The sequence below is a fragment of the Harpegnathos saltator genome, unplaced genomic scaffold, assembly GCF_003227715.2.
Source record: "Harpegnathos saltator strain DR-91 unplaced genomic scaffold, Hsal_v8.6 scaffold250, whole genome shotgun sequence".
Classification (NCBI taxonomy): domain Eukaryota; kingdom Metazoa; phylum Arthropoda; class Insecta; order Hymenoptera; family Formicidae; genus Harpegnathos; species Harpegnathos saltator.
The window spans coordinates 129,924-202,012 of NW_020230040.1; the positions used below are offsets into that span (position 1 = coordinate 129,924).

The window sequence follows — 72,089 nt, forward strand, 5'->3', positions numbered from 1 at the left end:
GAGCGAACGCGCGACCGCGCGGCCGGCGTAGCGCCGCAAATCCGTGAGGAGGATGCATCCTGCGGATCCGGTGGTTCGAGCCGCGCGTATCCGCTCCTCCCTCGTCCGCCGTCTCCTGTGCCTCCTCGTTCTCTCTCTCTGCCCCACCTCCCTCCTCCCCCTCCCCCCTCTCTCTCTCTCTCTCTCTTTCTCTTTTCTCCGTTCTTTTTCCGTCCCTTTCTTTCTGCCCGTTCCCCGGCGTTTCCAACCCTCCCCGTTCCCGCGTTCTCTCCGTCCCGTCCGCACACACGCGATCCTCGCGCGTGATTTAATGCCTCCCGAGCTGCGCTCCTTATTTATGCACCGAACATGCATACACGCTTAGCCTTAGCGACCGGAGCGACGGTTAAGGCCCGGTACCTATATCCTATACCCGGCCGACAAGCACCGGGGCCCGGGCCCTGGCCTCTCTCGCGTATACGGACCTCGCATATTATGGAGTCTGGGGCCCCGACGACGATATTAAAAGGAGGAGTGCGGCGGAGGCGAGGCGCGCACACGCGAGACCCCAAATATAGACTCGTTCGAAATTAGTAACTCCTCTTTGTCCTGTCGCGGCGCGGCGCGCGGTAATGCACGGCGCGCGGCAATCCGGTATAATCGGTTACGGGTCTTCGTAATTAATTCCACCCCTGCGCTCTCGAATAATAAAATCGCGTCTGTGTAATAAAGCGGACCAACGAAAGGACCCGAAGGGGAACGATCACGCGTCTTAGCACCAGCGCCACTCGCGCCGCGAGTCGCTTCTGCGAGTCGAACGCCTCTCTCCTTCTCTCCCTTCCCCCGCCTCTTCCCCTTCTCTCTCTCTCTCTCTCTCTCTCTCTCTATCCATCTGTCGGCGATTTTTCGCGAGTATTCACTAATTAACAAGCTAGCTGCCGTATTTTACGGCCGTCTCGTTTGCTCGCAGTCCGGCTGGCGTGGGTAATCGCTACTCATTCGGCTTGAAATCGATTCGCGAACGGTCTCGTGCTCGTCGACGCGACAGCGTCTTGCGCCACTTCTTGCGGCGCAAAGGCGAAGGGTTGCCGCGGATGGGAGCGGGCTAAGGGATGGCGTGGAAAAAAGAGGCAGACGAAGCGTTGGGACGGGACAATTTGTCAGAGCAGGTAAAGAGCCATCTGTCTCTGGCTATGACTGGAGAATGCAGAGAACGATCGCGACGGCATTTTATGCGTTCGTAATCGCTCGCGTATCGCCACGACCGAGCATTCCGGGAATGCGAGGACCGAGGTACCGGCAATTAGTTCCTTGCATTCTGGCCGATACGTCCCTCAGAGGAGGCCTCAGGTGCCACAGGTCGGTGTGCCACCAAAAAGTGCGTAACGTGATATCTCCGCGATAAAGATGCTGACAAATTTCTATCGGCCTTTTACGCTCGTTCTCGGATTTGGCCGAGTTAAAGGAGCCGTGTGCGATGTCCAGGTTTCTCGCGCCGAACAAACATATGCCGCGTGCCTCCTCGAGTCGGTTCCAGTATCGACTCGCGGACGTGACTTTCGGAAAAGAGACGTTTAAAGAACGAGGGAGAAACAACGTTCGCGCACCGGATATCTCTCCGACTTTTCTCCGAGGTGCATTATGCGTAAACAAATATCGGGCTAATGAATACGTATGCGTGCTGGTCGGAGTGTTGATCGCTATGTGTTTGCGCGAGAAACAGGTGTAGGTGCATGGGGCGAATACAAATGAATAAATCGACCCAGTAACGCGAGAGAGGGTCTCTCTCTCTCTCTCTCTCTCTCTCCCGTAGAGCGCGCGCGCGCGCTCTCTGAGCCGGGAGAGAGTATCACCTGCTCGCACGTAACCGCGTGCGTTACTTACCATGGTAATTGAACCGCGGCCGATAAAACGGCCGGACGAGTGTCGCGAGGACGGGAAATAGGTCGAATTTAAATGTATCTCACGGACGTCGATTCGTCGGGGTTCGGGCGAAACGGCCGAGCTGTATCTCTCGCGAATTTACGGCGGCCGAACATCGGTATCAGCGTGTACATCGGCACGCGTGTGTATCGATCCGCCGGAACGATAAGAGCGTGAGTCCGAGAGTGAGAGGGAAGAGTGTTGCTTATCTGTACATGGTTCTCGGTGGAGATCACGCGCGCAGGTATCGTCACTTTTCCATCTAGAGCGCAGCTGTGGCGTGCTCGCGCAGTCGAAATGTTGCAATTGCTCTACGATCCCTTCGTTTCTGCGCACGCGATAATTCCGATTTCGCAGACACTGTGATACGACGACAGGTGAAAAGAAAGCGAAGGAGCACGTACAGCACATCTCTCGTTTAGATCTCGTCGCGGTCGCGGGGGGAATCGCGGGAACGCCCGCGATAAAGTCGAATTAGAGCTGGCTCTCGACTCTTGCCTCGCGTCGCGGTTCTCGACGTTAGGAAATGATCGAATAATAAAAACACGGGGAAACTATAACGCCAAAGTGCGCGTTCGAGTCTGGGCGTTTTCGCGCGATAGTAAAGCCCGCTTTAGTGTCTCATCAGGACTCGAGCACTGTGCTCGAGTGTAACCGAGAAATGTCACTGGCGATTTCCGAGCGCGCGCGCGATCGCCACTCGCCACTCGCTCGTAAGGTCTCTCCGCCTTTTCCTCTTCGCGACCGTAAATGTTTAAAGGAATTAACGTTATTGCTGAACGTTCGGTTCCTTCGAATCGTCGGCGCACGGCAAAGCGACGCTCGAATACCGCGCGCGGATTTTAATGCGTTATAATGGCGCCGTTAGCTTAATACGAGCTATCGCACATCCCGTCCGACCTCTCCGACCTACCTCCCTGGATCATCTTCGTGGATCGTTAACGAAGCTACGCCGCGCCAGTAGAGTCGAGACCTCTCGACTCCGCGATAATGCGGCTCGCGCCGCGCTCGGAAACGCCGACATTTCGCATAATTACCCGTTTCCCTTGACCAGCTACTTAAGCGAGCACGTCAGTTCCTTTAACCCCTGCGCTACCAGGAGTTAAGGATCGTGTAAACGTCCGGGGCAAGCAGGCACTTTTAATTGCCCGCGCGTATCGCGTCGGGCACCGAGAGACGCGACGAACAGACGGAGAAGAGAAGCAGAGAGGAAGGGTGAAAGAGTAAACGGAGAAAGAGAGAGAGAGAGAGGGAGAGAGAGAGAGAGAGAGAGAGAGAGAGAGAGAGAGAGAGAGAGAGAGAGAGAGAGAGAGAGAGAGAGAGAAAAGCTGAACTGAAAGGTGGAGCGGGCGGAGGTCGAGAGCAGAGAGGAGATCGAGAAAGAGGAACACGGAGACAGGGAAGCAGCGAGAGCAACCATGGCGGGAGGAAAAGAATTTTAATTGCCAGGGCAACCCGAAGAGAGCGTCGAGGAGAGTACGGCTATATAGCGAACACCATAAGGTTGAGGTCGAGCCTGCCGTTCGGTACAGAGCTGGGAACCAAACAGCTTGGTAGCCAATGGGATCATATATCAACTACTGCTCCGGTAGGCAGAAACAAAATGGCGTCCACGATTAGATTGTTGTTTCATCCCGGGGGCGATCGTCCCTTTTTCATTCTTTTGCCTCTCCGCTGCTCGAAACGCACCTTGCTCCCCGAGCGCTGTCCAATCGGCGAACTGCTCTTGGAAAGCTCCCGCCATGTCTTTCCCTGCCTCCTGCATGCGAGCTTGATCGGTCGCAATTCACTATCGTCGCTATAGCTGTCGCGAAATTGATAAGAAACGCGACGACGAATTATTCAGTTTCCGACGGAGTCCTCCTCGTCGGAGGGACGAGTGCGTTAATTAGTCGACTCGCTTCAGTCGTCGCTTGCGTCTGCTTTCTCACGAGGTACGCGACTTCCCTCCGTCGATTAAATTTCCACAGAGAATATCGAGGATATATATTATCGACCGGCACTTAACTAAGATCGGAATTAATCGACGGAAACCAGAGGCGAAACTTAAGGGGAGATAGACTGAGATAAGAGAGAGAGAGAGAGAGAGAGAGAGAGAATGACAGAGAGGAGCAAGCCCGAACTACGATTAAGTTAAACGACGTCACAGAGATTAGCCCGCGGATCGATCGGCAATCTAAGCGTCTAATCACCGTCAAAGTACATCAAGATTCCTCATCGGTATATAGACCTTCCTCTCTCGGCGAGTCGGCGAGTGTGCTCTCGTAACGTGCACACAGGCGAGATATCGATCGCGCTGCTTGAGCCGCTTCCACGGCACTCCTACGCGACCGGTAATTTCCGTGCGCTATATTTTCATACCCGAGTTAACCAAGGTGCGTCGGAACTGACACGCGTTGCTGCAACTCGGCGCAAAGCGAGCACGAATGTGTGTGTGTGTGAGAGAGAGAGAGAGAGAGAGAGAGAGAGAGAGAGAGAGAGAGAGAGAGAGAGAGAGAGAGAGAGAGAGAGGTGAAGGCACGGAGCGGGGGATGGCGAGGGAGGAGGTGACTGCCGGAAAGCCGCTCGTTCGCAATTAACTGCGGGAAATGCTAATTCTGACCCATATAGCGCGTAAAAATGTCCGGCGAGCATGTGCAATACAGTCATCCGAGAAGCGCGTACGTTCTTAACCTGTTGGCCCCGCGAGTCGGCCACCTGCTCGGGGATTTCGTTTTGTTATCGGGCAATACAACACCCGTTACGTCAGTTCGCACGTGTGTGCGCGCGACGACGACGAGGAGGTGGTGGCGGTGGTGGTAATGGAGATGGAGAAGAAGGAGGCAAAGGAGGAGGAGGAGGAGGAGGAGGAGGAGGAGGAGAGGCTCGACGCAATCCGGAAGAATAATCCGCGGTTTCGGCGATACGTGAGGAAGCACGCCGCCGTCGCCGCGACGAACAAGTCGTCGGTACTGCTTCTCGCCCGAACGACGGAAGGAAGTCGTATTTCAGGCACTTAACGACCGCCGCTATCTTTCGAACAACGACGCGAGTTTCGTCATCGCGGGTTTTTCGGCACGAGCTCCCAAAAGACGTCGCGCGCATGACGGAGGATTTTGCTCGTCCGTCGCTTTTTCGTAAACACGACTCGCCACTTCCATTTCCAAACGGGACTACTCTCTCTATATCGCGCTGTCCCTTTCTCGCCCGTAGGCATATATTCGTTGCTTAAAAAGTTGCTCATTATTGATAGTAGGCAGCCGTTACGTCAGTGGCTTTATGCAACGCACTCTCTCTCTCTCTCTCTCTCTGCAGAGAGAGTTGCATCGTGAGTTTCGCTTAGAAGGCAATCGTAACAGACGCACCTTGCGCAATGCAATGCAATGCAATGCAACGCAAGAGAGGGACACGATAGTATCCATCAAGGTGTCAGGTCGGCCTAGGTGCGCGCACGCGCGCGTGTGTGTGTGTGTGTGTGTGTGTGTGTGTGGATGGGTGGGTGGTTGGACTCAGCTGTTAGTACACCTGCCCGGAATGCGCGAGTGTGAGAGTCGCTACTTGCGCGAGCACCTTTGTACGCACTGTCTACGGCGACCCTGCATTTACATAGGCGGTTCGCGCCAACACAATGTAATTGTTACCTCATATTATTCGTACCACCGTTTCGCGTCTCGCCGATCTTATACTTTGACATCTCCCTTGTGCTCTCGATGAGGAAAATATTTCGGAAAAAATATTTCGGGAATTTCCTTGGGTATTATTTTTTTATTTCAGCGTTGAAAAATACGCAAAATTTACGCAATAATCATATCTGTATATGTATAATCATGATTATGAAAAAATAATAGCAAATTATGTACAACGCGCGCGTACGATGAATTATAATTTAACAATGAACGCTACAGCGAAACAACACACACGGTCGGTCGTGTGTGTGCGTGATGCTTTGGGTGTCTTTTTACACGCTAAACGGTGCAAAGACGAGAGACGAGATTCTCGATGATGACTTCGGTGAGTTTATTGTCTCTCTGCGCTTACGCAGCCTGAACCATTCATATTTTACGCTTCAATTCCCACGCACGCGAGCTTATGTGTATCCACGCTAAGCGACATCCCCTCTTAACGCTCTCGTTTAACGTATTCAGCATTCAATTATTGAGTTTAAGCTTGTCTGGGCCAACATTTTTGTTTAATCTTCGGAAACGTTGAAAGTCGTCCTTTTCGGAGTTACTTTATGATTATGACAGCGCATATAAGACGGGCACCAGCCCGTAAGACTGTAACAACAGGGATAAAAAACGGGTGGACATAAAGTAGGCAGTGGGAGACAAGGAACGATTTCCGAGTCCCGGTTTCTGCCTGCCGTGGCTCGCGTACGTGGAAACCCAGGCGATTAAAAAAATATGACGAGCATTCATTTCCACGATCATAAAATCATTAGCATAAGAATTCCTCTACCTGCTCTTTCTCCGGGACGGTCGGTGGTGAGGAGGCGCCTCCGGACACTCGATTTTCGTCGTGTTTTTAGTCGTCGTTCCGGGCTGATTTATAAACATATAATGTGACGAGGGTGTGGTCTCGCTACTACATAATGATAGGCCATCGTTAATTACGTTTGGTTAAGTCTTTTACGAGCGCTTCGGGCCGACAGCTCTCGCGAGGGGTTGCGCGAAAATTCCTGCCCGCAGGCCCGCGTTGCGATAAATTAGCGAGAGGTTTAGAATGTTTGCCTCTCTTATCGAATTTTAGATAAAAGGGGGCCGAGCTTTTATTGTCCTCTAATAAGTATGATAATTTTCGAGCGCTGCTCTCTCTCTCTCTCTCTCTCTCTCTCTCTCTCTCTCTCTCTCTCTCTCTCTCTCTCTCTCTCTCTCTCTCTCTCTCTTTCTCTCACTCTCACTCTCACTCAAACTCGATCTTAATAACACGCTCAATCAATCTTTTTTACAGGTTGGGTATTTTGTTCGCGGCTTGTGTTATCTCGAGATAGACTTTGCCGATAATTTGTTTTCTTATTCTTTTTAACACAACCTCTCGCTTATTACACGTCCTCGTCTTGTCTTGTTTTGTGTCAGTCGAATTATCACGCGCGATTCGATTCTCTCGTTCTCTCGGCTTATACCGTATGCGAGTGAAAGAGAAAAGGACCGCTCGGCTACAACGAGAATAGCTCGCAAAAACGGAGGCGTATTTGTTTTGCGCCTTAATTAGGCACATTCGCGACAAAGTGAGAAACGTCCGACGATTATTCCGCTGCACGATAAACCCGATTAACGGCTGAGCATTTCGGCGTGAGAGTATTGTTCTTCCTTCGTCCGTAGGAATTCCTCGGCGACTTGTAGGTGCCTTTTTGTAAAAGGAGAAATGATAAAATATCCTCTGGCCCGCGCCTTTCTTTCGAGTCGTGTGGAGATCAAATACCGCGTGGCTAGACTCCCACAGTCTAAATGGTGAGGCGAGTTGAAATATCGCGCCAGGCCTCCCTATATGTTAATCTTCGCATTAGCATAATACCGTGATTCTTCAAGGATCATTTGGAAATGCAAATAAATAATTTATAATAATAAGAGCGGACGTCCTGTTGTGGCAGGCACACATTGATACGTCAGTACCGTCCTCGTGCCGTAGGTGTGCGCTCAGGTCAGGTCGATCGAGATATTCGTGGCCGGTCATTTGCTTTTCACTATCAATAAAGGTCAGCGTGGAATGCTCCTCGCCGATGAAAAAACGACTCGCCTCTCGAGTGTATATACGTGTGTCCGCGTCGTAAGCTGCTCGAGAAATGAAAATTGCGCCTTGCTCTTATCGGCAAGTTGTACATCTGTACAGGGAGGGAGGGAGGGAGGGGGGGGGCGAGGAAGCGGAGAATAAAATTGTATTTTTTCATCCCACGGAATTACGAGGTTATTTACACACGAAGAAAAACAGACCCACGCGTGACGGGCTTTACAATGCGAATCTAAATCGCAACGCGCGATAAAAACGGCCGCCGCGAGCTGCGCCGTAATTAATACGTGTAATAAGCGAGACAAAGTCGCGCGCGTCGCGGGGCCGCGATGGATGCGGCGACGAGGGTGCGAGCGAGCGAGCGAGCGAGTGAGAGAAAATACAAACAAGCGCACGAAAGTCAGCGAGCAATCGGCCTAATAGGCAGCGAGAGTCCCTCGCCTTCCGCAGCGGCCAGGACTTACGGATCGACTTTATGATTTTCTGTGCCACGCCACCGGCCCCGGTATCGGCCCCGTATCACGCTACTTTACGATCTCTAACCAGCCTCGAATTTACGCGGACGTTTATAACCGGGCCACGTGAATGGGTCGCGCGTTTCGGTTTCCACTCGAGTCGCGCGAGTCGAAAGCACGGCTTTTACAGGGCATAAATAAAGGTACGCGCGTGTGCGCCTCGCCTCCGACGTGGAGGCGCGCAGGTGTGCCCGTGTGACGTTCGCTTGATGTGTTACGTGTTAATATACCGAAATGCGCCGTTCGCCGAATCCGACTAGTCCTTGGTCGGGGATGGTGGTTCCTCGGCTATCAGAAAAAGGTACAACCTCCCTCTGCCTCCCGTTCCCCCTTTCTCGGCTGGACCGCAGGAGGAGGGCGTTTTATGAAGTTATTACGGCGCGATCGCGACCGTGTACAGTCGTCGTGTCCGCCGTGATCCACTGTCGCGCAATTGAATCGGAATCGCCTCGTTTCCCCCGTCCTCTTTCTCTTCACTTCGGATAAGCGAGAAACACGATGTGTGATATTGAGCGATACAATGTGGAGAGAAATTCTGTTCTTCCCGGGAAATATGCGAAAGATGCGTTTCCGCGGTAACGAGGCTGGGAAATTCGGCCGACGTGTTCCTTATTAGCTGTTCCTGTTATCCGGCGAGAATCGTCCGATGAGAATTTGAGAGGAGGAGGGGCAGCCGAGGGCGAGAGAGAGAGAGAGAGAGAGAGAGAGAAGAGAAATGATAGTGGGAGCGTGCAAGCGACACGGAGAGGGTGGAGAAGGTAAAACCGAAGGACGAGAGAGTTACCTACCTACGATGGTAACACACAGTGGAAGTAGTGGATATAAACGTGTGGAAGGAGAGGAGAGTGGAATCGGAGGAGCGCCGAGAGCAAGATGGTAGGTGACTAAGGGCGAAGGGGTACAGAGGGAGACGCGGTGACAAATGAGAGCGACTACAAATTGCGCTCTCCGGCTCTCGTTCTCATTCGATTCTCGTCTCGCCTTCTCTCTCTCTCTCTCTCTCTCTCTCTCTCTCTCTCTCTCTTTCTTTCCTCCTCCTCCTCCTCCTCCTTTTCCTCACCCTCCTCCTCCTGCTTCTCCTCGTCTCCCTTCTCTTCCTCCTTGCTCTCCTCTTCCTCGTCCTTCACCTCCCGCCCGCCTCTCATTCACCGGATCGGAGCGGACGGGTAAATACTCGCTTGGCCCTCCTCTTTCGCGCCTCTTCCACTCGGGCTTCCTCCATTTATTCTCCTTCGCGATAATACTTCACGTGCGGATAACGAAAAATATTCCCCCAGCAGGTTTGCGGGATTTCGATTACCGGCGATGACGAGCGCGATGCACGATGTACGGCGGGCCACGGCTTTCACCGTCGAATGTCCTTCTAACGATTCGCGTCTTTACGCCGGCCGTCGCGGTCGGCTGCAAAAAGCAAAGAAGAAAAGGAGAAATCGTAACGGGGGGCCCCTTTCTCAGGGGGCACTCAGAGAAGTCTCTTTCTCTCTCTCTCTCTCTCTCTCTCTCTCTCTCTCTCTCTCTCTGTATTCGCTTATCGAACTTGTCGTACGACATGTTCACCCCCGCGTGTCACCTCGCTCGCTCGCGGAGCGTTCTTCGCACTCGGGGCGTCTCCCTCAAGATATATCGGCCGCGTCGGCCAAGAGGAAGACACGATGCGCCCGGTTACGGCCGGGAATGCAGCAGTCGAGCGCGACTTGTTGTATTTACCCGGTGGACCCGACGGCTACGACCGGGCTGAGGTTGGATGTTATATCGTGGCAGGGGCCAAAGAGTAGAGGAGGCTCGGTATTCCCGGTGAGCACTCGCGTCGTGCCTCGTTGCCGTTGTAATAACCCCCGTAGATCATACCGGCACACGTACACGCCCACGTGTCGTGCCGGGCCGCACGGGTACCGGCGCGACCGGGCATTATTCATTGAACGGAGGCGCGCAGGACGACCGATCCGACTGCGGAACGCACGACACACTTCCACGGAGCAGCCCCCGCTCGCCGCGACAAACCCCCTGACGATCGCCAGGGCTGCGCCGGGATGTAACTCTGTCCTCGGGGCGGAAAAATGAAAAGTCTCGCGCGAGCTCGCGTGAGCACGGCCACCTCTTGCAACCTTTCGCGCAACGGAGATTATGTACGGAACTTGCCGCTTTCCACGTTGTCGCTCTTAGGTAAGAGACTGCTGCACGTGCGAGATCGTCGAGCGCTACTACGAGAGTAGAGCTCGCGCTCGTGGCTGCGTCCTGCGATATTTATCATGGCCGTGTCAAAATTTACGGACGATTCGGCTAACCAACGCGCTCGCCCGGCCTGTTATTCGCGCGTGATTGTGCGCGCGTTATTCAGGGGTTTCCTTGTCGGACAAAGCGCTCAAAGTGATCAATCGCACGGAACGGAAAGAGCGCGCGTGATTTATTCGCTGGCATCGCGCGCGAAATTTGCCGCGACCGCCGGCAACGGCGAAACCGCTCGGCGGCGAGCGTGTGCCGTGTCAGCGTTCTTCCAGCGAGGAGTCAAGCGGAACTCAGCGTGTAAACTACTCAGCGCGATCGAGCGCGATCGTCGCTTAGAAATTCCAGCCGATCGCTCGCGATCAGCAACGCGAGAGGCCACAATCGCGACCCTCGATTATCCGGTGTCGCGGCTCGATGGTGCCTCGGCTCTAGAGAGAAGCTCGGCTTCTCGTCGCCCCGTTGCTTTCCGTAAGCGCGCGCGCGCGCGCTTACGGAAAGCGATGTTGCGCGTGATTTATCAATGGTTTTATGGAGGATTTACAACCCGGGACAGAACCGGTAATGGGAGCCAATCGGCTGAGCCTTTTAATCCTCTTACATTTCGTTTTGCGCCGCTTCTGCCGCGGAAGTGCGTCGGCGAGCAGTGTCCTACCGTAATCGATTTCCACGTCTTCGACGGCGAGAGCGCGGCGTTGTAAATTCTGCCAGTAACCCACCGCCTCCGCGGTGCAGCGGTATGTCTATCGAAAGTCTATCGAATAAATTCGTCCGTTCAACCTGGCGAATCGCCCGACGCGACCTGAGTGAGAGAGAGACGCGTCGATTCGTCCTGCGGCAGTCCGTCGCCGTCGCCGTCGTCGTCGCCGTCGTCGTCGCCGTCGTCGCGGAAAACGCGCGCGTCTCCGCGTAACCGCGTTCGCTCGCTGCGTTATCCGTTATTTATTAATCGAACCGAGCCGCGCTTTCCACGTCGCGCTTGCACACCCCGCGGCACGCACGTGCGCGAGTCGCGCGGCACGCGACGCGTGTGTACACGCGCTTACGTGGACACGCATGTGCGAGGAATGCGTGTTTCTTTGTAAAGTCGGGATAATACATGTATAATATCGTATATGTGTATGTGTGCGCCGGGGCATCAGCTCGCGTCTCTCGTGACCGTCGGACATTAATTATGTGCCGTGCCTTTTAATACGAATCTCGCCTTTATGAGGAGGGGAAAAAAGAGGAAGCGAAGGCTCAGGACGGGCGACAAGACAAAAGCACGTACCTGACGACGGAATTATATTTTCGCATCCCGCTCTCGCCCGCTCTCGCGTTTCTCTCCTTTGTGTCCCGTCGTCCGCTTTGATAACGTATTTTTACCCGTCTGTGAGCCCTCCGATCGATCGCGCGAGAGTGCCCAGGCTGCTGGCCTCGTGCGTGTGCGTATACGCCGCGATCGGAATAAAATTCCCGTTCCCGTGTCCGAGACGCGGGATCAGCATATCCGAAAATCATCGATCATACAAATTCACGCAACGACACCTGGCCTGACCTCCCACCCACCGTGTCTCCAGCCCTCCCCCCCTGCCCCCGTCTCTTTCCCTCTCGTATCGTCTCTCCTATCTCCGGTGATCTTCTCCGGAGCCCGTGTCATCTCAATCCTCCGCCTCGAAGAATTCCGGGGTCTCGTACGGTTCGGCTAATAAAATCATCTGCATCAGGCCTGGAAATTATCTGACGAATTCATCTGCTTATCGAGCAATAAAACGCCACGGTCGTCCTCCCGATGCCGATGCTATCTCTTCCACCTTTTCTCTTCTCTCTTCCTCTCGAGTAGGTGCCTAGACACATCGTGGCGCCATGCCAACCGAGCCTTTCCTACGTGCGCATGTGTATCTCTCTGTTTGTATGTATGTATGTATGTGTGTGTGTGTGTGTGTGTGTGTGTGTACACACACATGTATCCTTCTGTATGTATACATGCACACACATATATCCTTCTTGCTCGCTTTCTTCCTTACCCGTTCAATACGTCCCACAGGATACTTCGAGAGCTTCGATCCTCAATTTAATAAGAATCTTTGTGGCAATTATACGATATTTATAATCCACTGAAAAAACGATTCCCTTGTAATCTCGCCTAGGAATCTCGGAGCCCAAACGCGAGTTCCCCGTCTGTCACGGATTACACGCGTCCGCGAGATGAACTGTAAAATCCAAAAGCAAATATACAGACAGTGGGGGACGACGTGTGGGGGATTATCGCGCCGAAAACGAATAAGACACCGCATTTGAATATACCATCTGCTCAATATATTTCTGGTTTTTTTCTTTTTTTTTCTTTTTTGCGAAACAGATACAATATGATACAATCGTGTTCGAGATGATGAGGACAATTTCTTCATTTTCATCCTTTCGCTATCGCAAGCGTATACACAATAAAAATAATAATTATTACCTGAATGTTACATGCGCTCCCTTATTTAACGCTATTTATACGTATACTACTCCTAGATTTCTGTATTTACAAGATATCACACATAACAAAAATTGTTAATATCTTACACTGAACACCTACGCCGTCTCGTAATCTGCACTCTGGCTTAATCCGGCATGACTCTATGTACAACTTCGCCGAGTCTCTCCTCTCAAAATACGTATTCTCTCCTATTCACCAAAATAAATTCGCGAGCGAACGACTCTTTTCGCTTTACGTTCATGCTAGTTCACTTTTCCATGGACTTTTGTCTCGCTAACGCTATGAAACGGTGCTCTACCACTGGACTTCTAGTGGGTGTACGTCGAACGCGTGTGGGAAATTGCTGCTTTACAGATGAAGACACGGGATTATGACTCGCGTTAACAGTTGGTGATTAATAAGTTGAGGCACGAGCGTGACTTGTATATTTTCGTAAATCTGTATTCCATTTACATTATCTTGTATAATATATAATTCGAGAATCTGTATAGGTGATTTCAACGTTAGGTTAGGTTAGGTTAGATTAGGTTAGGTTTTAGGTTAGGTGCGCGTGTATGTGTGTATGCGTGCGCGCGTGTGAAGTGTGAAGTGTCTGTTGAGAAAATTACGCTAGAAATTTCCAGTGAAACCACGTATTTCCGAAAGAGAATTTACATGCAGGAGATAAGCATACATAAAAAGTAGAGTAATCGGGCATGTTGTTGTTCCTGAAGAGCGTTCACACGCCATAAATAATGTAATGTCAAATGTAAAATCTTGGAGTATAACACAACAGTTAGTATATAATTTATTAAAATATAAAAATCTTTCATATATTTATATAAGGTACAACTGAAATATAGATAGTCAAACGTTAGAAACGTGTTCTAGTCAATTTAAGAATGAGAAAATCTCTCTTTCGGTTAAAAAATGGGGTAAAATGGGTCAAAAATAATCAAAAGGGATTTGTAAAAAATAAATAATCAAAAAAGGTCTTCTCTATTCTTAAAATGGTTAGAATACTTTGATTTGGTTTCCGGATTGGTTTTTTGCGTTCACAATGAATGAATTTGTTTCTGAACATTTGTGTCGTGAACATTTCAGTCCATTTCTTCAGGGCGAAAATCAACCTAAAACTTGATTTCAAAACTCAACTTCAAGTTATTTTTTTCCCCAAAGAAGTGAACTGGAATGTTCGCGAAATGTCGGAAACAAATTGGCGGTGGACGCGATATATATATATATATATATATCAATTCAACCAAATCAAATAATTCTCAACACCGAAAATATAAAATATCATGGCTAGAGAATACACTTTTGACTATCTATTTTTCAGTCACATCTTTTATACAACGCAAAAGTAATCTGTTCAGGCCGTCCAGTTACATTTTAGAAAAAACGTAACATCCTTAAAAATAATTATAATTTTGCGACCGTATTTAGAGCGAAAGTGTATGTTTAAATTCTCAGTCTTTTAGGTTTCAGAATAGTATGGCTAATTCAGTTTATTCCGTCCATATTATTTTATCTTTCATCATTTACCCTATTAAGTACACTATTTTGTTCGAATCACAAGAAGCAATCGATGAGAAATTATTGCGTTGAATTAATCACAAAGAAATGTGAAATTCTGAAAGGGAAATGCGAATAACCGTGTTTCTAAGTTATGTCCTACTGGACAAGGACTGGAAACGCAGTTAACAACACGCTGTTAAAGTATCACGTATGATAATTTTTGGACATCTTGTATAAAGAGGAAAAGAAAAAACGAAACAGAAACGACGAGTCTATACCTATCGTTGATCTAATTCGCGCGCGATAGCTCAGGACAACAACATCGTAAGTAGACAACATAATTGCGGCCATAACAGTCGTTGACGCGGCGTCGAATAGATCGGTCTACATGTCTCTCGCTGTCGTTATTTCCAATTATTATTTTCGATTAATCAGAGTGGCCATGTGTGTATGACGAGTGTTTCGGCGTGCGTGGAGCGTATCGCGAGCAGTGGCTGCATTTAGAAACTTAAAGGGTAACTGTTATTGTTTGTTTATGCCAAAATGATCGAAAGGAAAATATTTTTAACACGTTGACTGCCATGTTGATGATTACGAAATAGTACTTTAGTCATTTCTAAGAAAATATTACAAATAAATTAAAATCTTTGAGTAAATTAGAAAAATATAATACAATTAACATCTTAAATGCTTAAGCTTTCCAACAAGACCAATCTTTTTCTTACTTGGCTTAACATGTATATTACTGGTTTATTAATTTATTTTCATGACGAGGTTACTCCTGATTATCAACTGAGACATTCGTCTTCTTCGTCTTCGTTGGCTTTTTATCAGCTGTATATTTAATTTATTATACGCAATTGCGTTTTATAGACAAATTAATGAGACGCGGTAATATTACAGCCATTAGTCAGTGGCAGTCAACGTATTAACAGCCGCGCACTCTTGATTTCTCGGGACATAGAATAACAGTTCTAGTGTTATAATTAATCAGAAAATAATTAATCAGAAAAATTGTTTCTTGTTTCAGATCCGGCATTACGCGCACCCTCACACGGCTGATACACGGTTGGCTTCCGGGAATGGAGTTCTGATGAACGAAATGGCGGCACCGGAGTATCCGGTTCGGGCCGAGCAGGGTCGGTTCGAAGGTAGGTTCACAAACTTGCAATTCTACTTCGCTTAAATATCTTCTAGAGATCATTGAAATCTTCGAATATCTTACCTCGAGAAAAGGAATTTCCTTCTATTTAGAATTTATCGATTTCGTCATCGTTTAACATACTGTGCGATGAAATTTTCATCGGGTACACGAAGAGTAAATGAGCACAATTGTCTTACTTTCTGTTTCAGATTTTGGCTGCAGCAAAAAAAACGTGACCGGCCCTGAGTTCCGGATAAGTTGGTGAGTGTTTATCAGAAAAATTTCTCTGGTGGTGGGTTTTAACATTTCGCTGATACCGATATACGCGAATGTATATTTTTCGTGAATTAAGCTCCACTACCGTTCTATTGAACGCACATCGATTCTCAGATACCTTTTTTGCGCATTATTTTACTTGCGTTTTTATTAGCATCTGTAATTTTTATTTTCTTCGCTTCTAAGAGAAAATTTTCAGTACCTGGCAATTTTAAAATAATTCTGTCACACGGGTTCAATATGACGATTGATAAATGATTCCACGATTAAATATAAATTCAGCCTATATCTTTTTAATACATCCTCATATTGAAATATTTATTATTTTCAAATATCACCACATGTATTTTGATAGTGTGAATTTACTTTTTTTTCTCTTATTCTTCCAAAACGCATGTTTTGTAACCTATTCCGTAATTACATAAAATTTCGTAAACTTGTATAAAATTTTGTAATTTCCGTAATTTTATCCTTGCGCTAAAAGTTGCAAAATAGGCATGTTTTGTAACCTATTCCGTAATTACATAAAATTTCATAAACTTGTATAAAATTTTGTAATTCCCGTAATTTTGTCCTTGCGCTAAAAGTTGCAAAATAGGCATACAGATGCGTTACTACATAGTTGGACTCTTGAAACATCTTTTCGAGGATTTCGATGAATCGATCGACTGTCATCCACAAATTCCTTTTCGCGAGATAGCACCCCGTTTTCACGAGGCCCGTTTTGTTTCATGTTTCCCGACACGGGAGAGACTCGAGAACGATTCGGTCTTATCTTCCTACCTGTAATAATCTGATTAATAAGCGGTTGCTTGATGATGTAAGATTTGAAAGTGGCTGATGTGATGCGGCGGTGGCGGTCCAGGTAGAGGACTATGTTGAGACGCCGTCGTCGGTGGTTGACAAACGTACCAATTACCTAAGTCCGCGCTACGGGCGGAAAGATGACTCGTAGGTGGTGCGTTCGTCGGCGTCGTCGTCGTCGTCGGAGCTACCGGTACAACTGGTGGTGGTTGGGGTGATTCCGTATGCCCGGTCACCGATAAACTACCACCGCTGCTTGTGCTCTCCTCACCGTCGCTGTCGTATCCACTGCCAACTTTGCCCTCATTAGGGCACGATACGCCGTGTACCTGGAGGAAGAATAACGGCAATGTTGATTAACTTTGTGCGATCGCAGTCAAGGCAATGTTGGGCGATACACTCGAGAAAAGCGCTACTACTATAAACGGTTAATATATATGACCGGCGATATTACAATAATTATAATATTGTCGCTAATGTAATAATAAAATATTGCCGATGCGAAGCTCCGTCGACTGCGTGCGTTGCTTGCTTCGCGAACTGTCGCGGGGGATCTTCAAGATCATGAAGACAGTGATACGAATTTCTATACATCGTGCTCGCGTACATCTAGAATTTATATATTTTTGGCGAAAAATATTTTCTTGAAATCCAGCTTTCGTGCGACTATCGAGTCGAGATCAAGTAAAGCAACGGTGTGAGAGAGTAGAGCCTCGCTACGAGCGCGAAAGCTTGGCTGAGAGTAACGAGAATCAAGGATCCCTTTCCGTCTCTTTGGTTCCTCCTTCATAATTCAGTGAGCAAATCTCGACGACTGCCTTCCGCGAAGCACGTCTGCGAAAAATCATGGGGAAAGAATGAGACGGAGGGAGAGAGAGAGAGAGAGAGAGAGAGAGAGAGAGAGAGAGAGAGAGAGAGAGAGAGAGATACAAGAACGTCCGTGTATAAAGCTGACCTAATCTAGCCTGTCACATATGTATCTCTCGAAAGTCTCGGAAGTCGGCTTTTGGACGGTTCTCTATCTCTCCTTCTGTCTTTCCGCGTCAAGATAATTTCTTATTTAGATTCCGTGATCGTTCGCGCGAAAAAAATCACGTTGTTGTCTCGCGAAGAGATTCACAATTCTCGTTCTCTCTTTCGTTCTCTCTTTTATTTTCAACGAATTCTTAACGAATTGCGACCCGCATAATTTATACAAGTTTTGCTTGAGTGGCAAAATTAGACCAAACGACAGGGAATCTCGTAACAGACCTCAATAGATGAACGTGCGAGACGACAGGCATCGTACGCGCATTTTGAGCCTCGGCTGACGTCGCTCTCTTCGAACGGGCCGTTTATTTCACAGCAAGATAAATTTGCGTTTCGCAACTCTCGCAGTTTTCACGTCGAAGATTTATCGATTAATCAGCATCGCGAGAAAGAGGCAAAAATCGACATCACCGGATCCGATTTTACACGCCTCTCGTGGTAGTCTTTTAGAAATCTCGTAGCAATCTCTACGAAGATTAATTCTGTGCACAAACACGCGTTCCTGACGAAATCCGCGTCGCAGATGAAACTGTTAAACTTACGCCACTTGCGAAATAAACGGCTCGGGCGGAAACGAAGGGGATCGAATCACTAGTAGTGCACGCTCGTTTGCCCATCAAGCTATGTTCATAATTAACTGGAACAGGGGACGCACCTTCATGTGCTTGCGCAGTGAGCTAGGATGCGTATAGGACTTGTCGCAGCCGTTTACTCGACAATTGTAAGGCTTGTCCGACGTGTGAACGTGGCTGTGCTTCTTACGATCGCTACTGTTGGCGAACCGCCTGTCGCAGCCGGAGTATTCGCACTTGAAGGGTTTCTCGCCTAGAAAAGAAAAGAAAACAGCTGGCTTACTAAACGCTTCAATTAAAGGTACAGCAGTCGAGAAATAGTTGCTTAGAGATAGACAAGTTGGAACGAAATGTCGGTGGTAGAGGGCGTAGAAGTGCTCTCTCTCTCTCTCTCTCTCTCTCTCTCTCTCTCTCTCTCTCTCTCTCTCTCTTTTACATACACATTTTCAAATTCTTCACTCGCGATCGTCTCCTGTTTGAATACTTCTTGGAGAAAAAAAAAAAGTGTCAAATACGAGTCGTAAAATAATCGTAGGCGCAGAGACACGGAAAAAAGCGAAGCGATTCCGTTGAATTATACTTTATGGGTTGGTGTTGGGTGTTGGCAATTAAAAAGTAATTACGCAAGCGTAACAGCTCGCGCGCGTCCGTCCGTATTACGGAGAGCCTCGTCTCGATTTCTGCTGTATCTTGATGAGCAGTGGCGGAACTCCTCTCAATGGCTCCTTCTGACTTAGGGCGCTGGAGGAAAAGAGAGAGATATCGAAAGATAAGGTCTCCTGCACACGAATGGCCGCCCCGTTGTCGGGGGCGCAGCGAGACCGTGTGGCGTGACTCTTATTTATTTCCAGCGGAAGTTGACTGGAATATATTTTACCACGTCGGTCCGCACCCCCGCATTCTACTCCCTTTTCCGGGGTTTCCTCCTGGCGCTCTCGAGAAGAGCGGAGACGCGCGAACAGGAAGCGCGAACTTGGCGGATTTTTTATGGGGAATATGGCGAGACCGACTGTGTGTGCATTCTCGCCCTCTCGGACGAGGGGTGAATCGCGGCTGGAATTGGGAATACGTGTCGTTGAAACATATAAAGCCGAGATGAGCGCGCCGGTGGGGAAGGATGTCGCGAAAAAATATATATCTTATAATATACATTTTGGGGACGCCGTGACTCGAAACGAATAAATTTCGAGTGGATCCTCCTCCGCTCCGTCTGCGGAAAATTTTGCCGACAAACCACGCTATATTTATACCGTTCCGCAGCCTATCAAATTCGCTGTACACCGAGAGAAAAAGAATGGTTGGTATGATAAAAATTATAATCATTTTCATAATCAACACTAATTACATTTCTCTCTGTTTTTCTCGAAAGATAATAGCAGTATGTAATCAAAGTATGTGTGTGTGTGTGTCATCGCCGCAACTATAGCAACATTTGCAAAAATAATTTTCCCGACCAAACACTCTTCCCTCGGCGTACATTGAAGGCTCACGCGAGAAGTGGAGAGGGTAGAATAAAATGACAGATAGAATTATCGGAGAAACGCGCGGGGAATGGAGACGCGGAAGAGACTTGTTGGAAACGAATTCCGAAACGAGCCGAGCGTTCACTTTCGAAGGCGAAGCGCGGACGTGAGTGCACCTGATCTTCCTTGTTCCGCGACTCGCCTTCTGTTTCCGCGGGAGAGCCCATTAAGTTTCGCGGCCACGTCGTTATTCATCTCACGTGTGAAAAACGCGATAAGATTACGCGCGCCGGCGGGGAGTGACGTATCGTCTCTCGCGATACAGATTATATTCAAATCGTTCGGACACATTGCCGACGGGCATCCGTGGCATGGGCGTCATAAGCACGGGCGTTTTAAATATTTATGAAGCCGCGGAGATAGCGGTTCACGCACGACGTCACCTCTTATCTCTCACGCTGCTGTAACTCTGCTTCACTTTCTTTCTTCGCCAGCGGAAAGATCTCAATTGTTGAATTTTACGGACATTTTCCCTATCTCGATTGCAAAGCGCGCGAATACGCGTATGCGTAACGAGCTTCCCGACGAGCTAACGAGCTTCGTGGCGCGTAAAATATTTGTGAATAATTATGAATTAATTTTCGCCCGCCATTATTTTATTCCCGCACACGCGTGCGCATCACACTTGACTTTGCATATACAAATTCGCGCGAGAAACGCGCGAGCGCACGGCAATTTCGTGCGTCCGCGGCGGACATGCCGCATCCACGTCTCAATCTATCCCCCCGTTTCGCAAAAGAGAGTTGGCTCGGTTTTGACTTTTTGTATGCGATCTCCACCCATCGATTCACACCTCCTCGAGGGGTCCTCTCTCTCTCTCTCTCTCTCTCTCTCTCTCTCTCTCTCTCTCTCTCTCTCGAGCCGATCGAAAGGGGCGCACGTACGCTCGCGCAGCCAATGCGTCGCCGCCGCCACCGTCGTCGTCTGGTTAGCCAGCTCGCATAAAAGGAGCTCCTCGTCCGCGAAGGGGAGGGTCGGGGGGCCGTGACACTCCTTTCCAAAACAGGACGATTAATAACTTTTCAAATCTGTCCCCGGCAGGGACCGCTTCGGTAGCGCGCGCGTTGGCAAATAAATAGCAGATAAATAAAAGCGCGCGTCTCTCCTACGTCGTGCATTCTGTCGTGCGCGCGGGGTTGCGTGTGCAGATGGCAACAATATGCCGTGAAATATTGCCGGTGGTCGATGTGTGCAACCGCTACGGCACGCACACAGAGAGAGACCGGTCGCGCGCGCGCGCCAGTCAGCGCGAGATTGTGCTGGTGGTCGCGTAGTGCTTGCGTGTGAATACAGGGTGTCCCACAGGAACACTGTTTTGTTTTTTAATCTCGACGGCGGCGCGGCGGACCTTTCGATCGGCTTGAGATTGCGCGCCTTCGTTAATCGACCGAATTTTTGCCGAGTTTTACAAACGGCGAGAGTTAGGACTCGCTGCGAACTGGGCTGCGCGACATGTCGCGCGATTTAACGGTATGATGATCTCGTCTGCGCGCGAAATTAAGAGAAATCTCCCGCTCGTGTGAAAGTTTGAAGATTCGTCGAAAATTCGCTCGTCTCGCGCGCCACTCGATGTCCGCGATGTGAAGAAAAAGGAATTACGGCGGCGCGAGGCAGTGTTTGTCGACAGACAGCGAGTTCGCCTCGTCGAAATCCTTGCGCGAACGATCCGAGGCCGGTGCGTCTGAAACAGCCAGTACGCACGACAATGCGAGCCTCTCTGTGCGTGCGTGCGTGCGTGCGCGCGCGCGTGCGCGTCGTATGTCGCTACGCACACGCGTGCACCCCACGAGCTACACGTGGGTGCGCACACGGGTTCTCACGGACTTGTGCGTCCCGAGATACAAGGCGCGTACACGCACCAGCGAAATCTGTGGCTACACAGAAAGGTCGGACTGTGTCGGCCACCGCGCCTTCACATCCTCGTGGACACACATACTAACGCGAAACTTGAAATTCATGGTGCTGCACCAGGTTATAGCGTGGTGTAGCGCAGCCAAAGGGGAACCATCGCGGCAGTTCCCGAAGGGCAGTGTAGGCATCGTGTTATGACTTTCAGAATGGAAAGGCACAATGGCCCAGATCCACGCCGGATAAAATAGTTATTATAATCGTTTTGGCTACGGCTGAAATCGAAGAGCGATACACGCGCGCGCGGGCCCGCGCGTGTGTAAGTATTATCCGGCTTCAGAGAAGAGAGAAGATAGAGAGCGGTGCGTGCGCGTGCGCGCGCGCGCGAGCGAGTTCAATGGCTAGATTTAGAGGCTGTAGCACCGGTACAGCACCGGTATAGCAGCCAAATAGAGGAGCAAACGGACGGACGAACGAGCGGATCACGAAATGTCGATTCTAATCGGTACGGATTCCGAAGATCGGCCGGACGGAATTAGAATTACGTGTGTATCTCTCTCGGAGCGCGCTCGTACGCTCGCCGCTGTTCGGAGCTTTTTGTCCGATGAACTTGGAGGAGCGCATCGAGGAGTGCGCAGCATAACTGCGGACGGAGCGAGTCGTGACCATTTGCGAAAACGTCCGCGTAGAGTTTCATTTAGGCACAAGCTCGAGTTCGGGGACGAACTTTCGTTGGCCACAAAAATCGGGCGTCGGTCTGACTCGTCGGTCAGGGAAGTGCGATATAATAACTCGGCGAGGCCGAAGCAAAAGCTGACGCGCGCGCGATCTTGTCTTTTCTTCGCGGCACCTTCGAGGAAAATTCGTTGAGTCGAAGTTTTTGGGAAAAAATGGCCCGACGTAAAATCCGGGTGATATATAGAGGGTATCATTGTCCAGAAATCCGACCAGCCTCTTCCCTCGTTCTCGTCGTTGGCTCTTCTGTATATATACGTGTCCCATAGGATAATGGATGATTTTTCGCGGCGATTGTATCGGTAGAGGACAGCAGTCTCAGAGCCACCACGCATTGTTGCGAACCTCGTCGAATGGAGGAAGAGAGAGACCTAGCCCTTGGTGAAGCCTACGGGAAGCTCTCCTCCCTCCCTTCCTTCCTTCGACCTTCCCGTTGCCCATTCTCGCAGGCCTCTCGAGTGGATAATTTTCTTGTTATACGTTCGGTATTAGCGGAGAGATCTCGGAGATCCATCCCCCGTGTCAAGTACACATATCGATTTCAAGCATCGCGATCGCCCGTCCAGATATACGCCGAAAAGTCGCGGCAGTCACTCACCGTGTGCTCGACTCGATCTCACCGTGAATCAGGATCACCACAGATCACACGTCGGATCCGTGCCCGCGATCCGATGCCCCCGAACAATCTTCCTCGCGATCGCGGAATTCCGCTCGCCGTCCGCGTTTTCCCCTGCCGCGCTTCCCTCCCCCGACGATCCGTCCGTTCATTTCCCGCGCCGAGCAATTTCGCTGCCGCTGGCTCTCGCGAGAGCGCGAGACCCGAGATTGGTGATTTTTCCGCGTTACACGGCGGCCGGACGGAAGTGCGAGTGATAAACGTTGTGATTTAATGAGAACCGCCGGGGCTGGACGTACAGCACGCACATTCGGGAGGAATTAAAATCTCGAGCCGCGCTACGGGGGAGGGTGGTGATTTCATCGGCGGCTTGTCGCGGGAGAATGAAAACGGTCGCCGCGCGCGCGTTAATCATCGTCCGCGATGCTGCACGATCGCGTAGCCCGGCCCTGCGCCGGTGATACATGGAACGATCACTTTCGCCGGGCCCTGCGCGAAAGTATCGTTCCATGTATCACCGTGAGATTTGAATCGCGCGCGACGATCCATCGAGTCAAAGTAACAAAATCCGATCGCAAAGTTCCGCTTGGCTTTGATATCTTTTTGTTTTTCATGGTTTCTCTTTTTGTTTTCCCGCCCCTAACCCTCGGCCTCGTACCGTTCGAAATCCGACGTTGACTCCGACTCGTTTCCGCCACTTCGAATCACTCCGCAGCATCGATAACGTTCACGTCCAACACCTGCGTCGTGCGCGCGCGCGCGCCCACAGATTCGTTCGCGATCGCGACGGACAAGATCCCGGATTTGTATTATAGCGAGGAACGTTTCCTCTTTCCGCACGAGCGCCTGTCCTGCGAGCGAAAGAGGATACTGCGAGGAAGAGAGAGAGAGAGAGAGAGAGAGAGAGAGAGGAGGGAAAAGAACGAGATGAGAGCTCGAGATGTCCTGCGAGCGTACCGGACTTTTTGCCAGGATGAGCGCGCGCGAAACGAGGAAGCGCAGAAAATTGGGGGGGAGTAAGTCGGCCGAGGGAAAAGAGCACGGGTGAGGAAAAAAAGAACCGCAGATCCGTGGGTAAGCGTAACTACCGGTTGATGCGCCGATCATTCCGCCATGCTGCCTTTGAAAGGGAGAGCGCCATCGGCAGATGTTTCTTTGCTCAAGTAATTCGAGTGTTTGCTTGTTCCCTCTCTCTCCCCCCCTCTCTCTCTCTCTCTCTCTCTCTCTCTCTCTCTCTCTCTCTCTCTCCTCTTCTCCTCTCTCGCTCGCTCCAACGAAATCGCCCTTGTCGAGCCCTGAGGAAGCCCCACGGGTCTCCATGATATGCCCACCTCCCGGTGTCTATTGGAAAGCACGTTGGGCCACCACTACCTCCCCAGATCGCGTTAGGATAAGATAATGCTTGACCCAAATAACGTCCTGATGGATCTAGGCGGATCTCCCCCCCCTCCTCCACCTCCTCCTCCAGCCCCTCGCCACCCTGGTTCCATCAGTCTCGCTCAAGAAATTATTACACCGCTCCAGATTTAATTACGTGGCGCGTTCGGGATCTTTGCTGGCGATATCGTCGCGATGAAATTTGCATCGTAAAACCTTCAGTCGTGCGGCGACGACGACGACGACGACGACGACGACGACGACGACGACGAGGACGAGGACGGAACCTGACATTGTGTCGAAGCGAACGTGAGAAGCTTCTCGCTCGCTTCTTGGCTTGACGTTTCTCGCTCCCCCGAGTCGTCATCGGCCGAATCAGCTTGTCGTCATCCTTGATCCGGTTCCTGTCACATCGCTCCGACGTCGTTTCGCCCTGTTGAAGAATTCGGTAGCCCGGTGTCCCTCGCACGTAGGTGCAGTTTAGAGTCGTATATCCTTGGCCGTTATCTGAGTCGCGATGCTACCGTTGCTTGGACCCTCTCACGGACGCTCGCGAAGCTCACGCACACGCACGTCCAGTGCGGGGGACCGGTGTCGCGGCGGTTTACACGACGTTTATACGTGTTTATGTAAACGCCGGTCCAGGTCGCGCACACGTGTTGCTGCTGCCGCTGCGGTTGCTGCTGTCGCTGACAACCAATCTCTGCCGTCTCTCTCTCTCTCCCCCCTCTCTCTCTCTCTCTCTCTCTCTCCCCCCCCTCTCTCTCTCTCTCTCTCTCGTTGCCCAGTGTCTGCGGATATGATTGTCTCTCTGTCTCTCTTTCTCTCTCCCGCTCTCGTGCCGACTCCGTCTCTTTCCGTCTACCTCGGGCTCCGGGGTAGAGATCAAACTCGGAGATTTTCAGAAACTGCCGGCATAAAAGATAGGGGCGCCACGGGCCCGGTATGCCGTCGTCCGTTGTCTAGAGTTACCAGGGTCGGCACCGTCGACCTATCACTTCCAAAGAACCGGTACAAAGACATCGGTACAGTTCACAGCATTCTTGACGAGATTTCTGTGAGCTGAGTCTGGACGACACCGCGATAAACGAGTTGTCATTAGGACAGATTATGTCGGATAATCGCCGTGGCGGACGATTATCTTAGTATCCCATTAAAACCGTGTCCTTTTTCTGCATTCCTCTTCTGACGCCGAGTTCTGTCAATATCTCGTTTACGGTGATTTATAATAATTGCAACAGTTGCAGTTGCAGTTGGCTCCTCGTGATCGCGGGCTGTGCGCACACAGGCTGTACTCTCGTAGCGGAGCAGTAGTTGAAGAGATGGCGTTGATGACGTGAGAGGCGAAGTTTTTAGGGGGCACTGTACGCCCCCGGACGCGCGGAGAGAGATCTTCTCATGCAAAGCGCGCGGTATTTATTCGCGGAAGGTGGCATTTTTCTGGACTGACTCATGTGTGTATATAGTTGTCACGGCGCGTAGTATCTTTGCACCCATCTAGCCCGTAATTGTATATCTTCGCCGCGGAGGAAGCCTCCGCGTCGCGTCTCCTCTGAAAATCGTTCGGCTGCCCGTAAAAACTCGGTCCCGAGCGACGAACGCCCGCCACCCCGTCCCCGCCCCCGTCTCGCGAAATTAAGGCTACCGGTGAAGCACGGGGTGGCGAAAATTCCAAATGCGCTCGCGACCGGATCGCGTCGGGCCGCCTTTTGCGTTTCCCGCTCAACGGAGAATCGGGGGCAGAATCGAGCGTGCCCAGTGACTCGACCGACGCGCGCCTTCTCCTACAAACGCGAGTTGCCGGAGTGGCAAACATCGCCGTTCGAGGGCTCTTCACAGCGAGGCCTCAAAGCATGTCATTGAAGCGAGAAGTACGCGCGCGCCCTTATCCCCAGCTCGAGGAGTGCCGAAAGTCTCGTCAAGTTTTGCGCGGTAGCGCTCGAGAGAAATGTACAAACACAGAGACACCGACCGGACGTTTCAGTGTGGCTCAGGATCCTTCGGAGAAAAGCGAAATAGACCTCGGTGGGCTTACGCCGGCAGAATTCAGCGACGTATTGTTGCAGCTTTGTGCACCGGTGCTAAACGGCACCGTAGAAAGCGGGAGAGAGGAAGAGAGAGAGAGAGAGAGAGAGAGAGAGAGAGAGAAAGAAAGGGAAAAGAAGAAGGAATATGGATGCACAAATGCGAAAGAGGGGCTCGTTAGAGACCTATTGTCCGGCCTGGAAGCTTTTCCACGTCGAATCCGCCGATGGGTCGAAAACGCTTTCCGCGGTCGATTCCAACTGCCGAGAGGTCGTCGATGATCGTAACGTGCTCACAACAGCCGAAGAAGCGAAAAGGCGCGAGCATCTCGGACGACAGCCAAGTGCGAGTGAGTGAGAGAGAGAGAGAGAGAGAGAGAGAGAGAGAGAGAGAGAGAGAGAGAGAGAGAGAGAGAGAGAGAGAACGGAGGGAAGAGAAGAGGAGAGCAATCGATCCGAAGGAAACGTCGGCAGATTAGCATTTTCGAGAGGCGGGTTTTGGAAACCGGAACGAATGGTACCTCGAGTAGCGTCGTGTGTATACATTTATACACAACGCTCGTTTCGGCCGCTGCGTCTCTATCTTTCTCTCCTTCTCTGTCCTTCTCTCAAGCAACGCTTATCCGTACCCTCGGGCCGCTCCTCGCGATTATCCCATGCCGTTTCGTGCCACGCTTTTAATATGCCGGCCTTTATTCCTCCTTTCCCACACCTCGCGGCGCGTTTCGCTCGTTCGTTTATCGGCGATGCGAGAAGGGTCGCGGTCGCGCGGTGTCGCGCGCGACGAGGAAACGACTTTCCGGAAAAGTTTCGATTCGCTCTCTCGTTCGCGTCCGCCCCTTGTCGCGATTTTCTCTCTCTTTTTCTGCCTTTTTTTTTCCCCGTCCGCGGAGAGCCCCGCCAAGTACCGTCGCGGGCGTCGGGAGAAGGAAGTTCATGATTTACGTACGGACAGGATTAAGTGGGGAAACCTCGCGCGACGGATACTTGAGAGAAAATATAAGGACGAGGGGACGACGACGGTAAGGGGGGAACACGCGACGGAAAGAACAAGTAAGAAGATACATTAACCTCGCCGGTAACGGCGAGTAATCTCCCAGGAATTTCATTAAACGGCACGGAAATAAACTCCCTTCGATCGCGCGAAACTTCCCTCCGCGCGCGCGGTTTATCAAAACTATCTCGTCCCGTTATCAACGAAAATAACCGCACGCCGGGAATGAAAAGAACGAGAGAAAAAAATACATACCGTTGTACGTAGACCGCGCATCTCGCGAAAGCATTGGGGGGAATTACGCGGGGATATACCGTCGCGATTTACCGTACGGTGCAAATTCCCCCCTCCGCCCCCTCGCCCCCCTCTCCCTCCGCACAGCGAGCGCGGATTGCGAGCGCGGCGCACCATGGCACGGCAGAAGAAACAATGTTACGCGAGTACGAGAGGAATGCCGAGTTAAACGCATTTTAGTCACGGTTAATTTGGTTAGCCGACGTTTAGTCATTAATAGACGCTGGCGCGGGATCGATCGGTATTTATTGACGGTCGATGATTCGACGGTTTCTCGCGTCGATACACTATGTATCATCGATGGATCTTTCATCTGCCGTCCCCTCTCCCTCCCGCGACGCGAGGGCCCCGAGAGAATGAGAAAGAGAAAGAGAGAGAGAGAGAGAGAGATCTCTCTCTCTCTTTCTCTCTCTCTCTCTCTCTCTCTCTCTCTCGGAGCATGGTGGGGCACTCGACCAGCCAAGAGACTGCTCTCGTGTGTGGGCCAGTTTTAGGCTTATTAATGAACGGCTCCGAGGTCTCTCGTCTAGCGATTAGACGCGAGGCGTGGCGGGAAGATCGCTAAATCAGATCGCGGAGCAAGTTGCAGCGAGTCGCAGGTATATAATACGTCTCAACCCCGCTCGGCGGACGTCGGACGAACGCGCGAGGACGACGTCGTTACCGGTTCCCCGCGGACGAGATCACTCTCCCGTAGGCTCTCGTCGCGAAGCGACAGGCGAGCTAAGACGATCATCCGACTTCGGCCGGGAAATTCAAGCGGGAGTCAGTCGCCCTCGGCGCGACTCGCGCCGATCGTTGTTTCGCGTCAAATCGCGTTATCGAGATATGAGCGCGCTTAACGACCTCAACAGCCGCGAGTCACATCGCCGGCGGCGGCGGCGGCGGCGGCGGCGGCGACGACGATGACGACGACGACGACGACGACGACGGAAAAATGACCTTCCGGAAGCGAGCGGCTGTTCGACGTTAATACGATTGCGGTGTGTCGCGCAAATTTATTTGCGAGTCGTGACTGCCGCCGCCGCCGCCGCCGTCGCCGCCGTTGTCGCTGCGTGCGGGGGTGAGAAACAAGGACGAGAGCGCGCGCGGGGGCCCCGTGAGAGGGTGGACGGACGGTGGGGACGTTGGGTGGCTGAAGCTGGGGGACGGTCAGGCGGCAGGGCAGGGTGGAGGGAGGACTGGGAGAACATAATGTTTCCCACAGAGCGCGGAGTTGTATATTTTACGATATGGCGAGCAATTTGACATCTCGCGCGAGGCATAATTCACGCCCGTGCAGCCCGTGTGCTGCGTCCTCCGCACCAGTCCTCCTTCTCCACCACCACCACCACCACCACCTCCTCCTCCTCCTCCTCCTCGTCGTCGTCGTCGTCCTCCATCACCTTCCTCCTCGTCCCTCCGTCCTCCCTTCGCCATGGCGTTCGCGGGATCGTCTGCAGGCGTCGTGCATCGGCCGATGCACCGAACACGCGCGCATATGAGAGATCGCCGCACGCACGCGTGTACACACGTACTTCGGACAGGTACGCGTGCGTGCGAGCGCATCGAAACCATTAGAGGTAGAGGCTCTTCGTAAATATAACACAGACGGCGAAACTTGCCTTCTCTTTCTCTTTCTTTCTCTCTTTCTCACTTTCTCACTTTCTCTCTCTCTCTCTCTCTCCTCTCTCTCTCTCTCTCTCTCTCTCTTCCTTTCTCACTTTTTCTCTTTCTCTCTTTTTCTCTCCTCCTCTCTTGCGCCTCTCTGTCGTCGTTATTTTTCTCTCGGCCCTCTCACTTTGTCTCGCTGTCTTGCATCGTCTTTCCCCTTTTCTCTTCATTTCCTCCAGCTTTCCGTCGTTTCGCGTCGCAAGACGTGCGCGCGCGCGCGCGCCTCCTGACGCATCGAAACCGGGCGAACGCTCGCCTTCTCTCTCTCTCTCTCTCTCTTTCTTCGTTGCTTTCTCTTCTCGTCTCATTGTTTCACTTCCTTCCTGTTTGTTTTCTTCTTCTTGATTTTCTGCAGCTTTCCGTTCTTTCGCGTCGCGAGGTGCGTACGTGGAGACGACTCCTCCCGTCGTCCTCACGCCCGTCCTTCACGCGGCGGCCGCGGATCGACACCGCCGCGTGAAAAATGTGAAATCCAACAAATTCGAGCCGTTTCTCTCGAATATGCTATTCGGACGCGCGAGTGAAATTCATGTTTTTTGTCGCGAGACTTTGCACACTCGTCCGCCGGCGCGCAATTAAGCCCTCATGCATTTATGCGCATACGTAAACACTCGGCGACTTTCGTATCTCTCTTGTACGTGTCTTCGGCTTCCCCCCCCCCCCTCCCCCCGGATATCCATCTTCTTCTAATTGCACTTATTTTCCCTCATTCTCTTCTCCCTCTGCTCGCACGTGTGTATTATGCGGCATTTCATACATACGTGTGATTCTTACTCGCGCGTGCGCACGCGCGCGTGCGCTTCCGCCGACCCCTTTTTATCGCGCTGATACGCCGTTGGCGTGCGCGCACATCGTTTCACGGTGCAATTTTATTTATTTAGGACTTTTCACACTCACGTGGCCCCGGCGAGGCGGCGGGCGGCGCAGTTTTTACGCGCGTAGCTCCGCTACGTTCGCGTAAAAACTGCGCTAACACTTTTTTGCGACGGAAATGACTAATAGGCCGCATTTAGGTATCGTCGAGCGGCCTCGCGGCTACGCCTCTCCCGCGCCGTCTCGTCGCCAATCGAACACGGCGAGTCGTTGAAGTCGTGACGCAGGTGACGATCACGATTGGCATGTTCGTTCGTTCGCTCATCGATCGGGGATCGCAGAAGAAACCTTGGCGCCGCCGCGGCGAACCGCCGTAAACGTACGGCGCGCGCATGCGCGTGCGCGTTCGGAAGAGACCGGCATTATCCAAAAGTTATTACTTCTATTTGCTCGCGACGGACATTATATTCCCTACGCCGCGGAGCTTTACATCTATTAAGTGGCAATTAAATACGCCGCCCGGAATTAAACGCAACCCTCGCGTGCGCGTCATGACTCTCAACAACGAAATATCGCTTGTTAACCGTCTGTTTATTATTCACCGGGATTCACCGTCGTTGAAATCATTTTCGTACGGCGAATCGCGCGCTCGCGCTCGACGTAATAGCCGAGCAATTCGCGGTGATAAAGCAATTGTGTGCTGAACGAAACGATCGGCGATTACACACGGGGTTGTGCACGGCACGATCGCGGAATATAAATTCGCATTGAAATACGCCGTGTAAATTTGCGCAATTATGAGCCGCGTAATGTTGCCGCTTTCGCACAATGTCAGCCTCGCTCTCTCGTCAAACGCCCGGCTCGTTCGCTTCCCAGGAACGTAGGAAGTTTCTCGCCTACGCGTCTTGCGCACTTTTGCTGAAGAGATCTCGTTTAGAAAGACTCTCTTCGACAGAGAGAGAGAGAGAGAGAGAGAGAGAGAGAGAGAGAGAGGAAGCGTTATTTATTGAGCGCTCTGGGACAGAGTCCCGTCAAGCGCAAGGAAGTCAAAAATGATACAAAGAATTTTTGAGTTTTACATTAGCTGAAAGAATACGCAAGATGAGTATAAACAAGTAATGGAACAATACAAAAAATAGTAGTATAGACAATGGTAGATTAATATAAAATAATAGTAATAGTTAGGCAGTCAGGAGGTGAAGACGGTCGCCAGTACTGTATCTCATATGACTAAAGCAGGCTCGTATTGTACCTCTCGACGAGGTGTTCGTACAGTGCGTTTTTGAACGACTGTATCGAGTCTGAACTTTTGATAGTTCCAGGCAAACTGAGTTCCACTGAGGGAGACGGCCACGACTCTAAAAGAGCGTTTGAACGTTTCTGTTGTGCACTGCGCTGGGATTTACAAATCCGGTAAATCCGGTGCAGCTCTAGTGCTTCTGTTCGTAACATCCTTGTATAGTTTTTGAGGATGTTGAGGGTGGATTAGATTATAAAGGAAGCATCCCACGAAATAAAGACGGCGAAGGTCAGTTTTTGCTCAAGCACGGAGCATGTCGTAGTAGGGCGTGATAAATATGAACCGAATACAGCTGTTTAACGCTTTATGAAGCTGAGTCGTTTGCTCAACAGACATGTCAGTGAGCGCAGCACAAGAGAGAGAGAGAGAGAGAGAGAGAGAGAGAGAGAGAGAAACGGTTACATTCGTGACATCTCCGGACGCTAGGATCTCAACTCGCCCGGAACTTCTTGTGAGAAAATTATAACGTGCTACACGGACCCCTGATAATTTCCCCCGGCCGAAGGTACACACGGCGTCGGGTTACGAAATTAAATTACAATACGGAATAGCTGGTGTGCCCCGACGTCAAAACGGCCCATGAGTTGTATCCATATGATTTTTGACATGGCCCTTCAGGTCAATCCTTGACACGAGTCCGTGGGACAAGGGGCTCGGCCGATCTTGCCGGTAGATTAGAGAAGAAATTTAAAGAGTCTCGGCGCGCTCGCGCGTGTGTATTGGCAGATACGCATAAAGAAACAAATCATCTTATGCGTATCTATTTTTTGCACGATTAAGCGAGATGCAAAGATTGTCTCTTATCTGCGCCCTATATCGTATTCTTCAGTTCAGAGAGAGAGAGAGAGAGAGAGAGAGAGAGAGAGGGAGGTGAAATGTGAAAAAGACAGGATATCCGCCGATAAATCGTTCACGCGCAGACACACATCGCCGACATTAGCGAGTCTGCGCTGACCGAGTCTTGGCTTGCATCCATTTCGCGAGAAGAGAAAATCGCCAGTAAGTCGAGAGTCCCGCGTCGACCACTTATATAATCGACGTAATCTCGCAGAATAAATTCGCACACGCGTCGATAGTAGTGTGCGAAATATCACGAAGAACCGCGCGAATATAAATTCGAAGTTTGGCGCATTATTGACGAGAGAGAGAGAGAGAGACTTGTCGCTGACGGAATTGAGGCAAATTTGAGCGACAATAGGAAGTCGATGCGAAGTGTCTCTCACGGTCAAGAAGGGCACAAGGTGGACACGTGGTCACCGTAGCCTGGTGACCACGTACGCGAAAGCATCCCTACATCTGCCCGCACTAACGACCTATGTAAATGTTCTATCTGTTATCCTTGTCTCTTATCATCTTATTCTCCTCCTCCTCCTCCTCCTCCTCCTCCTCGACCGCTTCTTCCTCAACCTTCTTCTCTTCGGCGACGATTCCACCGTGGACGAAAAGGTAGAGAGACACAAAGTGGGAAGAGAGCGAGAGAGAAAGAGGGAGGGAACATTGAAAGGGAGAGACGGGAAGGCTGTAGGAGAAAAGAGGATACACGAAGAGGAGAGAAGAAGGCCCAGCATTCCAGAGCCCGGTCTCGACCCGCGACCCTCGCCCCCTAAATCATCCACCGCAGCTAGGCCGCAATTCCGTTTTGTTTTCTCCGCTCCTCTGCTCGTTCCTCTTTTTTTCCTCCCTCCGCGTTTCTCCCTTTTTTTATTTATCTCCCCTCCCTCCACCTCTTTTCGACCTTTTCTACCAGACCACGGAGACAACCGACCGACCCTTCTTCTTCTTCTTCTTCTTCGTCTTCTTCTTCTTCTTCGTCTTCTTCTTCTTCTTCTTCTTCTTCTTCTTCTTCGTTGTCGTCGTCATCGTCGTCTCCTCCTTCCTTCTCTTCTTCCTCTTCTTCTTCTTCTTCTTCTTCTTCTTCTTCTTCTTCTTCTTCTCCTCCTTACGGCAATGTTCCACCAGCACGTTCTGACGGGAGAGAACTGTGGGAAAAACGTCGTAGACCTGCGCGACCCTTACGAGGGTGACGGGCCACGGTAATGAGCCCTTCGCACAAATTCGACTTGATCTCCGCCTCGGTCGAGACACATTGTTCGCGGTAGATCGCGCACCACGTGGCCACAGGGGCCACGACGTTCGTTAACTCTTGGCGCTTGCCGGATTACAGAGGTAATACATTGATACAGAGACAATAAAAGAAGCGAGTCTCTCGCGTAACGACGCGCACCTTTCAGAGCGAGATCGCGGAAATACGCGGCGAGTCGACGTATGGTGTCCCGTCGTATGGGGAAATTCGCCGCGCGTCTCGCGCGCACTCGTCGAAACCGCGATGGTCTGGATCCTATGTCCGGACGTCCTGGATGGAGTATTCATGATCTCGTCCGTGACACGATCGCGTTTTACACGCTCGCCGCGTTGACACGTACAAGCCGAGTGCGCGCGTACACGCACACACGACGGCATCGCCTTGACACCGACGCCGGCATTTAAACCGGCACGAAAGTATAATGTTACGGACACTCGATATTTTCTCGATGATCGTCATTGTACGACTGCATCTTTAACGTACGGCGGGACCGCGTCGCCGCGCCGGGTATTATTCGACGTGGGCTACCGGTGCCGATGACGACGACGGCAGCCAGCCAGCCAGCCAGCGGCGAAACTCGCAATGATTTACCCCGTCTTCGGTTACCCGCTCTCGCATTGATGCGCAACAAGGAGCGCACGTGAGACGCCAGGCTGCCGTACGAGGTGCTTTTCCGTCGGCCGGCGAGCGAACCTATACGGTGGGACCGTAGAACCGCAAGTTGGCCTTTAATGATGCTTGCACGCGCGCGGTTTAACTTTCCGCGGCGCTACTTTTCGACGCGGACTCGGCAGCTGAGAGTTCGGGAGATTCCGAGGATAATCGCAAAACGCGGAAAGTCGCGGCCATCTCCAGCTTGGTGGCCGCGGGATTTTGCCACGTGCGCGCGCGCTGTATCGACTCGTTCGACACGAGCGAGCTGATTGAGTGGCCATCGATGAAACTTGCGAAGAAAGGAGAGAAAGAGCGAAGAGGGGAAAGATCGAAGGCGCGCATTCGGGACGGCCGGAGAGTTCGACGGGAGGAAATATCTCCGCTCGTTTAACGAGTTTGCCGAGAGAACGAAGATATCCGACGTTGAAATTTCTTCTTCGCGGCCCCATCGCCGCTCGCCATGTGTCTCGCTCGTAGAAAATATCACGCGCCCCAGCGAGGTATTTAATCATTCGATAAATATATATACACGTGCCAAAGTGCGCGCGCGCGCGCACACACACACACACACACATACGGACGCACAGAGTTTGCCTGTGTGTATCTTCCAACACGCACGCCCGCGATTTAACAGCGCGCTTTCGTTAAACGATAAATTCGATTCCGATTAAACTCTCGGCCGAGGCGAAAAATATCACGTGCGAGAGCAGAAACTCCCGCGGCCGACCGCTAATAAACGTTCGGCGCGGCGCGGCGCGGCGGCGGCGGCGGCGGCAGCGGCGGACTTTTTCAAGAATGGCAACATTAGCCCGCGGACGTCTGGCTACAAACAGAATAATATACAGTCGCTTTAGCGGCGCTTAATGCCTCCGTACTATTTTACAACAGCGCGCGCCGGTTCTCTCGCCCGGTCCCGCGCGCGCGCGCGCGAGAGAAAGAGAGAGAGAGAGAGAGAGAGAGAGAGCCACCTTCCCCAACCTATATCCAGTCGGATGGAAGGACGAGGCAATAAGAACGGAAAGAAGGAACGTTTATTCCGAACAGAAGAGCGAGCGGAGTTATTTTCTTGTCGAACAGCTCATCCCCGCTGGAAGATAACCAGAAATGTTTGATTTCTTTCGGCGCCCCCCCCCCCTCCGCCCGTACCATCACGCGTCCGTTCCTCCCCCGTGTTTCGCACCTACGCACTTGCGTCAGCTGGCGCACGAACCCGCTTGAGCGCGGGAACGTCGTCGTCGACGACGACGTCGCGGGTATCTCGGAAAAATCGAGAAACGACGATGGGAAAACGCGACGCGTTATCCGAGCCGAGTTGCGCGCGAGGCCGAGTCGCGCTGACCGAATTCATCGGAGGCTTATAATTCCGCTTGTACGATTACCCGCAACGTATATAACTGCCGTTTGCATACGTAAACGGCCGTGCGCTCTGTCGAACGATTGGCCAGGTGTCCCGGGCATCTCTTCGCGCTTTAACGTCGCGCCGTTCCACCTTATCGCGAGGCAACTTTGCATTTCTATGGACGGCGTTCTACGCATCAGCCGCGGCGCGAAAAGCCGAGCGTTCTCGCGTCGAGACGCTCGCGATCATTGGCAAGCTGCGACATTTGTCGCGGCGGTTGCTCGCTCTTTTCCCAGGTGGGATTTTAATTGCCGCGCCTTGGGACAGCGAACGCGATCGTTGAATCAGCGATTCTGTATGCGTTTGGCGTTAATGACGGAAGCGCTTTTACGCATGCTTCAGTAAGCATCCCCCGGTCTCTCGAGCAAGGGGATCGAGGAGGAGGAGGAGAGAGAGAGAGAGAGAGAGAGAGAGAGAGAGAGAGAGAGAGAGAGAGAACGCGCGACATCTCGTTATTTTTTCAGCCGAGTGACCAAGAGACGGGCCAACCGCTGCTGGACACGGGGTCTATCGTCAAAGAGCACGCCCGCATTTAGAGGGGTAATTAACTAGTCTTGTTTCTGAAGAAGCCACTCGCGTGCCGCTCGACTTCACTGTCGAGCGCGCATTGCGGGTTTCACGCTTTACGCTGCCGTTCGGTTCTGTCATCGTCCGAATCGTGAGCAATCTTTTTCTCTCTCCCTCTCTCTCTCTCTCTCATCAGCCTGTCTTGGCTCGTTTTCTAATTCGAGTTGGAAACATGCGGACTTTCCCAGAGGATCTCGGCTCGAGTAAATCTCGACTTGAGGAAATTACTCTTCGGAAGAAGAATCTTATTCCGATTTAGGAAAACATTCTCTGTTACGAGCGGGGTGAAGAGTGCGCGTTTCGAAAATATAGCTAGAACGTGGGAATGTATAACCTCTCGCTCTCTTTCTCAGGATAAATCATGCTGATAAAAAAGAAAATCACGGGAACTCGTGGAACCGGTAAACTGGAAAGGGTTAACCGGATCGACGCTCGTTTCTTACGAGCCGGAGTGATTCGGAAAGGGAAGAGGAGAGAGAGAGAGAGAGAGAGAGAGAGAGAGAGAGAGAGAGAGAGAGAGAGAGATGCGTCGCTCCGAAATATTTAATATTAATATTCACGCGCTCGCGCGTCGCTCGCGCGACTTGCTCTCGACTGTGTGCGCGCCGAATGAGTTGTACAATTTTTATAGACCGTCGCGAGAGGCAAATTGACGGGTTAAGGACGCACTTCCGACACCCCCGTTGTTCGGGCCATATGGCCGAGTAGGTCGTTAGAGCTATCGTAGGTGAGAGAACGTAGCCGGGGGCTACGACTGAAAGACGGCCTGACGATCCGGCAGCCGCCGCTTTTGCAACAAATCTTTCTGTCTAAATCAGTTTCGACTGAGATAAGTGTTTCGGGCAGCGGTAAGCCTATCCCCCTCGAAGCGAGCGAGGAAGAAGACGCTTGGCGAGAAGAAGGACCCGATACAGATCCTGCACGATTACTTCCGACGGATCGATCCGCCGCGGTTAACACCTTAACTCGCTGTTAACGATCCCGCCCGATTTCTTCCTGACTAATCGACTAATGCGCTGCGGAAATGCGAAATCTCGTACTCGCGCGTCTCTCTCGTCTATGTTGCGCTGTCGAAGATGAGCAAGCGCGCCGCCGCGCCGCGTGTCGTGCGATCGATGAAGGTGTGGGCGGTCAAGTAACAAAGCGCGCGCCGTATAATCAGGAACGTGGGGGTGCTTTTTTATTGGCGGCTGCTTTTCGAGGTGCAGGCGCGAAGGACCGTCTCGCCCTTATCGACCCACGGGCTTATTCGTGGGCTTTTCCGTTGGCTGTTTACCACGTTGGCGATACCCGACCGCTATTCACGCCGCGTGAAAAAGGTATAAAATCGTCGCGCGCGACCGCGCGCGACGCGGACGCTACATTTTTCGGCGGCATTAGCATACGTCTTCGTTCCTCTTCCCTTTTCTTTTCCTTTTCTATTTTGCTTTTCCTCCTCGCGTGTCGTCTCTCTTTGGGTCCTCGCAGCGGGCGTGGAATAAAATTCGTGGGAAGCGGCGAGAGGTTGTATCGGCGGCGATTTATCACAACAGGCTGATGCGAAATATGTTAACGCTGATACATCGGTTCGCGTCTCGTGTTCCGTCAAGTAAAACCGCGGACGAAACTGTCTAGTCTCTCGACCTTGGCAATTTCTGCCGAGTGGAACGCGTAACATTGATTCGGTATCTTCTCGCACGAGATTTCGCTGTTTTTTTTCCTTCGTCACTTTGGACAGGGGGTCAAAATTTCAGAGAAAGTCGGCAGACCTTTTCACGTCTTCGATGAGAAAAAAAACTGCGTCGTAGTATTTTTTCCAAACTACACAGCTAAAAAACAGCAACAGTATTTTAATTCCTACCTAACTTCAATTGGACAATTCTCTTAAAGCTGCCAGTCGTAAAAAGATGTCTTCAATCTTTTTCTCGAGGAAATGAGATTTAGAGATGCGAAAGTTTTTTACCGTTGGGGTGCATTTCTCTAGAAGCGACCACTTCATTCCTCGTCTCGATGTTTATACCTGAAGTTGAAGCTCAACTTGTTCCCTTATTCTCTTTGGCGAAAAATTTATCATTGTCGTTATCACCGTTTCTCACACATGCGTGCTTGTTGCGATGTCGGTATAAGAGCAAACGATTGCGCACACGATTGTACGTGTATGTGCGCGTTTGATTAAATTTGTGCGTTTGTGCTAATACCAGAAGGAACAATAGATTCGATCCGCGGTCAGCACGCGACCACGCGCCTCAAAGGTGCGACCGCCCTCAACTTTAAATCGTCTCTCTCTCTCTCTCTCTTTCTCGCTGGCGATGGTGTCGTAGATACGCGAGGATCTATCGATCTTCGTGAGCCGTTGCCCCAAAGTCGCAGAATTGTATATATCTGTCAATTGCATAGGCGTCCGTCGTTCGCGCGAGTGGATAGCGGTCCGATTTCGATAACGAGGCTCTCGTTATCTCGAAATCGAATTTCTCGGCCAGATCGAGGTGTGCGATTGCGCGCGCTGGCTCGTTCCGATCGATCTTCCGGACAGAAAGATTCTGATAAGTTCGTCGATACGGTAATCTCGCGCCGGCATCGATCTTCCGTCCGATCGGCGCGATGCCGCTATCATCGCGGCCTAGAGGCCATTCGGCCTGTTCGGCTTGGTTGCGCAAAACCTCGCATAAATTTCGACCGCTCGGTCGAAGCGTCTAAAAATGCTCGAAAAATGCTCGCGGTCGCTCAACTCCGCGCGTTTTTCCTCGGCACTTCTTGCGCCACGCGAACAAACAGTGAGTGTGATTCACTCGTCGTCGTCGTCGTCGTCGTCGTCGTCGTCGTGCGAGTTTCGCAACTTTCTGCCGTGGCCGTCGGTCGTGGGTTCACGCGGAACTCCTTACGTCTCCTCTCCTCGACACATCGTGCGCGAGAAACTTTTCGGACCACCGAACGCTCGCGTGGTGCGGCCGCGGAACGGCCGAGATGGCTATCGAGAGATGGCTTTGCGGTAAATCCATCGTCAGATGTAGAAGCGTATCTCGGCACTGTTTAAAGTGCCAATCGCCGTCGATTTCCAGCCGGTGCAGTGGCTGGCTCGGCTGGCTGGCTGAGCAAATATCGTCTCGCGCTCCGGGCACCGCTCCTCGTTACTCTTTCACGTGCGGCCTCGTACTTCTCATAATTTCTCGTGGCCTTTCTATCCCGTTTCGTTTCTCGCTCTATCTCTATCTTTCTTTCCGCTCCGTCGTCGATCTCTCTCCTCTCTTGCTCCTCCTTCCTCCTCTTTCCGTTTCTCTCGGTCCACAGGGAAGGAGAGGGAGAGAGAGAGAGAGAGAGAGACGCGTCTTTCGTACCCTCGACGTCCCACAAAGCGACGGACACGAGCGAACCACCGACTCTACTCTCCCAACGGCGTTTCCTCTCCCCCCCCTCTCTCTCTCTCTCGCTCTCTCTCTCTCTCTCTCTCTGTCCCTCTGCCTTTCTTTCTCTCGTCGGGACGTTTACCGCCCTCTTCGTCGCGTATCAACGACGTAAAAATACCGAGTACACCGGCCTCCGTCGAGAGTAATTGCCTTTACGCCGGCGGCAACTCACGGCGCGGCACGATCGGCCCTCCGGATCGGTCGTAGAAACGGTAACTCCTGCTGCGGAGTCGTTTCTGGAGGGCTCCGTGACTTCCGACAAAATAGTGGTAGCGGCGATGTCGTTGCTCCGAGAAGGGGAAGGATACACGGTGTATAGGCCGCTGTGTTGTGTATCTGGCGATTGCAACGACGGGAAAATCGACGGGAAAATCGCGGGGGAAAACGGCCGAAGAAATCGGCGAGAGCGACGCGGAGCGAACGGCATTTCGCGCCGCGTTTATCGTCACCGTGCGACAATTAAGGGTTTAGCGGAACCGGTATCGAGCATACTCTATTTCTCTTTCTCTCTCTCTCTCTCTCTCTCTCTCTCTCTCTGCTTTTTTTCTCTCTTCCTTTCTTTCTCGTAGCAGCCTGAGTAAAAGTAGCCATTTACTCGCCTGCGCGTCGCGTATGGCCCCTCTTCGACACGCTCGTCCCCTACTTAACGCTTATTCTACAACACCCCTCGGCGACTCATCCCGTATCATCCCCCTATTCTCCGCGTCTAACCCTCGAAAAATCCTGACCAATACCGTACAAGCCGTGGTGGATCCATTGTCGATCGAGCCAATCGTCGCTGCTCGTTCCACGCACACGCGAGATCGGCTTGACGCATAACAGACTATTCTTCGCATCTTTTTGCCGCCGCGGGCCAGGGAGAAGGGCAGAAAGCGCAGAGCAGCAGGAGGAGAAGGAGTAAGCTGCTTTAAAATGCATATCAATTTGGTCTAATGACAAACGCGTCGGGCTCCGCTGGTTCTTCCGCGCATCTGCGGATTAATAGGACCGATCTTTTCCGATGTGGAGAGCACCGCTCGGGAGTAGTGAATGACAGAGTCAATGAGAGAGAGAGAGAGAGAGAGAGAGAGAGAGAGGGAGACAGAGAGACAGGGAGACAGAGAGAGACAGAGAGAGAGAGAGAGAGAGAGAGAGAGAGCGTGGCTGCTTTATTTTCCCGATCGTTCGGCTCGAGCAGATTGCGACCGGTTAACAGTTAGCCTGCGATTCGCTCTTTATGTCGTGCTCGCTCGCGAAGAGACCTCGGCGCATACGACGATAATTTAGTCCACATCAGTCCGCCGCGTTGTGGTAGCTATACGGCTGCGCGCTGGCGTTTCGACGCGGACGCCGCGACTCGAAATCATTTCTATGCTAATGGCCGCGGCGTTCCATCGATCATCGTTAAACGCAGCGTCATCAAGTCCCGTGCTTGACTATTTGCGCTTGCGATCCCTTACGTCGGGGCAGGGGGAGGGTGTCAAAGCGCCATTACGATAACATAATATCGCGGTGTAATCTGAGACGGCGGCGCTGCAAAAATCGCTCCATTGCGTGCCGCAAGATCGCGTTGTTCGCGGAACAACAACGTGTGAATCCGGCTGTGCGGTTGCAAAGTTGCTGAGACACCCGGATCGAGATCGAAGGGCAGATCTGACGAGACGAGCGCTCTCGGCGGCCGAAGGAAGCCGCTGCGCGGGGCGACCGACGTAAACACACAAACGGAAAGTAGGAATAGACGCGTTCGCCCGTTCAAATCTGCCTCGCGCGCGCGTTTGAATGGCGCGATTGCCGAGCGGGACATACGCGCCGAGGAAAATATTTACCCGTGCCACTTGCTAAGAGCGGAACAGAATGCCGCTGCCAAATCGTATTTGCGTATTCGCGACGGCATGAAAGAGAGGCACGCAGAGCGCAGAGCGGCTGCAAAGAGGCGTAAGTAAAGAGACGCGCGCGCGCGCGTGTGTGTGAATGCGCGCGAAAACAATGCGTGTGAAGCCGTGCGTGGATCGAGGATCATTTCTCGAAAACGCCAATTTATTTCAACGAGGGTCGCGCGGCGTCGTAGGCGAGCAGAAGTGAATTTTTTTAATTCATCTCCCGTTACCCGCTGGCCTCTGATCGTTTTCAACCAAGTTTACGCACCTTTCCTCCTCTCTCACTCTCTCTCTTTCTTTCTCTCTCCGTCTTTCCCCCCACACGGAGACACAAGCGCGCGTCGTGTCGAAACGAGCGGTTACAAATCTCGCGTCCGTGTTGGGTAAGATCCCAGTCGGGAACGCGCTTCGAGGCGCGTCTAAAATCGGAATTCAACATGCATCAATCGCGACAGAACGTACGGGGGAGGGGGGGAGGGGAGAGATATCGGTTAACGTTCACGTTAACGAGGATTCCTCGTCTCTCTGCTTGTACGACCGCTCTCGCGTCTCTCCAGACAACACACACACACACCGAGTCATCCCGCGATATCGATCAATATTTATAGCGAACGTATAAATATCCACGCGCTTCCGAAGCGGCCTTAACCGCTCTATAAGGGGACAATAGTTGCTGCAACAATATACCATATCTCAACGCGCGCATAGGGTGGCAAGCAGCGTCGATCTGGGCGAGTCCCAAACTGTCAAGCGTACACCCCAAGGAGGGACAAGGGGGGGCTGCCGCCACGGGAAAGAGAGCTCGCGCTCTCTACAATGGCGTCGGAAGGGTGGCGTTTGTTATAAATGAAAACGAAATTTAATCACACGTGATATACTGCTGGCCCCCTGCCCCTGCCCCGCCGACGCACGCGGGGTGGCTATGACGATGAGCGGCGCGCGCGCGCGCGAATTCGCATCGTGCGAACGAAAATACGAGCACCTGCGGGTGTCGGTGCCCTCGGATGCGTGTATCTGTACATAGCCCCGCGTGCGATTTCATTATTAAAAGTCATTAAGAGCGGGTGGGCGAGCGCGAAATAATATACATATCCGGCACGTGTTCCTAGATTACGACAAGGGGACGTTTGTGTGTGTTTGTGTATGTGTGTGTGTGTGTATGCATGCGATAGATCTCTCCGCTACAAGTTTCTCTGTGAAACATTGCCGGGTTGTACGCGCTGATGCGTCTGACGCTATAGGCGATTTTTGGGCGCTGCAGGCAACGCGCGGAAAATCGGGATATCCCATGATTTGCGTCGTGCGCAAAATCGAGTAACTTTGGAGTCCTGTAGACTCTGATCTACAATCGCTGAGTGGACTCCCGATACTCAGGTAACTATCGACGACGTAAACATCCCGAGGATAGTCTCAGTCCCGTCGCGTCGCTACGGACGACGGTCTCCGCTAATGTTAGGCGCAAATTTCCAGCTTCGTTCATGCCGCTCGTGAATTCAGTTGCTGGGACTACGTTACAGTCATAAAAAAAGACGATTATCAGCTTCAGACGCGACTAAAGGATGAAATTTGACGTTAGAATTGCAGCGACACTCGCGCGTCTCGCCGTCTCTCTCGCCGCGCTCTTCCGATATTTATAGAATTATTGTCACACTTTGCTTTCTCGCCTCTGACCGTTTTTCCCTCCAAGGCGTGGCCGCCTTTCTCGAGGAGATTCTCTCTCTCTCTCTCTCTCTCTCTCTCTCTCTCTCTCTCTTTCTATCATTTTGACGATCCTCAGCGATCATGACGCGATGGGGGAACGATATCTCGTGTTAATGAAAAGCGTTCTTTTAATTGCCCGACGATCGCATTAAGCCTTCTGACAACACTCCGTCTCGTTCGCTGTCCATGTATTGCACTCGGTGATTATCGCGGTTGTGCATAACCGCGACAAGAACACGAAAACAGGTGACTCGCTAGAGCGAAGGAGGGCAGAGTAGAAAGCGATATATAAGATTACACGGCGATATTAGTGAGTTCAGACGGAGGAATCCGCCAACACGAGAGCGCGCGCCCGGACCCGGCAGGGAGACGTCGTCGGAGACGTCTAGCCGTCGGATCGGCCGAATGAGCATGCTCGTTGGTCGAATAAATATGTAAATACAATGTCCGCGACCGCGGGCATAAAACGGCACGATATATGGCCCGGTAATTTCTTAATTGCGCCCCGAAAAATTCTTGTCATCGTAAACAGCCGGTTGATTATATTGAAACGACTGGAGGCGCCGGGGGCGTCCCCACGGATGAGACAACTAGACCAAAAGGAAAGAGGAGTCCGGTATAAAGAGCGTAGAGACACGGCGATAATAACTGCCCCCGTGGTTATTTATGCGACCTCAGCGGTAACCTCCATCGGCGATTCCTCTCGGTAGGAAAGCGATGATCGCCAACGAGGAGGAGGCACGGGCGACACGACGCGGGCGCTCACTTTCCCCGGCTTTGTCCGCGCGCGACGGTAACCTTCGGCGGACGGAGAGAGAGAGAGAGAGAGAGAGAGAGAGAGAGAGAGAGAGAGCGAGAGAGAGCGAGAGAGCGCAAGTGGCCGCTCTCGAATTAATCATTCTCGCGCTCGGCCGTTTCGGCGATCCGGGAGTGACTCACGCGACGAAGCGGCGGCCGGTTTACGTGGATATAATTTATGCGATTTGACGGTTTGCGAGGTAGACGATGAAAACAGGGGCTTTAATACGCTTCCCGACGTCCAGACGAATCGGTTCGTGGAAAGGGCGCCCGCGCTTTGATTCGGATCTAGACTGGGCGGGTAGCGGGTGGAGAGGGGGCGGGGGGGAGGAGGAGGAGGAGGAGGAGGAGGAGGAGGAGAGGGCAAAAGCCCGGGCATCGAGATCACGATGGGATCGCGTTGATGGGATCCGAGAAATTCCCGAGGATGGAATCCGAGAGAACGCCGCGGCGAACGGACGGAGTCGCGCCCCACGTCCGTCCGATTTCTCGCGTGGATAAAACCTATACGTGAGCCTAATTAGATCTTGTCGCTCGATATCGACGTTCGCGGACGTCAGTGTCGGTCGTCGCTCGGTGACGGACGAAGAACGAGTGGTAGCGCGAGCCTGCAGTTTCGCTCACGTAGGGATGAGAGAGAGAGAGAGAGAGAGAGAGAGAGAGAGAGAGAAGAGAAACACGGTTTCTCGCGAAAGCGGACGAAGCGAGAGTAACAGTCGTCAAGCGACGGGTACTCACCGGTGTGCGTTCTCTTGTGTATCTTGAGATTCTCCGACCGGGCGAAGACTTTGCCGCATCCCTGGTACGGGCAAGGAAAGGGCTTCTCGCCGGTGTGCACCCTTATGTGATTGACGAGCTTGTACTTGGCCTTGAAGGACCTACCGTTACGCGCGCAGCCCTGCCAGTAGCACGCGTGCGTCGTACACTCGGGTCCGCCCACGTGTTCCACCGTGAGATGCGCCACGATGTCGTGGAGGCTGTTGAAGGTCTTGCCGCAGATATTCTTGCCCGGTCCGTCCTGATCCATCCACATGCAAGACATGTCTTGACGTTGGCCGCCGGCGACGGCGACGGCGTTGATCGGGCCGCCGCCGCCGGCGCCGCCGGGCCTCATGTATCTCATGAAACTCGAATGATGAGGTGGGTGACCGACGACCGGGTGCTGTTGGTGGTGAATCGACGACGGCGCCAGGTGAGACGCGCTGAGGTACTGGGGCGGCGGTAGCCTCGAGTCCTGCGGGTAATGCGCGGCGTAATGACTGGCCGCCAGGGGATGTTGACTGGGATGGTGCGAGAACTGCTGCATCGTCGCGGCGGTGCTCTCATGGTGTAGCTGCGGGAACAGACCCAGGCCGCTCTCCGGGGTGGTGGGACTCGCCGTCGAAAACTCGTGATCCCGTGTTCGCAGGAGGTAGTCTCGCGCGTAACCCGGGTGGTGGCTCATGTGGTGACTCATGTGCGGGGTCACGTGGGTCGCTGCGTGTGGATGATGCGACGGGTACGTTTGGGGATGAAAGTGATGATGGTGCTGTTGAGAGGACGTCTCGTCCGGAGGCGGTTGAATACCGCCGCCGATGTCGCTCGATCCTCCGGTAACGCCGCCGCCTCCGGGCGACAGTTTGAGGCCCAGGTTGCTGAGCGGGTGCGGATGAGGTGTCACGCCATCGAGGTAACCACCATTCATCGTGATGAGCGCGGGCTTGACTCCGGGGAATTATCACAAAAATCACGATGCCAATCGCGAAATGGCTCGTGTTGTCGCGCCGACGCGAGAACGCGATATTATCACCGAGCTCTAATTCTTTATATATTTATATATATTTTTTTTTTATATGTGCGTGCGTGTGTGTGCGTGTGTGCGTGTGTGTGTGCTGCGTGTGCGTGTGTGTATGTGTGTGTCTGCGTGTGCGTGTGTGTGTGTGTGTGTTTGTGTGTGTGTGTGTGTGTGTACTATACGTATTTATACTATACTCTATACTATATGCGTTAACTATATATACTACAAAACATGGATAATCGAGATCTGACAAAAGTTTCCGCTCAAGCGATCGAAACGCGCGTGCTCGTCGCACGTTATTAAGTCCACGGTTCGTGTGCACTTGCTTTGGAACTCAGTGGTCTCTTGCGAACAGTTTTATACACAGCACAGTCCTTCGCCGAGTTCCTCGTCCAAGTATTTACGAGTACTCCACAATAACGCATCGCGTCTCATCGCGTTGCGACTGGCATGCAGGCTCACGTATATCGTCCGACGATATATATCACACGACCGCGTCTCTCTTATCACGCATCACACTCGGCCGAGCCGTTTGGCTATTCGCTATGCGATAGGCTAGCCTCTCGATCGATGATCAGCCCCGCGCGCGCGCGCGCGCGCGCGAGTCCCGCGCACTTTTGTACTCTCCCGAGGCACACTCGTTCCATACGCGAGCGTGTGCAACAACTCGGCCGACAGGTCCAACACGATCGCAGCTCCGCAAAAAGTCAACACCGCTTGTGTCGTTCGCGCACGTATCGGTGAGTACGTCAGCGACGTCTACGGGGACGTCGCCAACATCGTGGCGGTCGTCGGCGTCTCGGAGGAACAGAAAAGCTGAAATACCCGTGGTGCTCCTTGCTGCGTTCACAGCAGGACTGAGTAAGGACTCGCCGGCACTCGAGGGCCGACTCGGCTGATTTCGGAGCCCCGGATCTTCCATCTTCCTCGGGGGAACGCGCACGTTCTCGTCTCTTCGCGGTCTCTGTCGATCCAATGCTGCTGCGTCGTATGGGCTTCTTCGGCTTCTCCCACCGCGTCTCGTTGGCGCCGCCTTCTCTCCCTTCTCGAAGCGTGGCTTTACCGTGCGGATGTAGGCCCGGACTCTGCCACTGGCAAACGTTCCCTCGTGGATACCAGCGCACCATTGGTGCTGATGGATCACTTATTATCATTGGAGACCCGGCCGGCGAGGCACGCGCCAATCTAGCACGGCCAGATGGGCGGTTGTGCCCACCAAGGCGCAAGTCAGGATCGGCTTTACGGTTTACGCCCAGCGTAAGGGGACCCACCTCTGGGCGTCGCCGTTGCCGCGAACTGTGACCTCTCCAGCGCGTGTCGGCTATCTCTCCTATCTCTCGACGCGTATACGTTATTTCGAACGTAACTACGGGACATTTGTACGCCGTATCGCTAATATTTCGAGGGCTCGCTCATCGCGAGAGATGAGGTATCGAAGTCCCGCGGGGACGAAAAATTGTATTGTATATTTCGCGTCGAAGCTGTCAAAGAAGCTTCGGCTACCTGTCACGCGTGGGACAAACGACGATCGACACTTTGCCGACCGTAGAAATTGATCTGGACAGGCAGCCTCTCGAGACTCCAGGTTCTTCTGTTTTTGTTAGAAAATAGGCCTCTCCTTCTCGTAGCCACACTTTTCGAAGTGTCTTGTAAATAATCCCTCGAGTTTCCTCTTTCTTCCGCTAGATGTCGAATACGTATTCGTTTCATCTGAGGATTGCCAAGTCGCACACGATGCAAATTGGCGCAGTCAGACGAAGAAAAGATCTAATCAATCAGGTCGCACCCTAAATTGATAAGGGCCGGTCTAGTGAGTATTATTGCGGGGGAAGGGGGGCGGGGGAACCTGGAATAGTACAAAATGGTCTCCTGTAGCTTGGCCGCTCGGTCAAGTTTGATGTCTTTCGCGTCTGATAATCTGGGATAACGAATGACCGGCCGCCAGTAGACACGGGAAAAACGCAAACCCGAGAACCGGTTACGGAAATTAATTAGCGATACGCGTCATTAGCGAGATACGTGCGAGCACCTGCTTATGCCTCGGGTATAGAGTTCTCGCGATTTCTGCTGTAATGGGAATAATCCGAATTTTATCGGAGAATAAGCGACAATTAATTCGCCGGGTAGAATGGACGCGCGTAAAATGCCGGGCCGCGCTCGTCGGTTTTACGCTCCCTTGAACTAATTAGCGGGCAGTAGACGCCCGCGTTTTCTAATTATACACGCGCTGCCTCGTCCAACGCGTACGTGTCGGCGTGTCATGCGCGGCAACAAAGTTGCCGCGCTATTAATACACAGTGCTTACCGCAGGATACATTCGATTATATATCCTGGAAGTACCGAGAGAGGTAAGACGATTGTCATGTTGATTTATAATATACCGCGCGCACGCGGGCAAGCAGCGAGGATAAAATGCGCGGGACCGGTAGTTAACGGTATAGAAGTATTTCACATCGCGTAGAATATTAATTAATCCAACGAGAAGGCAGGACACGCGCGCGCGCGCGCGCGTATCCTTTGAAGTACTACGTCAGCTTTGATATACGACGCTGCTATGATTCGCGCTTTTCCCTTTTGCTCCGGACGAAAAAATCGCCGGCTACCTAACTAACCGCAGGCGGAACTCGATTTCGTCTTGTATCGGCGAGCGTGTACCGGCGTAATCTAACCTTTCATAAATCTCCGCATTTCGGTGCGTCGGATAAAGTGCGCGCGCTCGCTCGCACGCTCGCTACTTTTACACGACTTTTGTTTAACGTTGCTCGTCCACCCACCCCCTCCCCTCGCCCGGCCCTCGCACCATGCCGTGTCGAATATATTACACGGGGGGCTTAATCATCCGCATAAATAATGCAAATACATCGAGCGTTTTAACGGGGTGCCTCATTGTCGCGGCAAAAAATGGTGTCCCATTATGTCCATAATGGGCACGGTGGCTGACTATTTGATATTAATAACTACCATAAAGCTGGACTCTCTCGCGCCTCTTTCTCTCTCTCTCTCTCTCTCTCTCTCTCTCTCTCTCTCTCTTTCCTTCTCGCTGCACTTAGGAGGCACACGGACAACTGAATGATGCTTTCCATCCACCTTCTGTCGCTTACTAACAGCGCGGGACATCGAGCGAAGACAAATCTATGCGCATACGCGCGCGAGCGGGCTTATGAACTCGCTGGCCGCATCAGCACGAAGCTACATTTCTTTTTCCCCATTATCTGCCCCCCTCTCTCTCTCTCTCTCTCTCTCTCTCTCTCTCTCTCTCTCTCTCTCTCTCTCTCTCTCTCTCTCTCTATCTGCGCTTACGCACACACCGAGGCGCTTTCGCGCGGCGATTTTCGCAGCCCGCGCTCGCGGCCCCATTTCGCTGCTATTTCGCTGCTCACCTTTATGGTAGTTGTTAATATCGCGATATATATATTCTAAGCGAAACGACGAGGAAAAACGGCTTGTATAAACGCGGTACACGCGCACACGTACGCGGTGATACTCATATATCTTCGAAACGCGAACGACACCTGGCACATGATATACGCGCGATTTCAAACGATCACAATGTTGCGGGCGCGGTCATACGTCTACGTCCGCATTCGGTTTGCGGCTCACCGACACAAGGCGGATATTGTCTTAGCCGGCTCATCAGTCACGGCCGGTGCAGTCATTATATTTAATTAATCATTAGACTGAATGGCTCCGATTTATTGCGTAGTCACGGCCAATGGTACGAAGGGCCTCGGAGGAGGCGGATATTGCCCGTCTAGCTTTCTGACTGGTGTTTTCGTTTTCTTTCCCTCTCTTCGTTTTCTTCTTCGTGCACGCGCTCGCGCTCGCGCGAGCGTACACCCGGAGATATCGAGAGATTTCAGTTCCACGTTAACCTCTGAAAATCCCTGAAAGTCCGAGCTTGCGGCGAGGAATTTCGAGGTACGACGATAAACAGGTTATTGTCCTACATCGATACTGCTAATGACGATTTGCCGTCTTTTTCCTCAAGTTGAGCTTGCGGAAGAACCTGTCGTAGAATTGTTTAGTATTTTATTTCCTCGGGCTGTTTTACCCGCGCTTCATCTTTATTTATGACGAGCGACGTTTAATCGCGTGTAACTTACTGAATTGCAGGTAGAATTATATATATATATATATATATATATATATATATGGTGAGCCAATATTAAACAATCTCGTACAGATTAACGGCTAAATGAGCAAGAACAAAGGGAACCGAAATTTTTTAGTCGAGAACACGTGTAGAGACAGAGAGCCTGGCGTATTAAAAGCGACACGAAAGAGCGCGTAAAGAGAGAGAGAGTCCTCATCCAAGCTTCCTCCTCCAAGTCTTCCAATCGGACGTAACTGACCCGGTATATTCGTATTTTTCTCTGATCTCATCGCCACGAGTCATTGGTCTCTGCAGCGATCAAGTTTCGCCGGACGAGTCGCCGCGGATAAAAGTCGCCGAGAGGGAGGAAGCACTCGAAACGGGGATTATCTCTCACGGTACGTAGGGACACGCTCCAAAACGTACGTAGGGACACGGGTAGGTGGTAGCCGCGGGAACCCTGCGCGAAAACCGACATAATTGGAAATGTCGCCGGGATTTACGGTCCACTAAAGTTCTGTTACGATCCACTAAAAGTGTACGTTTCTTCGCGAGACGCCACGTCGTGAGACACGGCAAAGGCGGCCGACACGCAAAAGTTTGTAGATTGCGCGCCGGAGATCCCAGATAGAAATAGATTATGCCGTTACCGGAGGCGAGGAAAAAGGTAACCGCGCGCGATCCAGATCCCGAGATCTTGTCGTAGTGGAGTCATTAGTGGAACGACAAACTTTTGTCGGCGAGCCGCCGCGGGAGGATTTCTCCTGCGGTCGCTCCGGCGCGCGCGTTTGACGCGCGTTTCTTCGCTGGAAAATCCTAAGAAATCCTTGTCCGTCGGAGAACCGAAAATCTCTCCAGCGCAATACGCTGCAAGGATGGCGTGTGGCTCAGACGCGACAAATGGAAATTAATTTTCAGTCGGGAAACGCCTCGCAATAATTCCAGATAGCCGACTGGATCTTACCGTTTGTGTCGTGTCGGGCCAGAATGGATTCCTTCCTCTCTTCCTCCCGGCCTCTCAGATGACGATTCCGAATAATTAACGCGTAACATTGTCTCGCGCACGAGCGGAGGGATTGTCTCGTCGATGCACCATCGATGTGCTTTACGGCATATTTTTCAAGTTTATGTCAAACGACGCTCGCCCGGATGCATATATAATCCACGCGGCTGATGAGCCCCAAGTTATGCACAGCACTTTCAAGTGGTGGCTGTGTGTCAGTCCTTTGATTGTCCCGGGGTAAGCTCGAAGCGAGAGGGATCAAAGCAGAATCCGGCATCGTGAGATGACAGAGTGGTGGGCGGCCGAAAATGGCTCTGGAGATAAGATTTCCACGAGCGATGCACGATCGGATAAGAACCGATAGGTATCTTTAAGAAGGATCGCCGACCGGGGGATATTACGGACTGTCCGTAGCCCCCATCGAAAGCCTCGAAGGGTTTCTCGGCATAAAATGAAAAATCCTCGAAATATGATAATAAAATTTTATTTATCTTCATCCGGGCTCCTCTCGTCGACCGGTGTGCAGCTGGTCATACTAAAAAAATCAAAATGCCAAAGCAATGCCAGTCGATCTGCCAGTCTGTCACACATTCCTTCGGGACGTACGTACCATCATCTTCTTCTGTGATGTGCGTATGTAAAATGTTGAGAAAGGAAGGATTCGATTGACACACGCACACAAGCATACACTCCCCACTCCCTCCCTCTCTCTCTCTCTCTCTCTCTCTCTCTCTCTCTCTCTCTCTTGGACAATTTTAAAGATTTCATAGAGATGCGTAGTAGAAAACGGCCGAGGGATTGCATCAGTTCCTCGGCCGTCCGAAGGAAGTCGTCGGGCCCGAGAGGGCAATGTTTCTCGCGGAGCGAAAGGGGTTCTGGCATCTAAAACAAACTCTTACCCCCAGCCGCCTTTATCCGCCGTATTTTTCGCTGACAACCTCCTTCTAAGCGACTTGATTTACGGCGCCGTCGCGAAGAAGCGAGAAGGAGAGAAATAAAACACACGAACCAACACAGAAAGGACAAATAAAAAGGATAAGGGAAAAAGAAGAGGGAACGGAGCCAAAGAGAAAAACTATTTTTGGGAAGCATTAATATTTATAGTTTTGCGCACGTATGTCGTTCGGTATAATTTACGAGGAGATTTACAGCTCGGCCTGTTGTCACCGCACGGCGCTTTACGACGCCTATTAGTCAGCCGAAAATCAGAATACCGCCGCCTCGTCAAGACGCGTCCGCGAGTGCGTCTCGTCGAAGATGTGTCAAGGTTAAAGGTATCTTATATATACGAGGCTTTAACAGCGTATTCCGCAGCTTCTTCGACGTCCTCACCTCACGACAGCACCGCCGCCGCCGCCGCCGCCGCCGCCGCCGCCGCCGCCGCCGGAATACAATTATAGTCGCGAGTCCCATCTGAATTCTCTCTCGGCCCTTCAGTTCTTCGACGCGCGGCGCGAACGGCGTAACGAAGCGATGAAAATAAATTACATCGTCCCCGGATGACGGCTGGACGACGACGCGCGTCCGAGCGGACCGTTATGGATTATGATGCGCGCGCGGCAGCACGGTGTGTAATAATAACACCGTCCGATAATAAGTGTCCCGACGAGAGCGTGCCTTTTTATTTGTTACACATCGATATCTATCCGACCCTCGAGGAAAAACGATTCGTTAGCTGACTTACCCCTATGGTCACGAACTCACCCCTAAAAAATGACCGTGCACCCCCCGTCGAGAGCGCGGCGGATGCAACTTCCCCGTCGTATCCCCGGCTCGCCGCGAGCACGCGGCTGCGGAGAAGTGTGGGTGGGTGTGAATACACGCGTACGCTCTCTCGTAGTCGGTCTCCTCCCCTTTATTTTTCGGCAAGGGGGAGGGGTATATTATATCATTAGGCATTATCGAGAGGGTCTATTGTGCCGACATTTGCCGTATCCACCGAACGCGATCCGCGATCTCGCGTTGTTACGTCGCGCGATGCATCAGTAGCCTCGAGTACCCTACTCGGTGTACACCTGTTGGAAAAGCGGTCGCAGATGCGGTTCGTAGCACGAAGACAGCTGTCACTCGCGAATAGTGACGTGCGGCTATTACATTGTCAATGTCTCTCTCTTTCTCTTGCTCTCTTTGTCTCTCCCTCTCTCATCGGTGACACATCGCCCGCGTGACAGTCTCCGTCTCTCGCGTTCTCCTCCTCGGCGTTCTCCTGAGCGCTCGCGAGATGTACTCGGTGCCAAGAGGAGGAGGAGTCGCCGAACTTGTTTTTCTTCCTGCAACCGAGCGCGCTCTCATTACCGACCGCTCCGGCTCTCCGAGATGCCGGAATAATCTCGTCGACTTGGTCTCCGCGCGCGTTCCGCCGTTGTCCGCCTCGACGTTGGCTCTTCGCGCTTCGCCGCCGTGCTTCGCAGCACGTCGTATCGCGCGACTTTTAATGGAGCTTTTTCATCGACCCATTGTCCGCTGCAATTGCAGCCGACCGTGCTACCGTCGACCTTGCTCGCGATGCAGGATTATGCAACAAAGACAAGCGCACTTCCTCGGGTCTTCGGGTCTAGCCGCGTAGCAGCGTGCGTTCCACTCGTCAAGCTGCGCAATTAGAACCATAGGCACTTGGTTATCTTGCACTTTAATAGCACTTTATTACCGCCGTCTCGCATAGTTAACAATGACGTTTCGTCGGGTCATTGTCTCGGCGATTGCTCTCGAAGGGAATCCTCCGGTACGCACAAATTCATTATTTCTTGACCGAGGCGAACAAACGCGCGAATTTAACGAGTTTTTTGCGCGTTATATTTAATTGCATAAATTATCACGCGACTAATCGCCCCCTTGGATCCCCGTTGGAAAATTCACATTTTTCCTTCTCCGTCCCTTTCCTCTCGCATGCACAACAGTTGCGTTGTCTCTCTCTCTCTCTCTCTCTCTCTCTCTCTCTCTCTCTCTCTCTCTCTCTGCAGTCGTGTGAACATTGCTCGCGCGCTAATGGCCTTGCCCATAAAGCGAATAAACAAATACACTCGACGATCGCAGCCGCGGCACAATTATCGCGACGTATGCATCAGACGCAAACGAGCGACGTGCCGTTCGCGTCCATTAAACGTGTCCGCGTTCCACATCGAGGAGCAATCGAGTCCTACGGACGGAAACGAGCGCTAATTTTCTTAGGAAGAGTCTCGTTCTGATTCGAGTCTCGGGGCCACCGGAAAGAACGCTAATGAGAGAACACAGGAGGAAGGGTGGACGGTGAATCGGAGATGAAAATGAATTGAGTGAATAGACTCGGAGTGCTCCCAAGTGGCGGCGGGAAGTGAGCAACTTGGACGAGAGCGGCTCAGCCCCTTCCACCTATGTTCGTCCTATGTTTCGGAATAACTAACGTAATCAACCTAATGTGACTAACCGGCGATCGTTTCTGCCGTTCACATACGCAGAGACGTTACGACCGGACGGAATAAGAATTGGATCGCGCGTCATATATGTACAGGGTGTTTCTGAATGGTATGTACAAACTTTGAGGATATGTTCCAGGGACTAAAACAAGCAGAAAATGTCATGTAAACATGGGGTCGAAAACGCTGCTTTCCAGAGTTATAACGGTTTGAAGTTTTTCCTGCAGTGGAAGAAATTATAACGTTAAATTATAACGTATAGGAGTTGCAAACTGTATTTATTTATTTCTACGGATATAACAAGACAATACACTTGCTATAGCAAATGCTCAAAATGGCCTTCGTTAGATTCCAAGGAAGCCTGTGCACGTCGCCGCATTGATCGGCGAACCCGTTGGAAAATACCAGGTATATTACGGTATATTGATGTCGCAGCCATCCAGGATCCGCTGACGAAGAGTTGCAACATCTTGGACTGGGGTAGAATAAACAAGAGTTTTCAAATACTCCCAGAAGAAGAACCTTTCCAGACTTTTCCAAACTTTTCCAGACCGTCGAACTCCACCATCCAAATCATCAAACGTTCAGCAGCTAATCGGCGATTATGAGAAATTGGGCAATTCAGGCCGGTAACAGCCAACAATGGTGCTCCGAGAACTGTTCGAACACTGTACGAATCTGATGTTGAGGAGAGAAAATTTTTCTTAAGACGGTCCTTTGAATTGTCGTGGCTCTTCTTCTACTGCAGGACAATTTCGGATCGTCATAACTTTATAAGTAAGCGTTTTCGACCCCATCATTCATGTGACATTTTCTGCTTGTTTTAGTCCCTGGATCATACCCTAAAACCTTTGTACAGACCATTCAGAAACACTGTATATATACAGTCTGTAAAGTAAGAGCGTGTACGTGTTAGTGTGTAGAAAAATTTATTTTTAATGATTTTTAAGTCCTTTTTTTTGCACAAGTTAAAGCAGAAAAGTAAAGCTTCCAGCAAATGCTGTTTATTCGGCACAAAACTCGACATCTTCGTTGCTAAAAAAAATATTTTTGCATTTATGTGTTGGTATTACGACTGGTTATTGTTAACAGATGTTCAAGCTATAAAAAAAAACACAACTTCAGACATGTATGTCGACTACATGTGTCGTTAGCGCCATCCATGTGTGAAACCCGGAAACTTAGTTGCGCACCTAGTATGTATATTTATATATATATATATACACACATACTATATATACATACTACATATACATATATATTATATACATACACATATATATATATATATAATATATATATAATATATGTAAAGATAGATTTAATTCCCCGGCTCTGCTCGCGATCTCAATCGCTCCAATCGCAGCGTCGCCATCGGAATTTACCGCGTGATTACTGCGTAATCGAAGCTATCACGCGCACGCGCTCCTTTTATTTCTTCCTCTCTTTTCACTTTGTTTATCATTCCGAATCCCGAATGGATCGCGAACGTATCGACGAGCTCTGCGCGGCGTGGAAAAAGTGCATCACGATCGGCCGGCCACAATAGCATCGATTCAAGTTACCTGTCCGCACCAACGGGAGAGAAAGAGAGGGAGGGGGAGAGAGAGAGAGGGAGAGAGAGAGAGAGAGAGAGAGAGAGAGAAACTTCGATATCGTGTGGGTGATGACTAATAGATTTCGAGATCTGGCCCATCCATCTCGCCCTCTCGAACTCCCTCGATACAAATCGATCTCGCCGCGGTCACGTCGGTGTGCGCACCGAGAATATCGTCTATCGATAGATCCCTCGGTTCGTGCCGCTTTTTTTCGACGATGCATTTATAACATTGGCCACGGCCCTGAACCGCCCCAGTGTCCGTCCGTTCGCGAGAGACCAAAGCGGTTTGTCATTATAGATGTTCCTTGCCAGTCGAACTGTCAAGAGCGGGCTAGAGAGACCTCGTCGTCGTCATCGTCGTCGTCGACGTGGTCGGTGTACTCCTCGGCTGTACCGTAGAGCTCATGAGCAGCTCTGTTCGTATCGATAGTGTATAAATAATTTGCGCGGATGCACGAATATTTAGATCTATCTAGATAGATAGATAGATAGATATGGGACTCGCTCGAGAACGGGCCTGGAATTTTGCCGAATCGAAAATCCCGTCGTCGAAATTGCTTACGAAATTCGCATCCGAATTTGAACACCGACGACAGTCGAGAGGGGATGCAAGAGCGCAGAGGGGAAGAGAGAAGGAAGACGGGCCGAGTTTAAGAAAGGAATAAAAATACCGACAATTTACGGGCAGTCCGCTCCTCGCGGAATAATTGTCATCGACGATGTTTCGTGGCACCGTGGCGCCACTCGGGGCCAATTAGCCGGAGCAATTAAAGAATTACGTCGTGCCTCGCGTCTCTGGGTATCTTCCTTTAATCCCGGATTCTGCCCGGTCGACCAGGCCCGGTTCAAGGCAGGCCGTTCCCAACCCCAACGGATCGCGAAGGACAGCGATCCGCCGCGCCTTTGTAAAATACATCCGGGTCGCGTTTACATTCTTTCGCAAAACGCCCGAATACAGGCCGGCCATCGCCGTCGCTTCGCGACGAAATCGATTTTCTCTCTAGATATTCTTTTCGACACGAAAATTATTCACGCTATGGACTATGATATCTCCAAAATATCGACGTTAAACACGATTGCGAAAGATCGATTAATATGATATGAAAAAATTTTACCTTACGCGTTGTGTTACTTAGCCGAAAAATAACTCTCTCTCTCTCTCTCTCTCTCTCTCTCATTCGAGGCTTCATTGGATTTTACAAAGCGTTAAACGTTTTATCGGGAGGATTCGGCGCTCAGCTTCGCTGTTATCCGTCGCTCTCCAGCCTTTGTCGCTTTCCTGCGAATGCGTCTTAAAACGACGGGAATGGTGGGGAGCCGACAGTCGGCGGGGAACACGAGGGAACTGCGGACATTCGTAAAATCGTCCCTTTACGATTTCGCCTCGCGCATAATGTCCTAGACGTCTCCATAGCTTGTCGCCGGAGCAACCGACAACCGGAGTTGAACGTGGCTGCCGCGCGGATATAGATGCACGGGTCCTCCGGCGACGACACGGCGAATAATGCAGAGGTTTTATTTCGCGGTGGCGGTTGTAATCGCCGGGCTTGCACAGAAAAGACGTTCAAAATCATCTCGCTATTACGTCTCGGCATTCGTTCTCGCGCATTTTTTACGCTTCCATGTCGAAATTTACGGCCGCCTTCTCGCGCGCGTGCGCGCGCGCCTCTCAAACGTCAGGTGGAAACATTTTCTCTCGCGTTCCATTAATTGCAGTATATATATTTAGAACGCATGGGCGATACGGTTAGGCCATGATTCAGGCCGGAGTAGATCGGTGAACCGATGTCGGGCGTGTGCGATATTTAATATCGATATACAGAGACGAGCTCGATAAATGTAGATGCAACACGACTCGTGGTCGGCCAATTTCTCGCGCTTCGCGTAGCGGTCCGCTATTTTTACGACTAAAGCGGTCTACACAATTTTCACACTGCGGTTAACTGCGTTATTGCGAAAACAACGACTCGTCTCAGATGTATGCGTCAAGCATATGGCGCAAGTAACGCAACAAGCGCGCCCTGCTCTCTGCGGAAGTAATAACACGTGAAGACGGAAAGTATCCGCAACAGACCTCTCCGAGTTTGCCTCCGAGTTTGGGACCTTCAAAATGTTGGACAAATGTACGCTACCGACCGGTCACCGGTGACAGGCAATATGACCTGCCATATGACCGGACCGGCCAGACTCGTGTTTATGTCCAATGCAAAACATGTTTCTTCTCTAAGGTTTCTGTGCAATTCATTTCCACGTTCTGTATATAATGCGCACACATACATACATGCGCACATAATATAATAATTTTATTTATAAGAGATTTTTTTTCTTTCGTAAATTTACCTGCCGCTGATTCAACTCTGAGAAATGTCGCTGCATCGTCGCAGCGTTTTCCGAATTTTAACAAACATTTCGGACGTCGCGCCGTTAGGGCTCTTTTTGAAGCCGAGGAGTTAAACCTCGCGATAAATAGCCGATCGATAGAATACCGTCGGTGATAAATGTTTGCCCACTGATGTCATGCCTCTCCTCCGGATGACAATGATACTTTGGAAATTGCAACTCTTCCATCATATAATCCTTCAAACTGAACACATAGAGTCTCGTCAATGGAGCCAGATGAAGGTTCCGATGGAACGTGTTAGGTCCCCTCAGATCGCCATGGGCCATGCCTTCGCAGCGCAGGAAGGGACTGCGCAGGAGAAAGTTTGTGTCGAAGATGAGCGTAGCGAATTTCTGTCAACCTTAACGAATCTATCGAAATCTATGGGAACTGGTTTGCCCCAATTTCCGAGGCACCCTCGAATGTAATCCGATTTTTTGTGTTAAAAGAATATGAGAGTCCAGCGTGGAAATGGCTGGTACGATACCCCCGAGTCGATTAAACACAACAGCATTCATCTCCCGAGAGAAAAGAAAAAGGAAAGGAAAAAAGACCTTTTTGCGAAATGCCAAGACACTTCGGCGTTCACTTTCTCCCCGATAGCTTTCAACCCAACTTGCTTTCGATTCGTGACTGATAACGCGCCTGATAATCGGTGACTCATCTCGAGCGGGGTGAGCCGATCTTCGCATTGTTCGCATTGTGATTTCGCGGATAACACGGATCGCGAGATTAGCTCCCTCGCTCATTAGTCTTTTTTTAGATGTCGAATAATAACTGCTGAGAGAGCGGCACCGGTGTTTTCCTTCTCACGGGCGCTCTCGCCGACGCGAACGCGCTGACGAACGTTAACTTAAGCGAGGCTCTTAATAATAATAACCGCCATAAAGATCGGCATCGGTATCGGTTTCAAGGAGGGGGCGAAGGGGAGGGGCGGGGGAACAAGTGAATGGCATTAACGTGATATTATCGATATAGCGCGCCGCAGAAAATCACTTTTGTTCGAACGAGAGGCCCGTGTACCTTCGTATAGTACAAAGCGTAGTCCTGGCTGCGTGTGTGTGTGTGTGTGTGTGTGTGTGCGCGCGCGAATGTGTGTTGCGCGTCTCCTACTGCGGCTACACGGGAACTATTTCAGCATCTCGTAACGGATATACACACGGCCGCTCTGGGTATTCTGAGACGCCGTTTTACCCGATCGCACACGATTATCGAATTACGCCGATAAGGGCGATCTCTCCGAGCTTCCCGCCGGCCGCGCCGCTGCAGAAAGCGCACTTGGAAAAATGTATTGTTGCGTGAACCAAAATTTTGTTGTAACGGCAAAATAATTCGGTTAAAATATGCTCAACAAAACTGTTTCCTGTAAACAAATATCTTGTTTGATTACGGTTTGTTCGTATAACGCGATACCTTTGTTATAGCAACCAAAAAGCTTCAACTAAATGAATTTTATTAAAAAAGATACTATAATTTTTTCTTAACCCTCTGTGGGCCCGTGTAACTTTCAGGTCACATGCTAATATATCGATATTTTACCAAATAATTTTAATTTTTTTCATGAGATGGCGTATACGTCTTAATTCTATAATGTCTCTGAGACAACCAATACCAATATTGATGACGGTTGGCAGTGCCATCAACCTGAGATAACAAAACAAATGCCGTGCGAGTTGTCTGCAGTAGAAGCAAACGACACCGCCATTTGTTCCAATTGATATTATTTGTGCCTCTGTCGGTGTTTACCGAACAAGAAAAAGTGTACATAATAGCTCTTGGTTTGTATATCAATAACAACTTCTTTGTTTGCATTTCAATTTGCAATCATTTTGTTACTATTTTTATATGATACACTTTTGCAACTTTGAGGTTACAGTGGGCTATTATGGCAGATTTCGGTATATTTAGGAGAAAGCTTGTGCTTTCTCCTGTTTTCAGATTTATATATCATACACCCAAAATATGAATACAAAATCAGATAAAAATAAAAGAGGAATTAGAATTAGACACATTAGCGGTAATAGATCAGAAGATTCGTTATTAGACTCCGAGTCTGATGAAGATCCAGTAGTATTTCCCCGACGACGGATAAATATTATTGACAGCGACGAAGAATTTAGTACGGAATCATCGTCGGATGAGGAAAATTCAGGACCACAAAAAAATTGTCTGGCAATCAGTATCCCAGACGAATAATAATAGTTGTCATCGCCCTTGGAAAGGAGATCGCCCTAGTGTCCTCGAAGTACCCTATGGGTGTAAAGGAGTTCCGAAAATAAAATGTTCCAAATGCAACGTACATTTATGTTTAACGCCAAGTGCAAACTACTTCGTAGAATTTCACGCTTAAGTTTTTATACACAGAAGTGCGAACATTGTAAGCCGTTGTTACCTGAAAGTCACAAAGTGAATTTATTGTAATAAAATTGTTTAAAACTGGAGGTCTTTCTTTCATCTGCATATATAGGTTTATAATTGTTGATTTTCCATTCCATAAATTTTTTTATATTTAAAACAAAAATTCGGCCCATAGAGGGTTAATATATAAAATTTTAGTGCACAGAAGGACAAAATAGTATCCATTGGGCATTATTTTAGTTTATGTAAAATATGTAATACTTCGTTATTATGTAATTTTTATGGATAAAATAACTAAAATGCTTAATTTCTACATATGAAGTCTAAGAACAAAATCATTTGGTCCAGAAAACAAAGCGGAAAAATATATTTAGTTGAGACAACTAAATATTTTGTTGTATGAAACAAGATATTTGGCTGCTATTAAAAAATGCCTTAACTAAACAGTTTTGTTAGAGATACTAAATTTTTTTTCCTAGTGCGCCCTTCTCGTCGCGGACGCAATTCTCGCGACAGTCCTTCGACGTTTCGATTCTTCCTGAGAAACCGGGCGTGATGGACTCGTCGGCCGCTGATTTGAATGTTGAAGTCGCGCTCGGGAGAGGAAGAGTCGCGCGCGCGCGCGCGAGCGACGGCAGCTGGAGCCGAAGCCCCGTGCCGCGTTTTGTAAAGTCTTTACGCGCGTATTTTCCGCCGAGATCAACAGATTATGAAGACGTCTCCCGGTTAAATATGTCGCACCTGTACGCGATCCGTTTCCTCGGATACCTTCGCGACCCGCATCTCCTTCCAGGGCGTGACTCCGAAAACCACCAGCGTCCAAACAATCCATAGAATCGGCGAGATAGGTCGAAGAGAGGAGGGAGGGGTAGAAGAAGTGCTGGGGCGAGGAGGTTTAGGGAAACATTTTATATAGACTCATCCACAGTTAGCGTGCGGGATTCAAGTCTACCTGACTTATGGGGTCCAGCATTAGTCGTTATTTATGACTGCGAGAGGATGTGAATGCCCTCAAAAGAAATCTGCTGATCTTTCTCAATCATCCGATCCAGAAAAGAGAAATAGAGAAAGCGAAAGAAGAAGAAGAAGAAGAGAGAGAGAGAGAGAGAGGAGGATGGGATTTCGAGTCGAACCTTTTGCGAGTTTCGAAATGTCCAAGCTTGAAAGTACCTTTGTGAAAAATTGCAGATCCCTTGTGACAAAATTTCCAACATTTCTTTAACATTTGCTGCCGAACTAAACAATTTACGCGACACGTAAAATCCAAATACGGAATAGGAAATTTCGGCAAGGGTCGACAGGACATTCAACGGCTGAAAAATGAACGTTCTTGCGAGAAACAATTGTTTTCTCATTTTTCTCAACCGTGACTCGAACCCTTTAATCGTGATTAATCTCACGAGGAAGTGGAAATCGCTGTCTCAGCTTGGACGACTGAGCGACTGAGCGGAATCGATCGCGCCGGCTGGAACGGTGAAAATAACGTAAAATGTAACGACCTTGTTCTCAAGTCAAGTTAAATGGCGTGTACGACGAAGATAAGCGGGCGATGAGCGGCGACGAAATGCGGGCGAGCAACGACAATAATAAACCGCCCCGGCGATAGCTACTATTTCAATCGGATTATTGTGACCTTGCGATAACGATCGATTCGCGACGCGACGCGAAGCGAGACGACGCGAGGCGATCCGTGTTGCGCGACGCGTTCGAGCTCGTTGGGACGTCGAAGTCGCAGGCGTCGAAAATGCAGGAGGCTCTCTAATTTTCAAGCCCTCCCTTTCATTATAACCGACCGTTAAAAGAGCGTTTATTCTCGTGAAGCGAAGGCAACCGGTTTTGTGCGAGCTAGCTGGTATCATTATATCACGGTTATCGGTTATGAATTATTTCTAAACGAGAGAGCCACAGCCACGCGGGGAAGAGGCGATATAAGTCTCTCGGAGAGAGAATGATCGAAGAAGCATCCGGGCCGGGTTCCCGCGCGCGGCCCTGACCGAGTGACGCAGAATTCCAAAATTGAACGCTTCCGAAACGCACGCACGGATGGACGAACGATCGAACGAACGAACGAACGAACGAACGAACGAACGAACGAACGCACGCACGCACGCACGCACGCACGTACGGACGGACGGACGACCAGAATCGTTTTGGTCAGGGTCAGGTAAACGCATAACGATCTCCGGGCCCCGTCCTCGCCCGGAATATAAACTGATTCCGGGAACGGGTAGTCGTATATCTTGGCGAACGACAATGCCGGAGTCACTCACCCGTTCACCTGGCCGGACCTATCTCGATACACACACGCAGGACGAAATCCGCTGCAGGAAGAGGAGATCGGAATGATGTTCTCCTCCAGCTGGTTTCACGACCACCACCTTCGCATCCCCGACGAGGAAGGCGCGCGGGAAAGAGCGTCTCTCTATCTCTCTCTCTCTATCTCTCTCTCTCTCTCTCTCTGCTCTCTGCTCCTCCTTTTTCTTTCTCCGCAGCTCGTAACCCCGGATACGCGATCTATTTTACTTCGCTCCCTTCGCCACGCGCGGTCCTCCGCTGCTCTCGACTAAGCAGCGGCTAATTACCGATCGAGATAAACAGCCAGCCGTGTCGTGCGGTTACGCGGTCCCGACGACCAAACGTTTGAGGAATCTCCTCTCGTTTCCTTCGGCAGCCGATGTTACGACATTAGTACAAACGTTGCCGGCGTAACGAACGGCCGTCGGTCACCCGAGGAAACGGCGCAGATAAATAACAGATACAATCGGTGAGAGGCGGACACGCGCGCCGCCGCGCTGCGGACGCCGAGAGCCAGAGCCGGACGTTTCGATTCCCATTATTGCTAAAAAGACTACTCGCTCGTGCCCCGACGAGCACGACGTAGGTCTCTCGCAGCCTCCGCTGCCGGCGCGACACGTTGTCGCGGCATCGGGGATGACTGGGCGAACTTCTTGGCATTTTATCTGGTAGTAAATATCTTGTCGCCCGGTATTAATACAGCCAGCCAGCCAGTCAGCAGGGTGACAGATTCTTATCTAGGCGCGAGGAGACGCGCAGTCTCACCTGAACTCGTTTCCCGGTCACACCTTGGTGCACGGGACGATCGCGTTGTAACATCGGCCACGAGTCGGAGGTCCTGCGCGAGAGGTCCTGAGAGGTGCGAGAGCTCAGCCCGTTGGTGTGTATACAGTGTGTCTTAAAGATAGACCGGATAACTTTGCAGGATCAAGTTCTCATGAAAAACTCTAAATACAAAAGTTGTAGGAAATCGAGTAACGGACTTGATGGTGACCTTGAATCTGACCTTGGCCATGACCTTCAAGGTCAGTTGGAGGTCAACTTGCGTCGTTTAAATGGGAGCCCTTATTTTTTATCACACCGTTTTTCCCTACCAATTAATTTGAACAACTTTTGTCTGAAACATTTCTTTATTTGCCTAATATTCTTTGAGATATTTGAGGAAAACTTGATAACTTTTTCAGTATTTAACTTATAATATCTTCCTAACTATTTGTCGGAAGAAAAAGTGGTGCTAGACTTTCTTGCTTTACTTAGTCTCAGGAATATATTGTTACGATAGTGCCCTGATTTTTGTTAATTTGATGATTTTGAAATTTCCAAAAGTCAGTAAGTTAACAAAAGTCAGGGCGCTATTGTAACAATATTCTTGAGACTAAATAAAGCAAGAAAGTTTAGTACCACTTTTCTTCCGGCAAATAGTTAGCGGGATATCGTAAGTTAAATATTGAAAAAGTTATCAAGTTTTCCTCAAATATCTAAAAAAAAAATATTAAGCAAATGAAAAAGTGTTTTAGACAAAAGTTGTTCAAATTAATTGGTAGAAAAAAAAACGGTGTAGTAAAAAATTAGGGTTCCCATTTAAAGAACGCAAGTTGACCTCCAAATGACCTTGAAGGTCACGGCCAAGGTCAAACCCAAGGTCACTATCAAGTCCGTCACTCGATTTTCTACAACTCTTGTATTGGAAGCTTTTCATGAAAACTTGATTCTGCAAAGTTATCCGGGGGTTCCGGTATCTTTAAGACGCTCTGTATAATCGATACGCGGGCCGCGCGCACACGAAGAGGACGGTCCTTTTGGCAGGTAGCCAAGGTGGGACATCGTGATCTTGGCATCCGCGCACCGCGGATTTTTATCGAGGGGCAAGTCCGCCTGCAACATTTTAAACGTCAGTCGCTATTTTGCATTCGCCGGGCGAACGTCGAATCGGAGACAGCTCAAGGACGCGCGCGCGCGCGCGCGACGCTGCGCCGTTCGAACGCACGCTGGAGACGCACAGCGGAGGTGAACACGAGCCGTCTCTCGCGCGCGACCGAACGAGTCTTATCTCGCGATTCTTTTTGACAGGTATGTCACTACACTTGTCGCTTTGTTCCACGGAAAGTATTCCGTGGCTTTGAGGGTCTGGATTCCGCGGGACACGTCGTCCTCCTCACGCGTTCGGCTAGATTCCTCGACGGATACTCGCGTCGTCCGCGTCGGGCGTCTCGAATGACGCGACGCGGATTATCGCCGGTGCAATAATGTAGTTTTCGTATTTTTCGCATTACCAGGATGCTCGATCGGGCGATTTGATCTAGCGCGAAAGCCACCAGCGAGTACCTTGTCTCTGTCAATGTTAACATATTGACCGCAGATTTATCACAACGTGTGATACTCGTTGAACTTTCTTCATCGTTACATGTTGTAAATGTGAACATTCCTGCGTCGTTTGCGAAAGCATTTCCACAGCAGCAACGGTCCCATGAAATTGAACCTGCTCAGTTAATGTTCAGAAGAGACAGACACAAAAGAAAGAATTTTTTTCCAAATAACCCCCGGAGGGCTCCCTTTACCAAGTGCGAAACGCTTCGGAAGATTCATCATTGTATCTCACCCGTGTTTATGTTGACGGAGAAGCTAATTACAAACCACGATAACAATGAATCCCTTCTCAATGACTTTGTCTACCTTCGTGGCGGGCAGGCAGGCAGGCAGGCAGGCAGGCAGATCGGCTTGCTCGGCGATGGCTTGCACAAACTTTAGCGGCGCGAAATTACGCGAGAGAGACCGAAACGATGTACTAAACACGGACGGCTCGATCGACGAGTCCTTACAATGTTCATAATACGGGTCACGTTTGCCACGAATTCGATCACAATGATTCGTACGAATCGAGGGAGGAGAGGAGAGAACGAAAATACGATCGCCGCCGATCTTAATGACCGCCGAGGCAATCGTACCTCCGATACGCCGGAGAGCCGGCAGCCGGCTGTTTGAATGGAATAATTAGATGATTATCTTTTATTTATCCGCGGCTTTGATCAGCCGCCCTTGCGGCATAAAGGGACGCCATTTGCAATTATCCGAGAGAGAGAAGAGGAAGCGTATCGCCCGCGGGAATGATACCTCTATTATAATCAAGCCTCCCATTGCGAGCCACCCCCTCTGTTCCGCGTGGCCTTGATGTTCCGGAAGGGAAATAGACGAAACATATCTTACTTTTGGACTTTCTTTTCTCTCTTCTCTCCTCACTCCCTCCCACCCCCCCTCTCTCTCTCTCTCTCTCTCTCTTCCTCCTTGCTCCTTCTCGCGCGAGAATGATGTCCCGTAATGGCCGGGCAAACAGCGACGTCGCTCCTCGCGGCAATCCGCATTGTCCGTATTGAATTTTCCGTCATTGATCTCGCGGTGAGAGCAACTTTTTCAAGCGCCTTTTCTCCGAAACGTCTAAATCACGCGGCTCATCCGGTCGCGCCGCTTTCCCACTATTGATCGACTTGCGAAACGTGACCGCGCTGAGACCCATTATGCGACCGTACGGACGGGAAATCGAAGTCGTTTTTCGGACAATTTTCCGAAACCTTCAGTGTGGTCCCGACATGAGAGGGCAAACTGATGGTGAACGGAGGATCGTATCTCGCAAGTGGACCATCGGATGTTTCATTGGCCACGAGCGAGATAGCTCCGCCATCGCCCGGTGAAGAGAAGTCGCCTGCGGAAGGCAGGCAGGCAGGCAGGCAGACAAGCGGGCAGACGCGGACCGAATACCTGAGCGGGAAAAACGTGCGCCCTTTGCGTGAAAAGAAATACGCGGATTCCCATCCGTTGATGCTGAGGAAGACGCAGTACCGTCTTTGTTGGGCCGGGTAAGAACTAGTCTTGGCCCTCCGTGTTGAAGAAAAAAAAGAAATTGGAGCCACCCATGACGTTGACCATAATCCGCACGGTCATTAGATGTCACTGTAGAATAGCCATTAATAGCCCGTGCAGGGGTGAGAAACGAATGCTTTGTCGATTCCTCGCATACCTGCTGTGTGAGTCTTCAAATAGTACGCGCGCACGCACGCGTACGTACGACAATGCCGGCGGGTCCGAGGGAGAGATACATCGTCGGGCACTCGATCAAAACGGAATTTCCACGGATTAAGGATTTAATATTTCCACGGTACTCGTGTCTAATGTCCGGCGCATTCGACGCGCCGTAAGTAGCCGCGAGAAGTGTGTCACGTAACGCGCATAATGGAGTGGTTATTGCGGATTTTATTGCCGGACATATTTACCGCTGGCTGGCTGGCTTCGTACGAGGCTTCGTACCGTTCGGATTATCTAGAAACCGCGGGCGTTTATGAGCCTAATAAATATTACCTCGAAAGAAAATCTGGTGTAGCAGCGCGAGAGCGAGAGACGGGGAGATTCTGCCCTCCGTCGGTGGTAAATCGGCGAAAAATGCGGCTCGGTTGTCCGTTCAATTATGAACAACTGTTCGACGAGAACAAGGACGAGGCTCGAGTCGGAAGGCGCAAAGTAAAGTTGTATCGCGACGCGAGGCGCCTGTACCAGGTATGTAAATATGAAACCGGAATTTTTGTATAGAAAATACACGTTTATTGTATGAAAATGATAAAAAATATTTTATTCCAAGTATTACCCGTCGCTAGCTACACATTTTTCCCATCTGTCTAACAATTTGTGGATGCCACGCCAAAAAAAAACTGTTGCTCTTTTGAGGCAAACCAGTCATCGAGGCATTTTCGTACATTTTCGTAAGAAGTGAAGCGCTGCTCAGCAACTGCGTGTCCCATCGATGCAAATAAGTAGTAATCGGACAGAGCCGTAAGTCTGGTGAGTAAGCCGCATGCGAAAGTATTTCCCAACTAAACGCCTCAATCGTTTCCTTCATCAGTTTTGCTGTGTGTGATGGTGCATTATCATGAAGCAAAATCACTTGGTGTTGCCTTTTTTGATATTCTGGTCGTTTTTCACGCAAAGCTTGATTCAAATCGATCATTTGTTGTCGGTAGCGTTCAGTATGAACGGTTTCGCTAGGTTTTAGCAGTTCATAATAGATCACACCCCTCTGATCCCACCAAACACAGAGCATTGTCTTCCGTCCATTTGCGATTTGGCCTTGCAGTCGATGTCGATGGTTCGCCTGGAGTTACCCATGATCTTTTACGCTTAGGATTCTCAAAATATATCCACTTTTCATCGCCAGTCACATTCGATCGGAGAAATGACTTTCTTTTGTACCTGGCGAGCAGCATTTCGCAAGGGGTTTTTCGGTTTTCCTGCTGTCTTTCATTCAGTTCATGTGGAACCGATTTTCCCATCCTCTGGATCTTTCCCATGGCTCTCAAACGTATGGAGACGGCTTCTCGTGTCACATTTAATTGATCCGCGAGTTGTTGTTGCGTTTGAACATCATTCTCATCCAACAATGCTTGCAATTCGCTGTCTTCAAACTTTCTCGGTGGTCTTCCACATTCTTCGTTTCTCACGTGAAAATCGCCACGTTTGAATTTTTTAAACCACTCAAAGCACTGTGATTTACCAAGAGCATGCTGCTCACCGTAAGCTTCGACGAGCATTCGATGCGATTCTGCGGCAGTTTTCTTCAAATGGTAACAGAAAATCAATGCTGTCCGCAAATCGTAGCTTCCAGGCACAAAATTCGACATGTTCAACGCTATTACAAACTATGCTGTTGTATGAAACTTGTATTGTCGTGAGTTGAACATCTTTGTCAGATGTCAACAAATGAAAATGGCGCCAATGACGCTAACTACATTGACAGCTAGGGCCATCTATGGGCAAATTCCGGTTTCATATTTACAGACCTGGTATATCGCTGGGATTCAATTCTTATGACACGAGAAATCCGCCGGGAAATTATGTCAGCGCGCTCTCCCAGTCCCGAGATAGACGACTGACAACGTGGTGAAGGAGCAAGTCAAACCATCACTCGATGTTTCAGATAAACAAGACTCTGGAAATTTTGGAATTTGTGCGTATTGGTTCTTGTGAGAAAATTTCAACGGAGGGTAAAAGATGGAGGGGAAAGATGTAAAGATAAGTAGTAAGATAAGAATAGCAAAGAAAAATGGAGATAAGAAAACAATGTTTCGAGAGGAATGCAAAAGATAAATCACTTTTGAGACAAATTTTTCGATTTTTCTCTCGTTTAAAATGGCAACGTGAAAATATTAAATGACATTCTGAGAGATTACAGAGAGAGTTGGCAAGAAAAGGTTTGGGTCTTAACCAGGTCTAACATCCAAGCGTGACTGAGCGTCACCCACGCGCTAGCGCTAGTTTTTGTCATTTTGCGGATAGAAGTCAACAAGGGGATGCGTTGAACAATGGAGAAAGGTCGGCTGTGATGAATTTCAGCATTGTCGTCTGTCCCTTCTTTTTAAATTCCATATAACTCCAATTTGTACGTTCATTCGAGGAAAAGCCGAAAGTCCCGAAATATCTACGGTAAACTATGAGTTACGAGACAGTGATTTATTACTACGAAAAAGTAAACAAAAATTTTCAGACCCTAGCGCTTTTTCATACATCGCATTTGCGCCACGTCGTTAACTGTCCGTTTAATTTTGCGACCCAAACATCAATTTCGTCAAGGGCTTAGGTACTCTTAGCGAGAAAGGAGAAAGAACAACCATACTCCTTTCCTGCCCTGATGCAAGAGGCTGTGTGACTATTTTCGTTAATCGTTGGAGGTCAACTGGAAAGATTGTGCCATGAGGGTAACATACGAATAAGATGTAAGCGCGTGACAAAATTGGAAAATTATTTAAAAATAGTTGAAGGCTAGAACTCTCGCTGCAGAACGCAAAACTTTTCTGAAACTTCATGCAATGACGAATTGAACTCTCGTAGGTATATTCTGTAACTTGCCACCACACCGTCGCACAGTGGAGCCAGATAACATTTTTTGGTTCAAAATTCTCTAGAGATCTGAATTTCCAACTGATCATCGACACCAGTGGATGAGGTTGATCCTGAATAAATTCTAAAGAGGTCTGTCTAGCCGAAATTTTGAAAAAGCTATCGGTTCATGGGTTTAGGGTTTGTCTTAAAAGTTTATCGTTTAAAGTACAGTGTCTTGGGTTTTGACCTCAATAGGTTCGACCTCAAAATTTTATATTATATATTATATATTGTATGTTGTGGAGTAGCTAAAAATAAGAGACACGTATTCTTTTATACGTGCCAAATTTCATACTTAGGGGTTAAAATCACCCTTACAAGGTATATCGGTATATCTGGTTTTCAGAGAGTATATTTCAAAAACTATGAAAGATACAAAAAAATATTTCAGATAAAAGTTGTATGGTTTTTGACGCTCCTTACAACTGTGTAGTTAGATTTCTTAAAAATATTATATTTTTTTTATATCCCCCTCCCACCATCTTTATTTTTGCAAATTGAAAATTTTTGTAATGACAAGAATTGTAGTATTTTTTGAGCTGAATTCAACCATATACAGCTTAATTTTGTTAAGTGAAGTTATGATCAGTTTTTTGAAGTTAGGGACGATAAAGCTAGCAAGTATCCAATTCTGACCTCGGATTCGGATTCAGCTGATCAAAATATATAAGTATCAAAATATATATTGTTTTAGGCATCGACCACTTTTTTTTATAGGGCTGTGTTACTTTTGCACCATGAAAGAGAATAGTATGAACAGATGAAGGCATATAGTACCAATCATATGACTGGACATACAGTTTTGCTGTTTGCTGAACGTATTCGATTTTGTGCTTAACGGGTCTATATTTGATGTTTTTGTATTTTGGGCATATGAGTTTTGGGCCAATGACTTTCTGGTTCAAGATCGATAAATCTCGAGGTGTCTGTTGATTGGTTTTATAGTTTCAATCCGCTGAATACGCTATTAGATAGAAATGAGTGTCGAATAATGAGTATTTCACAAGTTTCTCGCGTTTAACGATAATTTTTCCTCTTTTCAGGCTTTCTAATTCGAGAAAAAAAAATTTTTTTTTTAATTTCAGTAAGACAGATCTGTTCGGAATTTATCAATTTATAGGATCAACCTCATCCATTGGTGTCGATGATCGCTTGGAAATTCAGGTCTCTAGAGAATTTGGAACCAAAGAATGTCATCTGGCCCCAGTGTGCGTCGTGGAAAATGTCGGCTACTGATGACTACTGTTTATCGACCGATGCCTGTTTCCGCGCAGAAAAGGAAAGCGCCTCCGGGATTATCGCTGCCGCAAAAGCGCGAGGGGGCGGCGCGGCGGTCGAGGCTAGAAATCTTATCGAAACTCGAGCTCGTTGCGTCGCGCTCCGGCTAGAAATATCGCGTGATATTTTTCTCGAAAAGAGCCCGGGAGCAACGAATTCGAGACGTGGCGGGGCGAGAGACGAGAGCAGCGCAATAGCGAGCTAGCGGCTGTGAAATTGATGTCCGCTCGGCCGAAAGTCGAGTTCGCGTGAACGCGAACGGCATCGGGATAAACAGCGGTACCTTCACCACGACCATCATCAGCATCAGTACCACCGGTACGCCGTTGCACCGGCTAAATCATTAGACGCTCGAAAGCACGAGCCCCCCGTGGTTTCGAGCATTAGTTCATCTGTCTCTGGTTCGCTTCGCAGCCGTTCTCCTTCCCAATGGAGAATCTCACACAGACTCCTTCTTCTCTCTCTCCTTTTCCCCTTCGCTCCTCGGCCTTCCTCCACCTCCCCCCCGCCGCTGCCCAGCCGCCGACGCCTTCTCGCTCTTTGCCTGCCTATTTTCTTCTTTCGCTCTTCTCCGTCCGTCTTTATCTCGTTTAATCATTTTCTCTTTTCACGTTCGCCATATCTTGCGCTCTCTTCTTCATCTTCCTCCTCCTCCACTTCTCTTCTTTTTCTTCTTCTTCTTCTTCTTCTTTGGCTTCTACTGTCGATTCTTCTTCCTTCTCCTCCCCCTCCTCCTCCTCCTCCTCCTCCTCATCACCTTTTTCTTCGACTCTTGCTGACTCTTTTCCTGCATCTACACCACCACTTTGCTTCCTCCTTGTCTCCGCTATCATGTCTCGTCTTTCCTCCAGCGTCTCTCTTACGCTCTCCTATTCTCCTTCGCGGTTCGGGGGGTTTCGAGCAGTGTGCTGCCGCTTAATATATGAATCTCACGCATCGAACCCCGTGGCACCACGGGGCACAGCGAACGACATGTGTTTCTCTACTCTCGGGATCTTCTATCCTCTCTGCCTGCTCGTTTCTCTCTCTCTCTCTCTCTCTCTCTCTCTCTCGCCTCGTCCCGCCGCGCATTTCCGTTGCGCGCTTCTCTCTCCCTGCGCCAGACCCTGCCATTATTATTTTATGGACAACGTTTGGAGACGATCGAAAGCGGCGCTGAACGCCGCAGACGGTTGCTCATTCGGATCTCGATCGACACTTTGCGATACGATAAAATAATATATCTTCGATATAGCGATCGAA

General features: G+C 50.4%; 1 protein-coding gene across 1 annotated transcript; it reads right to left on the bottom strand.

Moving 5' to 3' along the window:
• Positions 1–16,204: 16,204 nt before the first annotated feature.
• Positions 16,205–45,588, bottom strand: LOC105191597 (zinc finger protein ZIC 4). Its single transcript, XM_011155114.2, has 3 exons — positions 44,489–45,588; positions 18,216–18,385; positions 16,205–16,860 (listed from the first exon to the last, which is right to left on the bottom strand). The coding sequence occupies exons 1-3, from the start codon at positions 45,432–45,434 to the stop codon at positions 16,525–16,527; spliced, it is 1,452 nt and encodes a 483-aa protein (XP_011153416.2). The 5' UTR covers positions 45,435–45,588; the 3' UTR covers positions 16,205–16,524.
• Positions 45,589–72,089: the final 26,501 nt, after the last annotated feature.

Coding starts and splice junctions, on each gene's coding strand:
- LOC105191597 (XM_011155114.2), bottom strand. CDS start 45,434: ATGAATGGTGGTTACCTCGATGGCGTGACACCTCATCCGCACCCGCTC. Junction 18,386..44,488: donor ACACAAGAGAACGCACACCG/GTGAGTACCCGT, acceptor TTTCTTTTCTAG/GCGAGAAACCCTTCAAGTGC. Junction 16,861..18,215: donor CACTGCGCAAGCACATGAAG/GTGCGTCCCCTG, acceptor TTCTTCCTCCAG/GTACACGGCGTATCGTGCCC.